The sequence below is a fragment of the Balaenoptera borealis genome (assembly GCF_965194805.1).
Source record: "Balaenoptera borealis genome assembly, chromosome: 10".
Classification (NCBI taxonomy): domain Eukaryota; kingdom Metazoa; phylum Chordata; class Mammalia; order Artiodactyla; family Balaenopteridae; genus Balaenoptera; species Balaenoptera borealis.
The window spans coordinates 101,052,833-101,124,921 of NC_138874.1; the positions used below are offsets into that span (position 1 = coordinate 101,052,833).

At 44.4% G+C, this 72,089-nt stretch overlaps 1 protein-coding gene across 3 annotated transcripts; it reads left to right on the plus strand.

Annotated features, from left to right (window-relative positions):
* The first annotated feature begins 1,748 nt into the window (after positions 1–1,748).
* Positions 1,749–37,957, plus strand: TECTB (tectorin beta). Of its 3 annotated transcripts, none has more exons than XM_082408455.1 (11): positions 1,749–6,653; positions 6,786–6,933; positions 7,663–7,853; positions 9,661–9,803; positions 9,904–9,976; positions 13,545–13,648; positions 13,797–13,880; positions 17,807–17,969; positions 19,471–19,543; positions 20,673–20,705; positions 21,807–37,957. In XM_082408455.1, exons 2-11 carry the CDS (start codon positions 6,858–6,860, stop codon positions 21,854–21,856), a joined length of 990 nt encoding a protein of 329 aa, XP_082264581.1. In that variant the 5' UTR covers positions 1,749–6,653; positions 6,786–6,857; the 3' UTR covers positions 21,857–37,957. The 3 variants fall into 3 exon arrangements, with proteins under 3 accessions (XP_082264581.1, XP_082264580.1, XP_082264582.1); XM_082408454.1 differs by having other exon boundaries at positions 22,859–37,957; XM_082408456.1 differs by lacking the exon at positions 17,807–17,969.
* The last annotated feature ends 34,132 nt before the right edge of the window (positions 37,958–72,089 follow it).

The window sequence follows — 72,089 nt, forward strand, 5'->3', positions numbered from 1 at the left end:
AGGAGGGTGCTAATGGAGCTGCAGGGTTTTGAAACACTTCCTCCCCCATCTCAGGATGCTGTTTGTTCTTAGAGGAAAGGGGAAACATGGGCAGGCACATGCACTACTGTTATACAGAAACCCCTCTGATGCAGCATGGAAATGGCCTTCTCTTCAGAAACACTTAAACAATGGTGCCTGCAGGTGCTGCTGTAATCAGAACAGGTACTGAGAACTAGTACTGACTGTAAAGAGCTGGCTGAAGGAAAATCAGAGATGCACATTTTCAGGGCTTCAGGAGGAGTTTGATCAGGTCTCTATATGCTAACTAGCCATAATCTAATTGACTTCGCATAGAAATCCAAGATAATACCCTTCAACAGAGGCTAGTGTTTGAGGGCAGTTGCTTTGCAGTTTGAAAAGTCCTTTGGCTTCTTCCAAAGGACAACTTTGTGTCATTCTTTCATTCAGTAAATGCTTTCTAAATCAACTATGCGCTAGGTACTGTGCTGGGAGCTAGGAATTTAATGCTAAGCAAACACCCAGTTGTAACCCTTGCCTTGATGGAGCTTTCATTCTAGTAAAGGAGGTTTCATTCAAAAAAGTGAAGTCACACTATGATAAATGCTATGTAGGAGAAGTGTATCAGTTCTGAGGGTATAATTCTGTCCTAGAAGCAATGCAGTTGCTTATACCACAGATAACAAATGGGTTTCAACTCATATGCTAATTCCAATTGATTAATAGTGTCTCTTTGAAGTATGGTGTTGAGAATGCTTCTGAGGTCTGGTCTGGCATGCATGCAGAAGGGGGAAGTGGTAGTATGTGTGCCATGTATCTGATGTACCTGGTATCCATCTAGAGCATGTAGGCATTTGAGAACAAAGTGACATGTGGTAACAGTTGCACAGTCGTCTAGCAATAGTGCACAAGATCATTATATAGGTTCTTTTCTTCTTCCTTCTACCCATCTCTGGCTATCTGAGAACTGGACTGGGCCAGTATCTCTACACTAAACCATCACAGACATAAAGGAAAATGAAACACTCCACCTCTGTCACAATTACAAAGGTATCAGGCTTGGTTAGACTTTGGCTGGGAATGAGGAAGAAGCTCACTGGGTAAGAGAATGGCTCCCCTTGAAGTTCCTGGAAAGAAAAATCAGTCCACCGAAACAGACATGGGTCCTAGAGAGTAAATCTGTGAATTAGTTTTAGTTTCTACAGATCTATGGGACAATTACTCTAATCTGAATTAAAAATCTATAACCAAAGTGACACTAATTTGCCAAACAGGAAAAGAAAACCCAGAATGGCATTATCCACCAAGGATGGAAATGCTCATAATATGAAAGGCCAAGCAAGAGGAAATGTGCTTCGAGTCAAACAGGAAAACTTGCTTGGGTGTCTGGGAAAAGAGCTTTAAAATAAAAAGTATGTGATAATTGGTGAATGTATCATCTCCACCTTATATCAGAGCCTCCTTAAGTGCCATACCCCCTTCCTAGAATATTCTGTCCCTACACACACACACAAGCGTGCATATACACATGCACACATCCCTTCAGCACCCAGCCCAACTCCTCATCCCTCAGGTCCCATCTTCAGTCTCTTCAAAGAGATTTCCTTGACCAGGCTGTCTATATTAGATGCCTCTTCTCTGTCCCATTATTCTTTATTTTTAAAGCCTATTTGTGTTCTTCCTCAATATCCTTACACTTACCCCAAGTAGGAGATGATAGATATAGATAGATAGATAGATAGATAGATAGATAGATAGATAGATAGATAGAGATATGTATATTTTCATATATGTGTATTTGATTACTACCTGGTACCTTACAGACACTCATTACATATTTGGTGAATGAATGGATGAGTAAATGAATGAAAGAATAAGTGGACGATACTCTGGGAAGTTTTAAGAACAGAACAAATTATTCACCTTCAATGTTTTATACCAGCAGTGAGATTCCTAATCTTGATCTGAGGATGAGCTATTTTTAATTCTTCAGTCCTATGATTGGAGGAGGAGAGGAGGGTGGGGAGAAGACAGGAAAGGGAGGGGCTGATGGGTCCTACTCTTCAGAAAAAGAGGGCAAGTCTTTATCCCCTGCTCAGAGATTAGCCAGATAAGCCTGGAAAGGCCAGTGTGTATGCCTGGGGCACTCTGGGAACTCGTGGCCTCAGGGTCTGCGGAGGGATGGAGGAGGTGGAGCTTCTTGCTCTGAATTGCAAATGCACTCTCAGAAGAGGGTCTTTTCTCACTTCTCAGTTCTCCTTTATGAACTGCATTTTCCATGAGGGGAACACCACTTTCTCTGGAGAACTGGGAGGAGTAGGCCATTGAAGCCTGCAAGGGAACACCCACTCATCTGCAAACTGGCAAACAGGGTCTCCCACAAAGTAGAAGAAGGCTTGATTCAGGGCTTAAAGGAAACAATGGAGTTCATTTAACAAAGCCAATGTTTAATGAACTCGAAACAGTGCGCTTTAAAAAATAAGTTAATAAAGCAGCCTTTTAAATTTTAATGCATGCTTATTAGCTTTATTTTCAGACTACCATCTGTTACCTCAGGAAGAGTTTACTGGTTTGTCTATCACCATGATTCATCACCTATATGATTCCTGAGCTATGAATGACAACGTTGATTGGAATTCTGCAAATGGCAACCCTTTTGCATCTGGGCCAGCTTTCACAAACCGTGCAAGACCTTCGAATAGAACTGGTACCTTCTATTGCCTGGCAATTCACAAAAGAAAGATACAAGGAGAGACAAACTCATTTTTCAGATGAGTTTGCCATAAAACCCTATTTATCGGGCTCTTTCAAGATCCTGATATTTTAAAAATCTTCCCATCAGTTTTATTTGTGTTTTACGGAGACGTAGCCATGGGCCTCAGTTGGAGACGTCGCTTTTGGGTCGTTTCCCAGAGGCACCCCTCCTACCCTACCATCTCAGGAAGGAAGAGGAGTGGTAAAAAGCAGAAAGGGGATGGGGTGGGGCAGTGAAATGGTGGGTAATTACCAAGAAAAAAATAGAAGCCTCCTACCTTTTATCAGAGCTAGTATCAAATACTGTTTGGCCCAAGTACATTTTGTCCCATTCTGTTTCTTATGCAAATTACACATCTAGAGACTAGCCTGCCACAAAAGTTGACTCGCTTCCCCAGCTTTATTCAACTTGCCTTTGAAAGGAGTATCATGTACCTGATTGTTAGCTGGGTAACAATCAGAGAAATTGTAGGCAAGATCTTATCATTATCGGGCTTCTTTAGAAATCAAAAGCACCTGCTCTTTGTGAAGATGGGCTTCTAAAGAGAGAAATGTTCCCATTAGAAAATGCCCCGAGTTCAAACAGGAACACGATTAACATGTCCTCCCAGCCTGAGGGTACCAACCTTAGACCAATAAACTAGGGAACCTTTATTGAGCACTTACTGTGTGCAAGGTCCTTGCAACAGCCATAGGAGATGGGAAGTCTGATTATACAGATTTGGAAACTGAAGGCTTGGAAAGGTCAAGTGACTTGCCCAAGATCCCACAATTGGAAATGTGACAGAGCCACAACCTCTACTTCCAGAACCTGTGCTCTTAATTACCTATGACGTAATTCAGCACTGATGACATTAATGTATACTATCTAGTGACAACCCCCTCCTAATAGGCTCCCCTCTTTGGATTTTCCAAGCAGAACTGAGCATAAAACAAGTCTTCCCTGAGGTTCTGCTCCTATAGAAGAAAATAAGCTACTCTATGCAAACCAATTTACACTTCATTTAATACTCCTAGTAACATTATACCATAGATATGATCACATCCTTTCAGGAAAGGAGGAAATTAAGGCTCACAGAAGCTAAGTAACTTGCCCAAGAGTACACAGCTAGTAAGGGGTAGAGGTGGGCTTTTGATTCCCAGGCCAACTTCAGTATCTATCTGCCCGGCACCTTGTAGGCATCCATCAGACATTTCCACTGGGAGAGAGGGAAGGCCTTTAGCTCCCCTGCAACCCTTTTCATGAGTGAACTCTGCCCTTCCAGGTCAGACTCAAGATGATCCTATTGACCCCCCTGGGCCAAGGTTGGCTAAAAAGAAGGATGTATTTGAAGATGGGTGAAAAGAATCTTCTTGAAATAGAAACAAGCATCCTCACGTACATGGAAGACCAATGCTGAATTATCAGTGATGCATAACATTTGTGTCAAATCAGAGAGGCCATCCTTATGAAATTAGGCTGTATGAGGCCTCCGTGACTCGGCTTACCTGTTTCTTCCTCTGTCAAGCATGTCGACTCTCCCTTTTCCCTCCTCCCCATCTTATGTTCCCGGTACAGATTTCCATGACTCGGTGCATCCCACACCCACCCACCCAGTTCCTAGTTCTGCTGATTTGCCTGTGTCTTCCCAGGGCCTTGTCCCTGGTATACTGTAGGGACTTAATATATGTTTTAAAAAATGGACGGAGGAAGAAGCTCAGAGTTAGTGCTAAGCCCTAGGAAAGAGAAACTCAGACGTTATGCATGCCTGTGAGATTCAAGCGCCATTTTTTGCTCAGGAAGTAATGCCTCTAATGAGTTGTGGAGACCAGTATAAATGTGCTGATATTTCCAGGTCACACTAAACTTGATCCTAGCGTTAAAAAAATTGATGTGTTTCCTCTTCTTCCCCTCTCCAGCCCATTTGGTCTTTATCTATAAAATATATTCATGTGTGTTATACAATATAGATATGTCTCATGTAGCGTGAATCTACAATGGGCACTTCATGGTACTTCCGAGGAAAAGAAAAACAACTCAGGGACACATACATGTTGCCAGAAATTGTTAGTTGTCTCTTCGTGTGAACTGTTTCTTTACCTAGCACTTTACAGTTTACAAGAGCCTTCACATCATTGCTCTCCCACCCCGTGAGGTGAGTTCAGGGCTGTGGCTTCCATTTACAGAGAAAGAAACTGAGTCACAGAAATCTTTCGTGGCTTGCCATATGGCTATTTCCTTAGTTCTTAGGTATCATCATTGTAAGGCATGCCATTGATTTAACAATAGGTTTTGAGGATATAAGGAAACTCTACCATACTGTGTATACATATTGCTTATAAGACACATCCCAGCGTTTCTGAGACATTAAATTATATGCACTTGGAGGGAGAGACGTGTATCTTAAAACTAAGAAAATGTGGTCAGTAGTGGAACAATGACTTAACATGGCATTTTAACTCTGAGTCACTGTGTACAATTTACCTTCTCAGCTACATTATAAACTCCCGCAAGCAGGGCATTTTTCTACAATTTTTACATGTCTCTCAAAAAGCTTAATGTAGTGCTTCTGTACAAAATGCTCTCAGTTGGTTGATAAAAGAGTCCGTTTCCTCTAAAAACAAAAACTAAAAGGAACCCTTATTTTTCATTCTTAAATTTCTGGGTACTAAAAATTCCCAGGGAATATATTTGGAAACTTCCCAGGAGCCGCATTTTATCTGTTGTTTTTGGTGGGATCTTGTTTGGTGACTAAGAATTGAATCATAAGATTGCCTCTCTGAGAAAGACAAATACCATATGATACCACTTATATGTGGACTCCAAAATATGATACAAATTATTTACAAAACAGAAACAGACTCACAGACATAGAAAATAAACTTGTGCTTCCTGAAGGGAAAAGGGGGTGTAGGGGGGATAAATTAGGAGTTTGGGTTTAACAGATACAGACTACTACATGTAAAATAGGTAAACAACAAGATCCTACCGTCTGGCACAGGGAACTATATTCAATAATAAACCATAATGGAAAATAATATGAAAAAGAATACATATATAAAAATATATATATACATAAAACTGAATCATTTTGCTGTACACCAGAAACTAACACAACATTGTAAATCAACTATACTTCCATAACAAATAAAAATTTTTTTAAAGAAAGATTGCCTTTCTAAGTTCCTTCTCCCAATATCACTGCTCTGGGAGACTAACAAAACTTTAGAAACCTAGGGGGTCTACAATCAAAAGTTGTATTTCCAAATGAAGTTTTGATGAACTTCAAGATGAAACTTTAGAAGTTCGGAGTTTATTAGAAGATATTAGAGAAAAAAATCTTTAACATGTTTGCATGAACATAAACAGCCTATTTTTTTTGTTTAGTATCCAGTGTACCACTGCTGAACTTGTCTTCCTAAATTCAGTTTAGATAGCCTGCATATAAAAATAAGAAAGCAAGAAATAAACCAAAGAAAGCAAGATGTAAAAGAAGAAAATTGTCACCTGTAACCATGCAACCATGCAAATTGTAACCTGTAACCTCCAATCAGAGTTATTTTTGTATGAGGAGGAAAAAATTCAACTTTTTATTCCACCCCTGGTTTAAAAAGTAGTTTAAAAAAAAAAAAAAGGTTCTCCAACTCTGTGAAGTAAAAGAAATTAGCCTCAAGAGGCCGTAACTGAGCTTCCCATCGGATTATTGTGCAAGGTTACCTTTTATTTCCCCCCCACGGTGGATAATGCATGTTCATTGTGATTTATCTGGAGCCGGTTTCTTTTACACCCTCGGCGTATATAAAGTCCAGCTAGGACTGGGAACAGAGATTTGGGGAGCATCTGAGAGGCAGTCTCCAGTCGGAGAGAATGAAACAGTCGGGAACACGAGCAGCCGCGTGTGAAATTGACACTCTCTGTGGTATGAGCCCCATGTTTGCCTCGCAACGCAGACGAAGAGCCCTTAGAAACGGGATGCACGATCCATCTCCTCTGTACGTGCTGCTTTGTGCTCACCCTTGATTTTAATTTCTCGCTCGTGTTTCTGACCTAGAATGATCGAGGCTCGGGCCCTGAGAGGACCGTGAACGTTCGGCCAGCTTGATTTGGCCACCTGGCAAGAGCAATGGTGCTGAGGGCCTTCGTCCTGTTGGCTGTCTTTGCAGAAGCCTCTGCGAGATCTTGCACTCCAAATAAAGCAGGTATGCTCTGGTGCTAGCCCATTTTCCTGGAAAGGAACTTTTCCTGACGCTTCCCTTCGCAGAGTTCATAGCCCTGGGCTTTTATTGTTAGGAAAATGCGATACTGTAGCCAAGTAGAAGCACTTAAGCACCCCAACGCCCATCCGGTTTTCCCCACAGAAAGTACAAATCTATTGGGTGAAGTTACACTTTTTAAAAATTAGAGGCTGCTAAATAGATGAACAAATAGAGATAAAATCTTCACATTTTCTTCCCATTTTCTGTTTGACTACTACTTTTCTGTCCTGTGCCATAAATTACTGTTTCATAGCATTGTGCATAAATGGACATTTTAAATTTTATATGCTCATTTCATGGGATTTTCATATACATATGAAACCAGATTGAATGGATTGGAAATATATATATATTTTTTGGAAATATAAATATATTTATGAAAATACATTTAATCTGGTTTCAAAAATACATTCCTTAATATAGGTTAAAGCTTAAAAGTGGACCAATTTTGAATACATATTAAGAATAATGCAGATATTACACAGAGGTTTCAAAAACTGTAAAAGTGGAACTTCAGTGACTGAAGTTGGGGGAAAACTTTCGTCACAGCTCATGAAGAATAGTGGGGAAAGTATTTTTAACTAACTGCTTTGCATGCTCAGCTGTAACAGGAGCCCATCATATGTAGATATTACCAGATCTGATTTCAGACCATGTCTTTCCTCTTTCCAGATGTCATTCTTGTGTTTTGTTATCCGAAAACAATCATCACCAAAATCCCAGAGTGTCCCTATGGATGGGAAGTGCACCAGCTGGCGCTCGGTGGGCTGTGTTACAATGGGGTCCACGAAGGAGGTTACTACCAATTTGTAATCCCAGATTTGTCACCTAAAAACAAGTCCTATTGTGGAACCCAGTCCGAGGTAAGACCAGGCCACACGTGGAGGAGTTGCTAAGAGGAGGCAACTGGGAGGAGGCCACACGTGGAGGAGTTGCTAAGAGGAGGCAACTGGGCCCAAGAATGAGACATCTTCTGTCCACCCTTAAAAAGATTCAGAATTCACCACTTTCTTTTGAAGAGTCAGTCCCAACTCCCAAATTTCCTGAGATATTAGTGTTATTTAAATTCTTTTCTTCTGTCTAGTTTAGGTGACTCTTTGGATTTAAATTTTATTCTCCTAATTCACTGCCTGAGCAGCTAAGCCACCTTCCGTGAGTAGAACAAAGTACATTTCCCACCTCCACCTCACTTGGAGCTCTGAACACGTGCTCATGGCTGCCATCCTTCCTGAGTTGGATGGGTGAGCCATCCTCTGCCCGAGACTTGGAAGTGGTGACAAAGGGGTGCATGTGGAAGGCATCTTAGGGACTTCCCTGGTGGTCCAGCGGTTAAGACTCTGTGCTTCCACTGCAGGGGGCACGGGTTCAATCCCTGGTCGGGGAACTAAGATCCCACATGCCACGCGGCATGGCCAAAAAAATAAAAAGATAATGGAAGTCATCTTAAAGAAGTGACCAAAGTATAACACAACCCATAATTGGGTCTTGTGAAGTACCCAGGACAGGTAATCAGAATTACTGATAATCAGGATACTCTCGCCAAGTATCCTCATGGGATGGAGGAGAAATCTGAGACCTCCCAGCAAAGCCACTAGTTCGGGGCCACAGAACCAGTAGTGATATACTCATGAAGGGAGCCTAGGTCTTCTGACGCTCTGGCTCACGTCTAGAACTCCTATGGCCTTGACTGAAGGAGATGGTACATCTATCGGGTCTCAGCTCCTGGGGCTACCTCCTCTTCCTAAAGGTCCCACAAGGATTCAGGGATTTAGGGAGAAGAGTCATGGGCATGATTAACAAAAACATCATGTCTTTGAATATCCTGGTAAAATGAATTAGAAATCATCCATGCAGTCTTAGGCAGATCACTTCTCAAGTGAATGTTCAAGATCCCTTTTAATTCTAATATTCGGTGATTTTAAAGTCCAACAAGTCAGAGGAAAGAATCTCAGAAATAGTGCTCATGATTGGAAGAAGGAAAGAGCAAAGAACCAGGCAGTAATGTTCTAGAGATGGGAGGTGGGTGAAGGTGTCACATAAGATTACTTGGACAGGGGAAAGTAAATTAAAAGTTGATGTTGGGAGATAGAGGTTCCTGAGCCAGTCCATTTCGGTCAGAAGCCCAATGGGTATATGGATTTTTTTTAAGTGTACAACATTCAACTTAGATTATTATAAACAATCTTGGACTTCCCTGGTGGCACAGTGGTTAAGAATCCGCCTGCCAATGCAGGGGACACGGGTTCGAGCCCTGGTCCGGGAAGATCCCACATGCCGCGGAGCAACTAAGCCCGTGTGCCACAACTACTGAGCCCGCGTGCCTAGAGCCCTTGCTCCACAACAAGAGAAACCACCACAATGAGAAGCCCGCTCCCGCTCGCCGCAACTAGAGAAAGCCCGCATGCAGCAACGAAGACCCAACACAGACAAAAATAAATACATAAAATAAATAAATTTATAAAAAAAAACAAACAATCTTGAACAGACTTAAGATCTCTTTACAAAAATTATCAGCTCACCGACAAACAAGAGTGGGTGCTATATCAATGGCAGACATTCATGCCTCTCCATTGGGCTTTTTTCTGAACCATCTTCAATCATTTATCCAAGAGGCCTCATTCACATCATGGGGGTACAGGGCCACCCTAACCGCCTTCTTTCTTTCTCCAGTACAAGCCCCCCATCTACCACTTCTACAGCCACATTGTTTCCAACGACAGCACCGTGATCGTAAAGAACCAGCCTGTGAACTACTCTTTTTCCTGCACTTACCACTCCACCTACTTGGTGAACCAGGCTGCCTTTGACCAGAGGTAAGCTGCTCCGCGAGCGGAGGGCTGGCTGCGTGTGTTCTGCAGTCCCTGTCAACCAGGCATGTTTCAGTCCTTATGCAAAATTCTCTCCCCTTTTCAGAGTGGCCACTGTTCATGTGAAGAACGGGAGCATGGGCACATTTGAAAGCCAGTTGTCTCTCAACTTCTACACTGTAAGTGGTCTCCAGGTCTCCACTGCTACCCTGGGGCCTTTCTAGGAGATGATGGGATACTTCCTCAGCATTTGTTCTCCTCTAAGCTGTATGCAGACCCCCATTCTTGAATTTGAATTGAGACGTAAGCTTTGGTCTAGTTTTAAGCCTCTTTAAAGACTAGATGCAGCAGACATTCAGATTCATAGACTGGAGGGAAGAAAGGAAAGGTGCCATGGAGAAAAAAGGGCAATCTTCCCATTTCACAGATGAGAATATTGAGATAAGAGAAATCAAAGGTCAATCGGCAGTAAAGACAGCCAAGGTCTAATGCTTAATCAAGATTAGTTTCCACTACAGCCCCCTCCAGAGATTTATATTTAGGGTCCAGCTCTTGTTAAAACCTCGGCACAGAGTAGTGAGATTCCTACCTGGGACAGGGCTAAGGGGAGAGGTTGGGGTTGGCTGCTGCCGCCTAGTTTTTTGGTCTCCAAAGCCCTTTACTTAGTGGGCCTCCTCTTTGTCTAATTTGGGCATGCTGCCTACGTTGACATCAAAGCTAAAGGCACTAAGAATAAAATGCTCCAGAGAAACTGAATATGCAATGGCCATTAGCCCAGCTGGCCTCCTGTTTAGATGGGGTGCTCTGTTTTTCAGACCTGCAGCTTCCAGTGAGGGGACATGCACATAGGAGATGGCCCAGCTGGCTAAAGGAAAATGCAGGCAGAAATAGAAACCTTTACTTCCAACATTAGAACTGGAAGATAGCCTTAGAGGCCACCATGTACAACCCATTCATTTCGCAAAGGAAACAACTATATTACCTGGAACTCCACTGACCTTGAACTCTTTCAACTTGCTTTACCAGCTCCCTGGAAGCTATTAATCTTGCTGAACTTAGAAGGTGAGAGCTAGAAGGGATCCTAGAATAACCTAGTCCATTTTACAGCTGAGGATCTGAAACCCAGTGAGGAAATGATCTGTCCAAGATCCCACAGGTGGTCCAGAGCAGTACCCAGTCTGGAACAAGGTCCCCTAACATTGGTCTCCAAGGCAAACTTACTATGCAGGGAATGAAGCTTAAGTTTCATGACCCCTCACTTCCACAGGCCCTTTTCAAGGCCCTGTGTCTAATTTTGTATTCAAAGTTTTGATTCTTTTAATTAAAGAGGGCTCTCTAAATAAGCTTCAAGGTCCCACAAAACCTAGATCTGCCCCAGGCTACACACCACTAGTGGTTAAGTCCTGAGAAAAGGAAATCCCATACAATCCCTTGACCTATAATCAGGGGGGTTAAAACAGCGTGGATCACCAGGGTGATGAAAGGATGGCAAAACCACTGTAGTAACTGTTGAAGGTTATCCAGAGAGGAAAATAAGCTTCACACATTGACAACAGACTCAGGGGACGTCCTGATGACAGGCTGTCCTTACTACTGAGTCCCTGTCTGGAAATACATGATTGTTGCTTTAACCAGATAAAATTATAGATATGACCCTATGAAGGTTTTACAACAGTTGGAAATGGAGAGGCACCACGATTGTCAAAAGTCATCATCCACCATCAGTTAGGTGCAGCTAAGTTTCAGACAGAAATATCAAATCCTATAACTTTTTTAAGAAAAAACAAAAATTAGTAAGCATGTCCTCAGCATCACCCAGGCCATCCTCTGGGCTAGACAGACTGCTTCCTTGAACTGGTAGAAATGAGGCTAAGGCCTTCCCTAGGGCCCACCAAGACCCTTATAGGACAAAAAAACCTTGGCAACGAGGGGGCTCTGAGGTTATAACCGAGACTTTGGTACTGATTAACATTCCCACAATGGGCTCGGTTTCCTGTGCCTTACCCATGAGGTTGGTATTTTTCTTCTCCTCCCTTCTTCTGCTTTGAGGGCATTCTTGTGTGTTTCTGAAGCAACAGCTGCTAGCTGCATATATTTCCATCAAATTACCAGAGACCGAGCTGTGCCCTGCATGGCACAATAGAATCAATGCTCTGCTAGTTGCTTAGGATTCTGAGAGCTCCAAATGCCAGGCTCCAAAACCACCAGTTCTATTCAGCATGCTTCCTCTCTTCTCTCTCTACCCCCTTCCACTCAATTCTGCCAAAGGTCCATGGTTGGTATTCTTGGTAAAGTTATTTTGACTCCCAATCCGAAATAAAGGAAGGTAGTCAACTTGTAGAAGTAGCCTAGTATTCTGGTTAAGAAAATAGGCCTTGACATCAGACCACTGGTTTGAAGCCTGTTTCCACCATTTACTAGTTGTGTGACCTCGGACAAGTTAGTTAACCTCTCTGGGCCTCCGCCTATGCATTTGTTAAGTGGGGATAATAATAGCACTTATCTGAGAGGTTTGTTATGAGGGTTAAATGAAATAATCCTTATAAAACCCTTTGCACAGCGCCTGGCACAAAGTAAATGCCTGAGGAAGTAGTCATTCTCACAATTGTGAACTTTGACCTTGTTTAAAGTGGAAACTGAGAACTCCTAGCACCAGCACTGTTACCTTTATAGGGTTGAACATCAATGTCAGAGTGGGATTAGGTTGACTTCTATTCAATCAAAATGGTATTGACTATTCCTTTTAGTTAGACAGAAACAAATGACAAAGCTTGGGATGGAACGAAGGCAAGCAATAGAGACCAAAATCATAGACTTCCGGAGTCAGAACAAACCTCAGAGGTGATTAATCTTGACCTTCCACCCAATGCCCAAAACCCTTCTGCAAGACTGCTGAGGGATGGGTTCCCCACCTCTTCCAAGGGCAATGGAAAGTTGGACCTTCTCATGTTAGGTCAGCATGTGAAATCTGATGTCATGAAATCTGACATTCCGAACTCTGGCCCACTGGTCCTGGTTCTGTCCTCTGAAACGATACTACATGTTACTGATGGTCCTTTAACTAGCTCAAGCTTGTCTTTCCCAAACTAAACATCATCCCATTCTTGGTGGTCCATTCATCATCCTAGTGACTCTTTTCTCTGTATGATTTCCTGGGTTAATGCCCCTATTAAAAGGCAGAGCCCAGAATTTGCCAAAATAAACTGTCCAGGTACTAAAGGGTGAAGCTATCTGGACATAGGTCCCTAATTTTCATGTTACAAAGAAAGTAGGGGGAAATCACACTGAGTATTGCCTCACTGTCAGGTGAGAAGTGGAAAAACTGACCCTTAAAAGCGTTTTGCTTCAGAAATTGAATTAAGGGTGCAGATTCTGTGCTCCACTATGTAACATAATCAGGAAGCTTCCCCTGCAAGTGGAGGTATTATTCCAATATTCCAATTCTTGGTTCCCGGGAGATGGAGCCAGGAGAAGCACCTCTGGCTACACCGGGGACAGCAGTCTATGATTTTGGTCTCTATATAGCACAGTCTCCTGGACATACATGTGATGTCCTCATCCCTTCTAAGATGGCACCAGCATCCTAGGAGGTACAGCCTCTCTGGTCCCGGCGGGTCTCACTGTGGTCTCATGTACCTGTGCCTTTGGGTTGTTCCTCCCCCCTTCCATCCCGATTCATCTGCTCCCGTCAGACCCAGCTGCTCAGTCTGACAGATCATAACGCCCAGTGTCAATTTCCTTCCAAAGAATGCCAAGTTCTCCATTAAGAAAGAAGCGCCTTTTATCCTGGAGACCTCCGAAATTGGTTCAGATCTGTTTGCAGGAGTAGAAGCCAAAGGGTTAAGCATTAGGTAAGTGTGTGTTCTTAATGTTTGTATTTATAAATACAAAGAAGAGAAAAACAAACAAACAAAAACAGCCCAGAGGCTTTTTAATCACCCAAAGTTTGTAGGCATACAACTCCCTAGCTCACAGTGATGCGTTTTGTTTCATTTCCAGGTTTAAAGTGGTTGTGAACAGCTGTTGGGCCACACCTTCGGCTGATTTCATGTATCCCTTGCAGTGGCAGCTGATCAACAAGGGGTAGGTACGGCTCTCTGGACCACAGGGCTGAGAGGTGGGGCTAGGTAGATCCAGGGCTGCTCTGGCTTGGGACAGCTTGGAAGGAAGAGGTGGAGCCTGTTAGGGTCACATCAGTGACTTCTTCTGTGCTTCCAGACTGAGTACTGATACCAGGAATCACTTACATAGTGCTTTCTAGGTACCAGGTTCTGTTCTGAGAGCTTTATCATATATTAACTCATTTGCCTTACAACAGGTAGGTATTATTACTATCATCCCCATTTTCCAGATGAGAAAACTGAGGCACAGGAGGGGTTAAGTAATATCACATAGTTAGTGTATGTGTGTGTTTATGGGGAAGTGGGCAGGTTGGGTTCACATCCAATCATTATGGGGAAGTGGGCAGGTTGGGTTCAAATCCAATCAATCTGACATCAGAACCCTGATGAGAACTAACTTAGATATCCATGTAAAAAGCTTAGTACATAGTACCTAGCTGGTATTCAATCAATTTTAATAATATCATTGTTTTTATTTACTAATAATTTCATAGGTAACGGGGAGTTCTTAAAATTTGGAGTAGAGGACTAAAGTAATGGGATTATAGTATAGAAACGTGATTCTGGAAATCACACATAGGGTGGTTAGAAACAGAACATGGGAGGTAGAAAGACCAGATTAGAGGCTGTGGCAGCTCTAGAGCCAAAGGTGATAAGACCTGAATCAAGGTTGTAGCCAAGTGAATGGAAAGAAGGTCATCCAACGTCACCCAAGGGAGGGAGAAGCAATAAAAATTTAGCAACCAATTGGATATGGTAGAGGGAAGGACAGGGTACAATGTCTGAGGAACATGTGACAAAGAATGCTTTCTGCTGTTGCACCGTGAATTGTGAAGATGAGAAATTGTTTGTCGTAGGCTCCTAGGGAAGAGGGGTTCTGGATAAGGGAGTTTGGATTCTCCTTGAGTTCAGGGATGACATATTGACCTTGAGATGACAATTGTCTAGAAGCACTTAGAACTGTAACTTTGGAAAACAAAGCAGAGGATGAGTTAGACTAGAGGTGCAGGCGTCATCCACACAACAAACAGTAAACCCAGAAGAGGCCATTCCCCAAACCAAAGCAGACCAGTTACACTGGACCCATCAGGGCTGAGTAAACACTGCCGCCAGGGACAAAGATGATAAGATAACAAAGGTGAAGCCACTTTGGATCTTTATCTATTTTTATTTACCAAACACTTATACAGCCCTTACAACATACCAGGCATTACTCTAGGTAGGTGCTTTACTAATACTAATTTATTTCAATTTCATTACACTTCCTATAGAGTAGGTAGTATAACAATCACTATTTTATAGATGAGGAACCTGAGGCACAGAGAAGTTCAGAAACTTACCCAGAGTCTAAGCTAGTAAAAGGATGGATGATATGGGCAGCGTTATCTCTTGATAACACAGGGTAGGACAGGCCAGCAAGGCCCACACCCAAGCAACCCATCTTCCTGCAGAGATGGGAGCTTAGTTTGGGTCCTTATTTCACATCTGTCCTTGAATGATTCATTTAGGTTCTGTTGATGATGGTGTAAATCAAATGACCTCAGGGAGATTCTGAAATAAACTACTGACCTACAGGGACCTTGAAATTACCAAGAGGCATTGGGAACCTCTCTCAAACAATAGCCACACAAGGGCAAAGGCTTCTGCCACACCATGGAATCATCTCCTCAGATAATTCTAGTGTCCCTGCTCACCTAGTGGATGTGTAATACGGCAGAAAAGGGAATGCATGTGACTTTGGGGTAGTCGCTACAAGCGGTCCTCAAACCCTAGTGTGCACAGGAATTCCTTTGGGTATCTGCCACACATGCAGACACGCTGTAAACCTACAACATCAGAAGGTCCCTGGGTGAACTCTGGGACTCTGCATTTAAGCACAGCCAAATTAAAGACACCCTGACCTAGTTGCAAATACTGCCTAACTGAAATGGCCCCTTGAGGTTGGAGATAATTGCACGAAGACCAGTGCCAAAGGGGAGAATTAGAAAGGCCGCTCCCATAACCTCCCAGATGGTTTTGGCTCACACCAGGCCCTTTGGAAGGAAAAGCCAGTTTTCAAGAATGCCTGGAGAGATTAGAATAGGAATTTTGATCTCAGGTGGGGAAGTGATGATGGTGTGAAAGCCTCCCCGTGGGTGTTCCACAATCCCGAGATACCTGTCACGGAGGGACAGGTGCCACAGCCAGAGCCAAGAGGCAGCAGTGCCAGGGCATCTAAGCCTGCCTGTTACTTGCCTCCTTCCTGCCACCAGCAAAGCTCTGCTTTACATTGTTCCCACTGTCTGACACCATACCTGGACACTCCAGCAGCCAGAAGCTATTTTAAGGACTTAGTCTTGAGTTTGTACAAGGGTCTCGGGTTTAATGACCGAATGATCCTTCAAGAGTCTTGTTTCACAGCTCAGAAGATGCCCCTAGCTCTTGTCACTGCTCAGAGGCCACCACCAACAGATCCCAGCTTCTGGCCCTGGTCCAGATATAAGGTGCAGTTTTCACGGCTCGTTTCACTCACTCTCAGAGTTAACACCCCCTCCGTCCTACCTCTAATTTGGTCCCTAATGTCTGGTTCTGATGGACTGGGATGGGGGAGGGTCCACCATGAAGTTTCCCTGGGGCGGCTGCACTGCTCCCTAGTGTGTGTGTTGAGTTGGAAGGACGATAGAGTCAGAGAAACACGTCAGGCGGGGCATGAACTTCGGGTTCCACTGCGGTGCTGTCCACTGGTCTTAAGCTTTTGAACCCAGAGACCTTTGTTCCGAAGAGGACAGGCTCTGGTGCTCATCGTCACCTGCATACAGACCCTCACACTCTGTGGGTCTCGCTGTGCATTCCCCAGAACCACTGTGTCTGTTCCCAACCTGGCTGAATGTCCGGCACTTAAGTAGGGAATCCATATGTGTTTGGTAAATGAAAAAGTATTGTGCTTAAACCAGGCTTTCCCAATCTCGACAATGTTGACTTTTGGGGCTGGATCATTCTTTGTTGTGGGGTCTGTCCTGTTCCCTGTAGGGCATTCTGCAGCATCCCTGGTCTCTACCCTCTAGGTGTCAGGGGTATCTTTGCCCCAGTCATGACAACCACATGCCAAATTTCCCCTGGGGGGCAAAATGGCCCCCAGGTGAGAACAATTGGTTTCGACAAATGCCCATCTATGTCATTATTTTTTCTTTTACTGCAGTTGTACATTTGGGACTTTGAAACTTCCCAAATATTACATTCTCATTATAGAAAATTTAAAAAAAAAACAAAACATAAAGGTGAAAGAAGAAAACAAAAACTGTCCATAATAGCCAGTGTTAACATTTAAATGGTATCCTTCCAGCCATTGTTTTCTGTGCTCATATTAAAAATATCTTTACAAAGGTAATTATAGAATAGATATAGCGCTGCTTAAATAGTACAATGTAAATTCAAATTCCCGGTGGCAAAACCTCACAATACACACACAGCAATATATTGGGTGTGATCTGGGCGTAGGCGGCTGTGAGAGCACTTTGGGAAATGCCGTTCCCAGCACCACCATCTTTATTTTGGACATATGCTGGGAGTCTTTACGTATCCCAGTCCTCCGGAGGACGTTGTCTGGGGGATTTCATTTCTTGGGGACAGAGGTGTGGTGACTTCCAGATGTGTGGCTTCTCGTAAGTTGCTCCACCCTTGCTGTACTCTATCTGTAGAATGGGGATGGTCACAGCCATCTCATAGCTCCTCCAACTGACCCCAAAGAAATGAGGATAAGTGAGGTGCTGCCACAGTGCTTCAGAAGGATAACGTGCTGTGTAAAAGCCCAGGGGAGGCCGTGCGTGACTTTGCCTCAGGCGCCCTTGCTGGAGTTCATGAGATGACCTTGTCTCTCCCCCTTCCCTCCCCCGACCCCGTGTGCTCCAGCTGCCCTACGGATGAAACAGTCCTCGTGCATGAGAATGGGAAAGACCACAGGGCAACCTTCCAATTCAATGCTTTCCGGTTCCAGAACATCCCCAAATTGTCCAAGGTGTGGTTACACTGTGAGACTTTCATCTGTGACAGTGAGAAGCTCTCCTGCCCAGTGGTGAGCCATCCTTCCCGGAATGAGACTATTACCTGAGGCTGTGAGGGTGACGGGACGGTATTTGAGAAGCTGTATTTTTCCCTGGGAAATTGTCAACAGACCAGTGTAGATGTGTGTGAGGACATACTGGAGGAAAGGCTGCTGAGGGTAGGGCAGACGTTCCAGGCGTGTCTGCCCCGCCACGAACAAGCTACATGGTCTGGCCCAGGTCACTTAACCCCAGAGCCTGGTTTTCTCCTCTTTAAAGATAGAGTGGTGATGAGTAATGGCGGCCCTTCTCTTTTCAGAGAGCAATGTTAGGGAAAATGAAAGAAACAACAGACATGGAGATGCTTTGAAAAAGTTAACAGGACAAGGGAGATTCAAAATTCAGCTGGTAGCAATAGGCTCTGGATGGAAGTCGAAGGTAGGTATTTTTAGCTCGTGACTTACCAGCCTGAACGTCCATCTCGGAGACTTAAGGTGGACGAGAGAGATGTTGCAGGAATTCACGACATGAGGTCACAGCTGTTCCGACCACGTGAGAGGAAGGGCCCAGCTTCCCAGACATATTTAGTAGCTCACGCAGGACAGTCAGTTTCCCCTCCACCTCCTCCACCAAGAAGTTGCTGCAGGATCAATCAACATGTGTAATGAATTCAGGTGGAAGACGATTTTCCATTGCGACCAGGTGAGAACCTGGTCCTTAGAGCAGTGGTTCCAAAGTGTGGTCCACACCGCTTCAGCATCACCTGGGAACTTGTTAGGGATGCAAATTCTCAGCCCCCCACCCCACCCCCTGGCCCCAGACCACCTGATTCAGACACTCTGGGGGGACCCAGCAATCTGTGTTTTAACAAGCTCTTCAAGGGGTGCGCATGTTTGAGAACCACTGCCTTGAAGATCTAAAAGTGTTAAATTCCAAACTGTTACCTCCTCCAGTCTATTTGGACCGGAGACCTCAGTGAGGAAGGACACAGTGTTTCTGAAGAGGGTACCTGCTCGCATTGCCTATAGTAACCAACAGAAATAAGATGATAATCTCTATTTCTGTTGATTCATTGGGCCAGACAGTGGTCACTTATGAGCAAAAACAGAAAGGGAAGGGAGTAGAGAAACATTTAACTGTTCATGAAAGGATTATTATTGGCACTACATTTTAAAAAGAAAATGAACCAGAACACATTTTGCGGGTATCCACGTCTCAAATCACAGAGATGAGAGTAACTATGGGTAAAAGCCTTACTTCTCATCAAAAGAAACGGAGTCAGTTCCTCCCACACGCAATGTGGATTTGTTCCAGCTTGAAGAGTTAAGGCCGGAAAGATTTCTTCCTTTTCTCAAGTTGGAGAAGCAATGAAATACATCTCTCTGGGTTATAAAAGCAATAAGGGAACTAATGTCTGAGGCCTGGGGAATTTTGACTCCATCAACTTTGTGACTTCTTAAAAAAAAAATCTCTTTTCTCTCCTGTGTTTGTTTCTCATCCCACCTCTCCCCTCGGCTTCTCCTGGGTCTCCAGACTTGTGACAAACGAAAACGCCTCCTCCGGGACCAGACTGGGGGCGTCCTGGTCGTCGAGCTCTCCCTCCGTAGTAAGCTTCTCTGTTTTCCAAATGGTTGCCCTCAAGCTGGGCTGCGTCCACAGGCACGGCCGGTTTGAGCATTTTAACTGAATTGCCAAACCAGTTGTGCCTGTAGACACAACCTTTACCTGCAACGCGTCTCCTCACCTGGGGGGTGGGTAACTCACGCCCGATCAAGGAGGTTTGTTAACTACCCTGAAAAGTTCGGCCTGTGGCCTCAATTCCAATGCCCCCCAGGGACTAGGAAGTGCTGAGCTTCCAGGCACAGTGTGCAGGTGATAATGATAATAGAAAATGAAACGTACTGGGGCATCCAGGGCATGTCAACAAAACTAGTAAAGGAGCTGGGTGGGCCCTGGGGTTTCAGAAATAAAGGAGACCCACACGGGCCCTGTCCTCAAGAATGTACCATCCAGCAAGGAGGGAGATGCTGAATGCTAAGGGAAAGGGAGATTACTGTTAGTGGGGGTGGAAGAGGTAGGGTCTATGGGAATAGATGCGTAGGCAGCTCAGCCTAGTCAGGCTTAGGGAGGACCTCTGCGAGTCATTTTAAGTCTGACCTCAAGAGTGCTGTGACATCAAGGGGGGGCAAGGCCTGGGAGCTTTAGAGGACAGTCACCCAACTTTGGTCAGGAGCCCAACCCCATCTGCTGCCTGATTTTGTATGACCTGTAAGCTAAGGGCAGTTTTTCCTTTTTATGTGGTTGAAAAAAATCAAAGGAAACAATATTTCATAACACACAAAAATTATATGAAATTCAAATTTCATTGTATATACAGAAAGTTTTATTGAAACATAGCCACACTGGTTCATTTAGGGCTTGTCTCCAGCTACTTTCGACAGCATCAAGTAGTTGCAATAGAGAACAAGTGGCCTGCGCAGCTGAAAAAGTTTACTATCACCCACGCTTTTCAGAAAGTTTACCAACCCCTGCCATAGAGAGCCGAGATGAAAATGGTGTGAGATGAAGCCTTTGTCAACCCTGCAAGAAACTTTGTGCTAAAGACAATGGGGAGCGGGTTGGTTTCATCAGGGGAGAATCCAGTCAGGTTTGTGTTTTAGGAACACAGCTCTGAGACTTCTCCCTCTGTGATCTTTTCTTAAACCTTCTGTATTCTCTTTCTTTACTCACTACAGGCAGGGGATCCTCCGGTCTCTATAGCTTCTCAGGTAAGGAAAAGAGACAGCTCTGGGCAATGCTTTTAACAGGCAGATGTGTGTTTTAAAAGAGGCTTACCTTTGGCCCCAGCAAAGCCTTTACCTGAATGAGGTGGAGGGGGATTGGAGGTCGAAAGGTCTCTCTCCAACCAGCCCCTGAGCTCTGAAGGGAGGGAGCAGCTGGGGGCAAGCTGGATGAAGCAGAGCTGGTTCCCCCACCCCCCTACCAAGTCTAAGCAAAGACATCACCAGGTGGTTCCTCTTGGGTTTCTGTGTTCGGAAAACGTGATTTTCAATGATCTGTTCATTCAACAAATATTTCTGAGTCCGTTCTATGACCCTGCCCCTCATGAACTGAGTGACCTTGGGCCATGACCCCACTCCTGCATTCCCCAGTTTCCACTATGAAATTGGGTTAATAATTGCCCGTATCATACACAGAAGTTGTTGTGTGGATTAACTATTACAGCTAAGAGCACTAAACAATGCCCAACAAGCAACAAACATCCAGTAAAGATCAGCCGTAATTATTGACTCTGTACCAGGCACTTTTCTAGGTGGTGCGACTGCTGCAGTGAACAAGGCAGGCAAGGCTCCTGCCCTTCCTAATATGCATGAAGTATGGTGGGTGGGGCTGAATAATGATTTAGACAGCAGCCCGGGAAGCATCTTAGAGGAAGACGCATTTCAGCTAAGACCCAAGATCTCACCAAATGATGCGAGAAGATGGGTAAGGCAGTTCTATTTATAAACCAACTCACAGGTGTAGGATTTGCTCTCACAATTACAGGAAACCATGCAAACCAACTGTTTGAGACTCTCAGATGCACCATCTGGAGTCTACAGTGAAACGCACCGTCACTGTATTATCGAAGTTCAGGTTCCCATCTGTCAGAGGTCCCTATCCTAGGCTTATCTGCTGGGTTCTTTGTACTGATGAAAGTGAGCTATGCAAACCCCAGAGGATGAACAAAATGACTATGTACAAAATGTGCAGAGTTTTATGAAAACCTACTTAACGTCCTTGAGTTGACTCAGTTATGTTGAGTTGACTCTTTTGTCGAGTTCTCCTTGCTCCTTGTCGAACTGTCTCCTTTCCTGTCTGGTCCACAGATGTTCTCTATCACCTCATCGTGATGCTGGGGGTTTGTGCTGTGTTCTAAGGGAGAGCCAGGCAGGCAGCTGCAGCTCCTCCACCCAAGACCATCTCCTCTGTCAATGACAAACTCACATTTAGTGTGCTGCCAAAAAGAACAAACAGAAGACCGTATTGTTGGGGAGCAGAGAACAGCGCTTTGCCAAATATGTGTTCCAGTGATTTTCGTGAATTCCAGTGATTGTTTTTCTTCGGTGCCCCACTTCCTCTTGTGACTTCCTGTGGCTCTTAGATTCTGCCGTCCCTCCCCTGCAGCCGGCGGAGGAGTCTCCTTTCCCCATAAGTCAAGTCGAGACTGCAGCGGACTCCTTTGAAAGCTATTCTAATTTTAAAAGACTAGCACACCCAACCAAGCGCAGCTGAGCATTTTGAGGAGAAGGTAGGGCATAAGCACAAAGTCAGTGCTGAGGACAGAATGCACAGGAACAACCAACTCTGCCGAAGGAGCCTTTGTCATTGAGGCTGTGCAATTCCTATCTGAGGACCAGAGCTGAGCCACCAGGCGGGGGTTCTAATCTTTCAAATGATGAGGTGGGAATCAGAGTAGAAAACATTCGTTTGCTCAAACCTGAATAATATAAAGGAAAATGATTCTTGAGAGCCCCCAGTGAGTGCTAACCCAACTGGTGTTTTATTATAAGTTTTCTTAAATATGTATAAACATTATATAGGTGTACACTCCTTATTTTTATAGCTGATATATATGTCTAAGATCAAAAGAAAATTACAAATTGAATAGGACTCAAGCTACAAAAAGAGTAAAACTCACATTAGCATTCATTGACCATGATAATATGGCATTGCCTAAATGAAACTGCTACTTGTAACATGCTTCAGAGGGACTGCCACGACAGGTTCTCTGCAGCTTGGCAACCCCATCCTACTTGTGATGCCCAAGGCTCTCACTATTTCTATTCGCTCTGCTAAGAAATCTTCATTTGTAGAGAATGGTCTGACCTCATTTAGACTTTACTTCAACATTCAAGCCCATATCTTTTTTTTGTCTCAGTAACCTACGACCATCCGAATGGAACCAACAAAAAATCGGAAACACAAATGCAAATAAAATGAAGACAAATGGCCAGTGAAATCACGTGGTTTCTCATGCTGAGAGCACTGCCACCCCAGTGATCCAGAATATGTTGAGAGTAATGATTTACACGGTCAAGCAAACAAAAACGGAAAGAAGCGGTCCTGGTAGAGAATTGGCAGATCCCTGAAAATGCACTGAGGACCCCGGTTTGAGGCTAGAAGCTGAGATGTGCTAGGAAAAGCCTGAGCTTTAAATTCTGTTCTTTGTCTGGTATAGACTCAATTAGCGGGCTTATCATTGGAAAACACGTCAGTTTGTATCTCTGTATTTAATGTATTTGAGAAATTTTGAGATCTGTAGTTTGATGGTTCTTTTACAACTGTGTTAATGAACTCAGAAATTAAGCTAGTTCTCAAATCTCTGGAGACACAGAGTGCATGTTTAGCAATAATAGGCTAGATTAAAATGACTTGTAGCTGAAACTGGTCTCAAAGCTGGTGCTCCAACCAGTTTGGGATCTCTTCTTCCTATAAATTCAGAATTTTTGTAGTCAGGAAGGACAGAAGACATATTTCATTGGTTCTAGTCAAAAACTCTTAAATAGCATACTCACAGCCATAATCATAAATCCTTGGCTGTCAGAGTAAAACAAAGTTGTGTTAGTTTTGCTTTGTTTTATCATAATGTTTAATGATCTTGTATCTCTTGGTGGTGCTATGGAATAAATAAAATGCCTTAAAATAAATAACCTATGACTATAGCTTACAGTGTAAATATATCATGTTGGTAGCCAATTCTTCAACCCTCCCACTGGTTTCTACAACTAGAGCTTCTTAAATTCACATATATTTCACAGGCTTTCAATCATTTTATCCTACAATTGCATTTCAAAAATTCCAGTATTGTGTTCCTCGGCAAGGAGGCAGAGCCATTTTGTATGATTAATGTCTGGGGGAAAAGTTTTTGTGGTCATCCCTGTCTCTAAGGCCCTCATGTCTGTCACCAGCAACGGCATGTGCTTCAACTCAAAGTTAACAGCCCCATGATGTTTGGTTGCATGTTTCATGTCTCACAACCTCTCTACTAAGGAATTAAGAGAAAGTCACTCTCCAAACAATCTCTCTTGCAAATTCCCATTAGTGCTAAACATAAAACAGACATTTAGAGAAGGAGGAAAGGGTACTTTCTCCCTTAGGTATCTTTGGTTGACATAGAAAAAAACCCTGAATATAGATTTTAGGAAAGTGCTCTTATCAAAATTCCTAATTATGAACCCTAAAGACATCTTCTCTCTGTCTCTCTCTCTCTCTCTCTAAACTTGAGTAATTCAAACAAAATATATAGAGAGACATGGATATATACACACACATATATACTGAGTATACACAGGCACATAAATCTCTACCAATTGATAGATACAGCTATAGCTATAGCTGTAGAGAGATAGATATAGAGAGATTGCTGTCTGTATATACTCAGTATATGTGTATATGTGCATGTATATATGTATATGTGCATACATGTGTATGTATACATGCGCATGTGTGTATGTGAATGTTTATATGTAGGCACATGTGTATATATGTTCTATGTGCATGTGTGTGACTGGATGCCAGATGTTTATGTTACAATGTTTGATGAAAAAGGCAGAAGTAACAAAGTTTTTCTTATATGAACATAACTGTGTAAGCATGTGGGCTAGGGCTGGAAGGGAACAAACACACACACTCCGTACAGATACAAAGATGGGATAATGATATTTGATTGTCATATCCCACCCCATCCCTACATCTGTGTGTTATTTTCTAATTCTCTTTCAATGTAACAGTACTGGATTTCTCAGTTACTTCTGCTCTTTTGTACATACCTGTTAGTCCTCAATATGTTGCATTACTACTATGTTTCCTCTCTCCAGCTAAACTGAGAACTAAACATCATAGAAAGTTTCATATTTTCTTGTGTCCCCCAATGTGGTACCTGGCACAGAGTAAGTACTCAATAAATGCTCTTTGAATTAATGAAATGTTCATAAAGATGCATGGATGGATGGATGGATGGATAGATGGATAGGTCGGTGGGAACTGGCCAATCTCTCTAAGAGACCCCATAGCAGAAGTTGCCTTGTTCCCTTTCATAATGGAACAAAGTGCTTAGCACCCAGAAGCCCTGATCCCAAACAAGGGAAGAAGATATGAGACATGAGAAGATAACTTTTGGCCCACTGTCTCCATGCTAAGGTAACTCCCCTGTCCCTTCATAAAAATGCCTCTACCTTCCCTCCTTCCAAGCATCAGTCAAAAACTCTCAATCCTTGGGACTTCCCTGGTGGTCCAGTGGTTAAGAATCCGCCTGCCAATGCAGGGGACACGGGTTCGAGCCCTGGTCTGGGAAGATCCCACATGCCGTGGAGCAACTAAGCCTGTGCGCCACAACTACTGAGCCTGCGCTCTAGAGCCCGTGAGCCACAACTACTGAGCCCACATGCCACAACTACCAAAGCCCACGCACCTAGAGCTCATGCTCCGCAACAAGAGAAGCCACCCCAATGAGAAGCCCGTGCACCTCAATGAAGAGTAGCCCCCGCTCGCCACAACTAGAGAAAGCCTGCACACAGCAACGAAGACCCAATGCAGCCAAAAATAAATACATAAATAAGATGAAAATGGAATCGTGTCATAGAAAATGGAGTCTGTGAAGTTCCCAGAATTCAGCTGCCCACCTCTGGGCAGAAGAAGAGTCCTGCGGATGGATAAGAAAGAAATTAAGCAATAAATTGAGAATGGGACATGATCCATTTGGAAGCTGCAGTGCTCACAGGAAGTGAGAGCTCAGGGCCAGGCCTTCCAGCCACTGACTGCAGGGGTTCTGCCTGCCTGGGATGGCCTGAACCTGCTGGATTTCAGCGATTCACCCCTCAGTTAGAGCTTTAGCCCCTGAAAACATTCCTGAGATGCCTTCTGCTGTGGGCTTCTATGTCCTTGCAGGCCGATTAGCTGATAAAGATAATAAACACTAAAGGTTAGGGAGCAGGCAGTTTGCAAAGAAAGGCAGGTCCCTGGCCCCAGGCTTCATTCTCCAGCTTTCCCCTTTCCCAGGGTGAAATTGGATTCACTGCAAATTCGCAAGCTAATGGGCTGGAAACCTCTGGCAGGAGGCAGGCTCACTGGCCGGTCTGGGAGCGGCAGCCCTGGTCTCCCAGGAAATGAGTTCACTGTATCCAGCTCGTCCGTCTCCACCTTTGCTCTAGGCCACAGGACTCCAGGGTGGACGGAGGAGGCCAGCTAGATGGCTCCCCCTACTGGGAGACTGACTCAATACCCCGGAACTACAACCCCTGAATGGGATATTTAAGACACCCCATGGACTTTCCTGGGACCCCACAAACACCTTTGAAGAAAATACTCACCTCAGAAGATCCCTGGGACTTTAGCTTCATCCTCAGGAAATTCGAGGAGTGGAATAGTGAAGCCTTCTTTGCCCTTCAACCAGAAGGTTGTTTGTTCTCCTTTGCCCTGTGGGAAGCAAAGGAGAGCTGGTGAATCACAGAGCAGGAGAGCTTGCCTGTCAAGTGTGGTCCCTCAGCAGACAACTCAGGTCGCCCTTACTCGCTTCCTGAGAACGTTGTTTGTAGCCAGAACCTCAACAAGGCAGGAGATGCCTTGGTGAGGGAAAAGCTTCATTGTAGATGAAATCGTGGTCATATCCTTGGACTTTGCTGATCAGCCTAGATGGACAGTCAGCGACGGTCTATGGGCTGAGGGCCAGTGGAGGCTAAAGTCCGTTGCAAAGAAAATCTTTTTAAAATAATAATAAAATCTACTGAGCTCTTACTATGTGTAGCGCACCAAGTGAAACACCTCACATACAGGTTCACAACTAATCCTCACAGCCACCCTTTGAGAGCAGTATTATCACCATTCCCATTTTACAGATGATAAAACTAAGCCCCCAAATGAGACAGCTAGGAACAAGTGGGACAGGATTCAAAGCTAGGTCTACACTGCTGACATCTAGAAAAATCTTCCTCCTACCTGAAGTCCGTTGATGAAATACATCATGCCAGAGCCAGACTTAGCAAACTGTGGAATTGAAGGTACCTCCTCCCTTTCACTTCTTTCCCTGGACCCTGACACCCACTCAAACTCCCAATGTCATAGTAACTGCTCACCACTCCCACTGTGAACATCTCCAAGATGCTCTTGAGACCATCTCAAGAGGAGTACCACCACCACCCCCAGAAAGGGCAATGCTTATCAGAAAGAGGAGACGGTATCATGGTACGTTTCAGTGATGGACAGGGAGCCAGGATGGAAAGGAAGGCAGAGAGAAAGGGAAGAGGTATTTAAATGTGTAGAGATGAGGTCCAAGTACCCCCAAACCAATGGGCTTCCATCCTCTCTACCTGGACATTTTAGACTCAGGAGAAGGGAAATAGAAGAATGTGGACATTATAATTCCTGGGCTTATATTTGCTGTTGCTTTTGTGGGAGACTAGACTGGGGTGTTCAAGCAGAAGCCAGGAGACCAGGGTAGCAAAGAGAAAGGAGGCATCACACAAGAGGTTTGTCTAGGTTGGAGCCAAAGTCACAGATTCCGTGTTTGACCATTTAAGGGAATTGTACAGTCCTCTTTGGAGGAAGATAACCTCACAGTCATGAGAGCCTCCACATGGACCTTCATGGTCTCCACGAACCACGGCATGGAGGTTCACTCATCCCATCTAAGTTCCTCAATATCTCCTTCAGGGACCCAAATGGGGCGGGGTGGTGGGGTGGGCACGCATTTGCTCTGGTCTTACCTTGACTGGAATGCAGTCTTTTGCAAATCACATCCTCCCAACGCCAGCAGGGCGCCTGCAGTGCTGTGAGAGACCTGAATCCGGAGAGCTGCCAGAAACCAGTTTTACCCTAGTCATCACCTTGGTTGTGAATTTCATATGGATGTCAGTGGGGCAAGGGCTGCTGTGGGGAGGGAACGCTACACACACGGCTCAAGTTCTTGGACCGCCAGCACCTCTCACTAAGCAAATCACAGACAACCTCTCTCACGTCTAGGACACGTGGACTGGGACCCCCAAACATCCAGGCATTGCTCAGGTGCTGCTGGGTGTCGCTCAAGCTTTAATACATTCGGTTTAGAAACAGAAGACAGAACTGGGTCCATATGCAAGTTGGTGTTCCTGATGGATGAGGGCAGCTGGGGTCCTCAGGCTCCCTGGGATAGTACAAGAGCTGGAATATACCACTGAAAATGTCCTTTGTAACCAGAACTGCAGCTAAAGTCAGGTTTGGAGCCTACATCAGCATTTCTAACTTCATATTTTGTCCTTCAACTCTTTACTTACAAGCTAAGAGAGACGTTTAAATCTGGATTTGAGACTCAGTTGATTAACTTAGACAACAAAGTAATCAGAGGGGAAAAGATTTTTTGTGTGTTTTTATATACTGTGGAAGATTTACAAATTCAAAAGAATGTTAACCAAAACTTTTCAAAACTTAAATCACTGAGTAATTATTTTTTCCAGCTGATAAATGTCTCAGCTGATAAATGGCATATATGTGTCTAGTAATAATCAATACAATAAAATTATTGTAATGCAAAAGAATTTGATGTCCCCGGGAGTTCCTGGCCATAGATTTCTTTGGCATCGCCAAAACTATACAGCAGGGTTGGCACATTACTACCTACAGGCCAAATCCTGCCCACCACCTGTGTTTGCAAAATAAAGTTTTATTGGAACATAAACACACCCAACATTTACATGTTGCAAATTGCTGCTTTCACACAACAACAGCAGTTACATAGTTGCAGCAGAGACTATAGCCCCCAAAGCCTAAAATATTTACTGTCTGGCCCTGTTTAGAAAAAGTTTGCCAACTCCTGCTCTCATTTAAATGATCTTACTATATGTGTACCTGACTGTTTAGGATGGAAAGTCTTGGAAGGAGATGTCATGTGTGTTTACATGGCTCCATCGAGAACACAGTGCAAAAACCAATCTACAAAGCTTGTGACCAGTGTTGTCTGAAGTGGATAATGATCTTATCCTCCAGATGGAAAAAGAGTAGACAAAATGCAAATGGATCTTCTAAAAATACTCTCTGGTTAAAGATAGGGGACCGGAGGGGCAGCGATCGTGTGTTTGCAAAGTGCTGTAAACGATACCCACGCAAACTGCTACTTTCCATTCTGGATGCCATGTTCACAGTGTCTCCAAACAGACAGTATCTGGGCATGGTGATTCCTACCACGCCAGCCACCATGGGACCTGCAAAGGGAAGGACAGAGGGGCATGACCAGTCTGCATTTCCCAAGTGTGGGACTCCACAGTGCAAATCAGGTCAACAAAAGCAATTCAATAAATATTCGTGAACTACCCTCTGGGGGCAAAGCTTGAAATAGACCTCAGGGTTTACAACGAGGCAAACTACAGAACCCACAGACTTTTGGTGGAAAGCAACATAATCAACTGTTATGGGTTGAATGTTCTTGTGTCCCACCACAATTCACATGTTGAAGCTCTAACCTCAATATGATGGTATTAGGAGATGGGGCCTTTAGTTAGTAATTAGGTTTAGAGGAGGTCGTGAGAGGCAGGGCTCTTATGATGGGATCAGGGCCCTTATAAGAAGAGAAAGAGACACGAGAGCTCTCTCTCTTCCTCCACCGTGAGGACGTAGCCAGAAGGCAGCCCTCTGCAAGCTGGGAAGAGGGCTTCCCCAGAATCCACCATAGTAGAATCCTGACCTTAGGCTTTCCAGCCCCCAGAACTGACATAAATGTGTGCTGTTTAAGCCATCCAGTCTAAGGTAGTTTGTTATAACAACCAAACTGACTAAGACAGAAATTAATGACAGTGTTATTCATGCACTGGAGATGTAAACAAAGCATCAGTGGCACAGACATGGGAGTAATTCATCCTGGTTAGGAGTCAGGTTTTATTTTAGCTAAGCTGTGGAGAATAAGTAGGAGCAGGTCTGGCTACATAATCTGCAGGGCCCAGTCTCAAACGACAATAAGGGATCTTCCATTCAAAAATTATCAAGAATTTCAAGACAGTAACAGAATGGCATTAAACCAAGTACAGGTCACTTCCGCACAAGTCACAAGCCCATGAGTTTGAAAAAAACAGAACAGATCAAAGGGCATTTGATGCAGAGGCATGGAGGGAAAGCAGCCCAAAATAACTGTCCTGGTTTGGGGGCTCCTCCTAATTTGGGTTCAACACCTTGGAGTCTTTGTTTGTCCTTGTTGTTACCAAGCAATCTGACTAACTAGAAATATACATGCAAAGAGAATTCAATCTTTTCTTTCCCCTGCAGATGCTACCATATGATTTCAGGGTTCCTAAATTAAGCCTCAGACCTAGGATGTGAATTTAGAACTACCTGCTGCTGTATCTGGACCACAAGGCCACCTGCCCTTAGTGCTGTCTACCTGTATGGAGGCCAATCCAGAGCTTAAGCTTTTCCTCAGGCATGTGCCCAATCTGGAAGTGGATGGTGGCACTGAGGAAGTGCAAGGACATCGTGGCAACCTCGTCCACGTTTTGGGTACCATTCCGATGGGAAGTCCGCTAGACACCACGTATGCATCTCCAATGGTTTCAACCTGAAAATAAAGCAAGAAAGTGGCCTTGTGTTCGTCATGAGGGAGGCTGGGGGTGACGGCGGGGTCAGAGACAAGGCCCCTCATGACTGATCCTGTTTGAGGCCCCATCCTTTGAAGGGTCGTACTCCCTGACCTTCATTCCATCCAAGTCCCAGCATTTCCTCAAGTTCCTACTCTTGTCCTGGCTCCTACAAAGTCTTCCTTCCCTCACCCTCTTCCCCACAGTCTCTGCTTTCTTCTCTGAAATCTGAGAGTGCTGGTGATTATATTTCCCCAACCCTAGTTCAAAACCAGTTAGACAGGCAGCAATATACTGATGGAGTAGATCTTGAAGGATCACATGGATCCATCAAGTGCAATCCATCTTATGCAAGCTGAACTGTCTTCACTCCATGCAAGGGCTCTTAGATACAATTATACATATGCTTATATTATACAAAATATGTATAAATGTATGTACCTGCCTGATCTGTCCTCTTTTTCCCCAACCCTCCTAATAAAATCATCTTTCAGATCCTTCATTCACAACAGAGAATAAATGACAAGTGTAAGCATAAAGTTACAGCCCCTTCCAGATACATTTGCTTTTCATCAGAATCCAAAGATGATGTGGGAAATGTGGAATTTCAGGCCTTAGCCAGGCAATCAGACCACGTCTGCTTCCTGGTGACCCTAAAATTACCCAAAGCCAATAAGTACACAAGTCTAACTGCTTCTAGGCTACCTCTCCCCACCATGGGCACATCCCTTAGCAATATAAACTGATTTTAGTATTAGTTCATGCAAAACGTAGCTAAGAAGAAAACACTAAGAGGAAATCCCAGAGGAGGCTCGTCTAAGCAGCGCGGCTTCCATTTTTGTTGGCTGAATGTGATCTGCTCTTTGTGATTATCTGTACCATCCTTCCTTCTGTTCTTGAACACAGGCAACAACTTTGAGGAACTTGGGGGGATAACCATTGAGGATGTGTTGCCAGGGGACATGATTACACTGTCCCAAGCCTTCCCGATTCCAGGACCACAGGCAGAGCCCTGCGATCACGGTCAGAGCTGGTGAACTAGTGGCTGCCCACCAGGTATGTGTGAACATGGGTACCTTGGAGTCATGATCTGGCCCCATCTGAACAGTCAGAAAACACATGAAGTGGCCTCATGATCACCACCAGTGAATGAAGTCAAATTATTATTTTGTTCTCCTCCCCTGCAAAATTCATTTTTCACTCTAGGTGACCCTGTTCATACATCCCCAGTGTAGCACTAGGCGGGTGGTTGCTGTCTGACCTTTAGCCGTGAGTCTGATAGTCTAAGCTTGGGGGTCTATCTTCACCTGAATTGCTAAGGATCACAGTAACAGAAGTGAGACTTAACGCCAGATCCAAAGACAATCTTTAAAGGAGAGTAAATGTGAACCTCTCTGAATGTGGAAAAAATATATTCAGGAGGGAACTGGAGGAATTAGCCAGAAGAAGGTCAATGCCTGTTTTAGAAATGTGTTTACTGTGAGATAAAATAATGGAAGGAAACAGAGGGAACAACTGATGATTCTTGACAAGCACCTACATCTGTGATGAATCAAGCCCTTTTCCAAGAAAACAAACAGGAATCAAATATTGAGTTTCTGCCATGAATTGAGATAGACTGCCAGCCCGAAATAGAGCCTTCCTCCTGGCTGAGGTCTAGGGCTGGATTAATCCTCACTCATGCCCAGAGACAGCCTACAAGGGTCATGTGTGTCTCCACAACCCAGGAACCAGGCATCTCACCTTATACACATCATAAGTTTCAATGATGTGATCAAATAAACTGTACAGGTCATTAAGGAGCTGCACAAGTTGCAGCGGGGAGCTGAGAGAACAGAGTTGTGTGAATCCAACAATGTCAGAGAAAAAGATTGTCATGGACTCAAAATGCTCTGGTTCCACGGCTCTTCCAGCTATGCGTTGTTCTCCGATGAAGCTGAAACCAGAGAATAGGATCATTTTTGAACAGTATCATTCATCTTGTCTCCTATAGACGCCTACAAAGTCTCCCTGGTAGATCTTTTTCTTCGGTGGGTTAGATTTTGGGGTAACAAAAATCCATCATCTAGAGGGATTCTTTTGACACCCATTTCTCTGCCTGCATTTTCTCTAAAGAGATATTTGAATTGGTGGGTATAAATTCAGGGAGGGGTGAGAAGCAGTTCACATAAATGCCTTTTCAAAAAGATTTTCTCCCTGAGGGAATTTCATTTGCCCCTATTGGTTATAGAATTTGATTTTAAAGACTCAGTCTGCAGATGTGGAAGCAAATGTAAACATTCATCGATCCACAAATTAACATTTCTGCTTCTATCAACCAATCTCACATTGACGCATTCAAATCCCCAACCCCATTTCTTGGTCAAGACACATAAGAAGGGTGCCGGAATTTTAACAGCAGATGCTCTGCTAAGTGTTTAGAGAGTTCACAGGTGATAACAGAGCCAAAAATAAGCAAGTTTTGAATCTGAAGTTACTGGTGCCTATTGTACTGTGCAAAGCATTTGGGCAGACATAGAATCTGAATATACTGAGGGTAGTAATTAATTGGACTCCTGGAACTAGAGCGCCATCTAGTGGTCCCTTCCTCTTGCTGCATCCCCTATAGTCCATCTTCTACAGACCTGCATTCTCTAATTCCTGTGGATTCCAGGGCCTTGCCTCTATGTCCCTTTACAAGATGTACCGAATTACACACAAAATGCTTGACGCTTTTTAGAAGAGCCCAACATTCTCTTAGAAAAAGAACACAGGAAATAGTCTCTCCATGTGGGGTCTCCTTAAATAGCGATCGTGTTGCTTCCTGGTTTGTCAAGGCGCCTGCTACTTTGGAATACCTGGGCAGCATTGTGGACAGAAGCTGATCCACTTTCCTCTTCTCGGCCATCGACTAGTTGGTCCTCTCTTCCACCACCTCCTCCAGGTGATGGTTGTACACTTTCAGCTTGCTCACCATACTGTCTAGTACATTCACGTGGCTTTAAAAGAACCCAGAGATTTAAGTCTTTTTCCAAGAACTTCAGGGCCACAGTGGAGCACAACATCCAAGTATACATTCCAAGACAACATGTCTCGCCCTTAAGGTTTCCTACTTAAGGGTTGCCAATGGACAGCAGTGAAATGACAATGGCCAAAAGGCCGCCCGGCAGGACAGAGCCTGTCCTTTGCCAGCCCTGTGATCTTGAGCTGCACCCTCTGAGCCTCAGTTTCTTCATCTGGGAAATGAGGATAATAATACATACCTCACCGGGTCATTCTGAAGATTCAGGGAGATAATGAGTACTAAGGCTGTGTCTGGTACCCAGTGGACACTCAACAACAGTAGCCTTCACTGCCCTCCCCATCACCCCCACTTCCCAACATGCTCCATGCCAATCGTCATCGTCATGCAGAAATGTACATTTCAGGATGGGTCATTCTTTTCTTTTCAGACGGCAACACCAGATGTTTTCTTTTCAGATGACAGATGTAAGGGGCATTTCTAGATCCTATAGGCTCTTGTTTTAGAAGAGTCTTCAGAGAAATCGTTTAAGTTTCTCATCTTTTAGATGAGGAGACTGAGGCTCACATAGGAAATGGACTTCTTACCTTAACATTGGGAACCCTATTTTCTAAGTAAAAAGTATTGACTGACCTGAGACCTACTATTTAAAACTATTTGGATGTGGAAAATGCAGAATACAGGGCTGTTGTGTTAAGAATGTACAGTGAAATGGACAAATTAAGAGGAGATGCCTGACTCCCAGCCCGGGCCTTCTATCAACTCAAGCTACGTCTAAATGGCTGTGCCTTCTTACATTCAATGGGTCAAAAGATGACACCATTTAACCTGATGTGAAGCTACTACTCAGAAAATTGTTCAAGAGGCATGAATAATTTAAATCAATAGCCTACTCTAAGGTTCGTGAATAATTTTTTTCCCACAGTCCAATCCCAATGGATTAGTCATAACCCCTGGAATGTTGGTTTGAAAAAGATTCCGAGGCCACGTCAAAATTCCTTGGGAATAAGAGCCTTGATTGATAAGTGGTATCTGGAATGGACAAAGGAGGGCAACGAAAGCACTAATGTCTGATCCATTTTTGTATCATTTATGAAATAAAGGAAGAATTTTTACAACTCGACTTCAACCAGCATGTAGCACAGTGCTTTGTGTATGGTAGGCACTGAGTGAGTATATGATGAAAGAAGAAAGGGAGGGAAGGAAGGAAGGAAGGAAGGAAGGGAGGGAGGAAAGAAGGGAAGGAGAGAGGGAGGGAGGAAGGGAAGAAGGGAGGGAGGAAGGGAAGAAGGGAGGGAGGGAGGGAGAGAAGCACACAGAAGCAATCATAGTCATATAGTTTTAAAATTCTAATGGTTAAATAATTAGGAGAAAACGTCTGCTGCACATCTAACTCACCCTCTGGGACTGGCTTCCTATAACATTTTCTTGATGGAAGGGAAAGTGGGGCTTTTCTCTGAGTTTCATCCAAACATGCCTTCACCATGACCACCATCTTTTCATTTCCCTTCTCTTCTGACAGGGAAGGTCAAAGTGGCACTGATGCCCTGGGGTCCTTGATCCGGCTGATGATTTCTGAAATCCATTTGGGGTTTAGGTAGCTAAATGTCTGAGCTTTGTGCCATTTAGTACACTTCACTTTAAACAGACATGTTTTTAAATTTGTAAATTGAGTTTTTAAGTAAGCTGAACAGATTAGAATTTCAGAGAAATCTGAATATTTTACAAGAAATATTAGGAATCCTCCTGGAAAATGAGGACTCCTAATGTAAAACACATAAGCACACCTTAATTAATCTGTTTTTTGATTAAGATTTTTTCTAATAGAACTTTTCTTGAAATGAAGCATATCTCCATGTGATTTCAGAAGTGTATAAGCATTTGGTATTAGAAATCCGCAAAGTATGCTTTACGCAATTTGCATTCCATATAAAATGTTACATAAAAGTTATTTTAACAAACAATAAATGTTAACTACTATGTCCCACCTTTGTGTCCCACTTTGTAAACCTACTTTCTTTCACTTCCTCATTGGCTTCTACTGACATTTATTAAACATTCTGCTTAACCAGGTTTTGTGGAGGAAATAATATTTTGAGAACAATGTATATGTGTTTTGGTAAAAAAAAAACACTGTGGTGTAACAAAATGAATGAATCTTAAATGTATTACTAAGTATAAGAAGCCAGTCTGAAAAGGCTACATACTGTATGATTCTGTTTATATGACATTCTAGGAAAGGCAAAATTATGGAGACAGAAAATAACTCAGAGGCTGCCAGGAGTTTGGGGAGGAGAAGAAGTTGATTAGGGGAAGCACCGGGGATTTTTTTTAGGGTCATAAAATTATTCTGCACAATATTGCATTGGTGGATCATGGCACTACATATTTGCCAAAAGCCATAGGACTTTACAGCACAAAGAGTGAACCTTAAAGAAAGCAAATTAAAAAAATATAAGTTGGGAGACTGGACAACTGCAAGACAGAATGCAGACTGTGACAAAAGAATCTGTTTTACAAATGTGTGACCTAATCTCATCGAAGGGGATGGGGGTAAAGTGCCGACGTAAGTAACTTCTGAAACAACTAGAGATGGTGAGACTAAAGTCAAAAGGAACTACTCAAAACCACTATACTCCAGTTGGTAGAATCGCCTCTCAGGGGGGTACAGATGAAGAACTCTGAAACTACTGTACGCAAATACTGGGATTGAACAAATAAGTAAATGGATGGCAGATGGTGGGAGCCAGGGTTCTCGCTGTTGGAAAGGGAGGTTATGGATAAGTGATGGGCAGAGACTAAAGTAAATGAACCATGTGATAACGACATTGGAGATGTCACTATGAACCCGTGTTTAGCTTAATACAGATACAGATGGGTAGATAGAGATATGAATGTGTGTATACATATGGCTTAGTATATACACACCTATTATCTTGTTCTGTCCATGAGGGGGGGCTAGAAGCAACAGCAGCCCAGCAGCATCAAGCGCATCTAGTGTCCAGGTATTCATTCTCCAATACAGGAGCCAGGGCTTCTTAAACAGCTGATTCTAGTATTGGAGCAGGGAAAATACAAGATGAGGCTAAAGCATCTTATACTACCAGAAACTAAGGAAGCACAAAACAAAACACTGCAATGGGTGTATGTGAAAGTACACAGAAGCCAACTGAAATTAAATGGTCCAAGATAAAACAATTTGAGCCACGAAATAAATAAAGAAGTATTAGATTATAACTCAAAATATAAAATAGCTATATAATATAATAAATTATATATAAATATCATAAATGAAATATAATAGGTAATTGAATGGATAAATAAATGGGAGAGAATAGACAAACCTGTAGAAATAAATTCCAAATAATTTATGTAGATATCTCTCCATTCAAGGTGGTGGAGCAAAAACCCCCGTCCTTAGGGGAAGATTTCACATCGTGACCTCTTTCTTACGAGGACAGTATAGGAAGAGGGGAAATCAAGTCTCAAACATTAGTGGGCATCAGAATCACCTGGGGAGCTAATTAAAACACAGACCCTGGGCCCACGCCTCACCCCACCCCCACCCCCAGTTTGCAGTTCAGAAGGTCTGCAGTAAGGCCTGAAATTTGATTTTCTAACAGGTTCCCAGATGATCTACTCCTACTGGTCCAGGGACCACGCTAGGCCAGTGCTTTGCAGACTGGGGATCTTCAACATCACCTGGGATCTTGATAGAAAAGCAAATTCTCAGGCCTGACCCCAGATCTACTGAGTCAGGAGCCCTGAGGATGGGACCCAACAATTCTGTTTTAACAAGCCCTCCAGGTGATTCTGTTGCCCCCTAACACGTTTGAGAACCATTGGTCTAGTGTGCGCAGAGAATCCGTACTGTTTCCAGCACCAGGATTGTTGGCAGGGGTGTATGAGAAGTTAATGGAAGGGTGTGTTTCTCCATAAATTAGGTGCACATTTTACTCTTCCTTGTTGTGGTCCTGTGTACCCATCGTCCCCTGTGACCAGCTCTCATTTACCCTGGTGAGCAGAGGACTACCATGAGGGGAAAATATACTGATGGTCCACAGCGTTCCCACCCTTTCCCCACCCCAGCTGGCACAATCATATGGCAGCCGAGCTTAGCAAGTGTAGATGGGCTCCTGCCTGGGTTCAGTGGAGGGAAGATCTGTCTCGCTGCTGGGTTCCAAATTCAGATGCCCCTGGGTTTGAGATTAACCTTTTAGGATGAGTCTCATGTCTGCTTCATTTAGCCACAAATTAGAATCAGAATCTGCTTTCAAAGCAACTAGCACACTCAGAAAGCCTCCTGACTTGAAAAAGTCTCCAGGGAATGCATGATGATCGAAAGATGAGACTTGGGATAGGCCACTGGGGATGGGCTAGAAATGGTAGGCAAGGCAATAAAGAAGAAATAACAGGAAAAAAATCAAGAGAGAAAGGTGGGCTGGGTTTACATAGACACACACACACACACACACACACACATCCCTCTCCTCTCTCCAAGATAGTGGTTCTCAACCTGAACTGTATGTTAGAATCACCTGGGGAACTTTAAAAACCCGGATGCCCAGGCCATACCCCAAACCAGTGACATCAGATTCTCTTGAGTCTGAGATCCAGGCCTCAGCAGTTTTTAAAGTTTCCCAGGAAATTCCAATGTGCAGCCAAAGCGGAAAATAAAAGTGCCAGGGGGTTACAGCTGCTATACATTTTCTTATCAATTTTGATCAAATTTTGCTTCACCTCCCATTGCTTTTGCCCTTAATTCCCTCATGGAATGTGTTAAGAGACAACCTGGCCAAAAAACCAAAAAAACCAAACCTGAGTATATCCTTTGTAAGTAGAAAATTGGACACCATTTATCAAAAATTTTAAATATGTTTAAAATACATTTACCTCTTCAATTTCATGAACAGAAATCTATCCTGAAGAAACATTCACACATGCCCACAAAGATACAAGACTGCTCATCGCAGCAATTTGGAACTAAAAAAAATAGAAAACAGTCACAAAAATGTCTATCAATCAATAATATATGACATAGCCTTACAATGACAAATTTTGTAGTCCTTAAGAAAGAATGAGGCAAATTTACATATACGAATATGAGGTAAGAGAAGCCCAGAGAGAGGGCACAGCATGTGCAAAGGCTCTGGGGTGGGAGTGTGTCTGGCACTTTGGAGGCACATAGAGGTGGCCAGTGTGACTGAGAGGAGCAAGGCATGGGAGGCAGGATTAGAAGGGTGCAGTGGGCTGAATGGTCCCCAAAGAGATATGTCCATGTCCTAATCTGCAGGATCTGTGAATGTGACCTTATTTGAAAAAAAGGGTCTTTGCAAATATAATTATCTCAGGTTGAGGAGATCTTCTTGGGTTATCTGGGTGGGTCCTAATCCAAGGACAAGTGTCCTCATGGGAGACATACAGAAGAGATCTATACAGAGAAGGCAGCAATGTGAAGATGGTTCTACATAGACTTACATGGCCACAAACCCAGGGACGCTGGGGCAGCGACCTTGGAAGAGGCAAAGAATGGATCTTCCCTAGAGCTTCTAGAGGGAGCTCAGACCTGCCGAACCTTGATTTTGGACTTCTAGCCTCTAGAACTGTGAGAGAATAAATTTCTGTTGTTTCAAGCCAGCAGGCTTGGGGTCGTTTGTTACGGCAGCCCTAGGACACTAATATAAGTCATAGAGGCTCCATCAGAGGCCTCCAGTGATCTTGCAGGCTATTGTAAGGACTTAGTTTTCACTCCCCAAATGGGAAGTCAAGGGATGATTTTGAGTAGAGAAGTGACACAATCTGACTCATTTTCTAACAGAATTGCTCTGGCTGCTCTTATTGAATAAATTATATAGTTCTGAGTTTCTTGATTTTTTTTTTTTTTTTTGGTAACCAAACTGCAATATGTCTTCTAATTCTTTAAAAAATATATATGAATGTTAAAAATAAAAAATAAGAATGGAATAGATTCTAAATTAATAAACATTTAACAAAACAGTAAAAACAAGCACTTAAAAGCTAGCCCGAATGACCAAAGCCGGCCAAGGAGTCTCTCCCAGCTTTATCCTCTGGTGCCAGGTTTTGATCATCAAAATGTTCGTGGTCCTGGTGGTGGATCATCTCCCTCATCAGGATGGCAAAGCTGTAAACATCTCCCTTCAGGGTGCCCGACGGGGGCACCTCTGGGAGCCGTCCAGCAGAGCTCTGCAAAGCCGAGGATGTCAAACGTCAGAGCTGCCAGGCAGAACTGGAAAAGCCGCTCCTTTTTTCTCAGGGAAGCACAGGAGCAGTGAAAGCCTCCAGCCCCTGAGAAGTCAGCCCTGATGGTTCTAGACTTTCTCCATATTCACACACTTGGGGGTCCGTGTGTGTGAATACGGAGGAAATAATCAAAATGATTCTGCACTAACATGTTAGCAGCAGTTAACTCACAACTGTGCAATTACAGGTGGCTTTCCTTTTCCTTTTCCCTTTCTGTATTGCCTACAGTAAAAAAATAATTTAACAATTCATAGAACATAAAACTAACCACTTGAAAGCGAACAATCCAGTGGCCTTTAGTACACTGGCAATATTGTACAACCACCACCTCTACCTAGTTCCAAAACATTTCTAACACCCCAAAGTAAAACCTTGAGCCCATTAAGCAGTTTATCCCCATTTCCCCCACCACCCATCTCCTGCCAACCACTAATCTGCATTCTGTCTCTACAGATGTATGTATTCTGGATATTTTATAAACCTACATTTCTTTGGCAGTGAGGTTTATAGGTTTATATCATTATAGGTTATAATCATGAAAAGAAAATATATTGGGGGATGGGGAGATAGAAGTGCTAGCAGGTTTTCAAAATTTCCCCTTTTTGCCTTTCTCTGCAAGATACCATCCTGCCCCCATATTATAGAAACCGCGCCATGTGCACACAGCAAAGCTGCTGGGGGTGTGCTGCTTCAGAGACAGGCAGTCAAGGTGGAGGCCACTGGGCTCACCAGGGCCCAGGACAGTGCAAGGTGAGACTCAGGAGTGTTCAGTAACTTGGACAAGTAGGAAGAGTCGTAGAGTCTCAATTCGCGCACATGTGAAGGAGGGTTGGACTCCGGGTGGTGGGTCTGATCTTGAGATGCCCATCAGAATCACTTGAGAGGCTTTTAGAAAACAATACGAGGACTTCGCTGGTGGTCCGGTGGCTAAGATTCCACGCTCCCAATGCAGGGGGCCCAGGTTCGATCCCTGGTCAGGGAACTAGATCCCACATGCACGCCGCAACTAAGAGCTCGCATGCCTCAACTGAGAGTCCGCATGCTGCAACTAAGACCCAGTGCAGCCAAATAAATAAGCAAACAAACAAACAAATAAATAAATAAAATACAGATGGCCAGACCCCTTCTTCATAAATTCTGATTCAGTTGGCATAGGGTGGGACCCAGCCCCTTGCATATTTTTTAAAGCTTCTCAAGTGATACCGGAGCGCGGAGAGGTTGGAGAACTACTGAGCTCATCATGTGTAAGGTGCCTGGCAGGTCGTGCCTTCTCCACTGAGAACACAGGATGAAGACGCGAGGAGACACAGAGGACTGAAGAGAAGGGCAGTGACTCACTTCAGATCACCCAGCTAAGCCAGGGTGAGAACTAGTCTCCTAACTCAGACATCCCACCATGGACTCATGCCACTCGTGGGGATTATTTTTTTCTCATCTCCTTGGGTGACCGGAATAACCACATACCATCAGCCCCAGAGGAAGGCCCACCTGCAGGTACCCATGCACATGAGCATCGGAAAGCAGAGGTGGGATAAGGAGCCCTTTACCCCTCTCCCGACAGCTAGTGGGTGCAAGATCTGCCAACGGTTACCCGAGCGGTCCGTCGTTCTCTCGTTATATGTTCTGTACGTCTGGCCATATTTGAGTCCCCACAGCCCAAATCCTGACAGCGTCACCTGCATCTGTCTGTCCACCAGGCAGTTGGAAGGCTTCAGGTTGCCAAGGGATCCCAGTGGGCTCCTGTGGAGGAACAGCAAGCCCTGAAGAGTGGAAATGAGCAAATGAATCAGAGCAGGTGCCAGCGGACGCTGCTGGAAGAAACAGAGACACAGAGGCAGATGGACAGAAACAGACAGACAGACCCATGGTGGGAGACATGCCCATCTTCACGTTCATTTGTTCAAGAGCCACTAACACAGCCCCTCGCCCAGGGGGTCACCCTGGGCAGGAACACCCAAAAAGGAGAAAACTATTTCTGGCCCCTCCACGTGGAGCCACAAAGGCAAGGTCAGCTTAAAATAAATGTAGCCTCGTGGTCAGACTCTCCTGGGTTCAAATCCCAGCTCTACCACACAGTAGAGGGCAAGTTACTTTTCCCTGTAAGCCTCACGCTTCTTGTCAAAATGGAGATGACGATAATCCCTCTCAGGGTGGCTGTGGAGATTAAATGTAATAATACATGCGAACCACCAGACGTGGTGCCTGACACAAAGTAAAGACTGCTACAAATTATAATGAAAAATTTGTATGAATATAATAAAGGATACCAACAATCTAGAAACAACACTATGCAATTAAAAATATTATTTTATTACCTACATATTGTGGGTTATATTCTATTACTATCTACATATAATGGTTCTATAATAATAGAATATTATATTTATTACATGCACTTAAGGGTCCTGTTTGAGCACTTCACAGGGAGAGGCAATGAAATGAGGAACATTGAAAAGTTCTCATGTCATTCACTGTGTTCTTAAGAGGTTACATCAATTATTTGTATGCAGTCATGAAGCACTATTATTTATAAAGAGGACAGAACAAACTCTGGAGTCAGAAGACGTGTTCAAGTCTAGACTTTACCAGTCTCTTCAAACAAATCACCTGGGGGCCTCGATTTCACCATCCGTGAAATGGGTCTGCCTTAGACGCCTGCTACTTGAAAGATGTCCCAGGGACCAGCAGAATCACCTGGGAGCTTGGCAGACATGCAGAATCTCAGGCACTGCCCAGACCTACTGGATCAGACCGTGCATTTTAACCCGATCCCCAGGAGATGCGTGTGCGTATTAGTCTGAGAAGACCTGTCCTTGTCAATTGTTCCCAGCCTTGGTTGCACATTAAAATCACCTGGGGAGCTTAAAAAGACTATATCAATGCTAGGGCCCAGATATAAGAACCTATACTAGCTGCAGATTACCTCTCACACAAAACAAGCCTGCGTGCAGAGGTGAGTGATCAGAATGGAGGAAGAGGGCTTAATCTGAAGGCTGGCTGAGGGAGCTCCGTCCTCAAGGCAGTGATGATTCTTATTTAGCAAGGAGATGAGGGCAGGGGGGTGGGGATCTCTCACAATGAAGGAACTCAGCGTTTTAAACTGCTCCCAGGGAGTGCGGACAGAGCTGGGAGACAAACCCAGGTCCAGTCGCCTTTGAAGCCCAGCCACTTCTAAACCACTAGTTTTACTGTTTCTGGTGCCCTGGGTGGCTGTAAGAGAAAGGTGGAGGAGGAAGAGGGTAGGTAAAAGCATACCTATTCTTCTGGCACCATTGCCAAGTTAAATGAATCACAAGTCCAGCTTGAGTCACACAGCGTGGTTACGAGAAGTCACCGGCCCTCGGTGCCCAACAAGGAGGAATGTGAGGAGGGCCCCTGAATGGACTATTGCACCCAGGGACCAGGTCCTTGGGCCTCCTGGGCACCAGCTCTGGGACTCACCTCTTCCTCCAGCAGTGACGACAGGCTGAATCACTGTCAGCTTTAGCAAGAACCCTGAGCTAATATTGCATTAGAAATACAGGCTAATACAGAAAGCAATAAGGAAACATTCAGGACAGTGGGTACACCACACCCACCTCAGCCCCTAAAAAATCAGGAGGCCGTGTTCCTTTATCAATCTGCTTATTTGTTTTTTGAGATGACAAAGCTGAATCACATTTTAGAAACACAACTCACTTAACCAGACAGGAAGGGCCTGGGTGGGGCTCCCTCTGGAATGTTTCCAGCGAGGTTCCAACAGGCTGAGAGGTCTGGTCTTGAAATCTGGGGAGACCTGTGTCCAAGCCAGAGTTCTCTCTGACCTCACAGAGACCTTTCCATTCCACAGGACTCTCCCTGACACACACGACTGTCCCTGCCCTTGCTAGTGCCAGGCCCACCCCCGGCATGAGACATTCTACATTCTGGTCGCTGCTGACCACCCCTGACATCCAGGTATATTAGCGGAGCTCCTTCCATTAGGACAAAAATAACATGTTTCGGGATGCTTGGAATCCTAGGAATGTAGTCCTCTCCAAGAGATGGCACACATCTCTTTGTTTTGGTCTATTATATTTTTCTACCTTGATGGAAATGTCTGACTTTATGTATTCTGTTGTCTGAGAACAAATAGAACCATGAGAGGCTCACCATTGACGTGTCAGGTTTCCTACACTTTTGGTAGTTCTATTACCTACGTGTCTGAAGCTACATTTATTTTCCTGCTGGAAAGTTGAGGCTGGTCCACAGGGCTCCTACCTCTGGATCCCACATCTGTGCTCTCTGGTACTTCCAGGGAGGAAAGAATTCAGCTTTGGGAGACAGACTGGCTGCAAGTCCCAATCAGCCTCTTACCAGTTGGGCTGGTTACTTCACCTCACTAAGCCTCTTTTTTTTCCCCTTTTGAAAAGGGAGTAAGAATTCGTACTATTAATATTGGAGTTCAGGATAAATTAACAATGGAGCTAATTGTTAATTATTAAGAGCACTGTCCAATAGAAGTACAATGTAAGCACATGTGTAATGTTTAATTTTTAGTTCAACAGGTGAGATTACTTTTAATAATATATTTTATATAACCCAATGTATTAAAAATCTTATTTCAACATGTAATCAACACGAAAGTATTAGTGAGATATTTTACATTCCTTTTTTTTCTTAATCTTCAAAAGCTGTCATGGATTTTATACTTATAGCACATCTCAATTTGGACTAGCCACAGGGTCAGTGTTCAGTAGTCACATGTGGCTGGTGGTACCATATTTGGACAGTGCAGGCTTATCCTGTAAGATTGTTGGGGGAATAAATAAGAAAGTGTGTGGTTTTTAGTACTAGAAATTGGGTTATCTGGGATAATAGTAATACTCTACTCCTGCTAATACTAACAATTAACATTTACTAGATACCTGTTATGGCGTAGACATGGTGCTAAGCAATTTACATACCTTAGTCCTCACAGCAACCCTATGAGGCAGGTACTATTGTTATCTTTATTTTATACACAGGGACACTAGGGGTCAGAGTAGTTAAGGTCACCTGGTCAGTACATGGCAGAGCCAGGGTTTAAATCCCCAATACAACTTGCATGCCAAACTGTCCTTCATCCTCTTAATCTATCAAGACTTCTCTCACTTAGAAACAAAGGCCCCTCCCTAACACAAGACGAGTATTATACTCTCCAAAGCTCCTTCCCAAGCTGGCCCCACTGGGTTCAATTCCTTGGGGACAGGACAATAAGACTTATTCCTCTGTGCCCACCATGCCTAGAATAGGGTTTGACCCAATTAGGTGCTGAATCAACATACATCTGCTATTTTGAAAAGTCTGTGGCATCTCAGAATCTCCCTGCTACCTCGCATAGAGGAGGTTCTGATCAAATAGATATCGGGACAGGAATTGTTCTTGTGATTGGTATGTGATGGCCAAAAGCGCAATCTGACCCACAGAGCTTGGCCCAGTGCCCGGGTTCGCTTCAAAGTCACCCATGCCAGAGCTCCAAAATGCTGTAGGGACTCTTCTCTTACTCTTAGTCCCCTTTCAGGGAAGGTTGGCATTGCAACTTCCTTACAGGATCCCAGAATGTGTACACTCCATTTCAGGAGACAGCAAGCCTACCAAAGCAAGGTGTCAAGCTGTCCTCTGTCCTGGCGTGGAGTGGAGGATAGATTCAGTGACCTAGAATAGCTGATGACCACCAGGGAGATTTTTCCCCTTCAAAGTGTCATTCGCACCCACCCCAGCATTTCTCCAGAGAATCCTTCGAGTCAATTCTTTTTTTTTTTTTCTTTATTGGAGTATAATTGCTTTACAATGGTGTGTTAGTTTCTGCTGTATAACAAAGTGAATCAGCTATACATATACATATATCCCCATATCCCCTCCCTCTTGCATCTCCCACCCTCCCTATCCCACCCCTCTAGGTGGTCACAAAGCACTGAGCTGATCTCCCTGTGCTATGCGGCTGCTTCCCACTAGCTATCTATTTTACATTTGGTAGTGTATATATGTCCATGCCACTCTCTCACTTCGTCCCACCTTACCTTTCCCACTCCCTGTGTCCTCAAGTCCATTCTCTATGTCTGCGTCTTTATTCCTGTCCTGCCCCTAGGTTCTTCAGAATCAATTCTTTTTTTTTTTTTTTTAGATTCCATATATATGAGTTAGCATACGGTATTTGCTAACACATATATATGGAGTCAATTCTTCTTGAAAGCCAAATGCCTCCACTGAAAAGGCTAAATCTACTAGTCATTCACACCATGGTGAGAACTTAATAGCTTTCTCTTTACATCCAATATAAATGATGCCAACTGTTTTGATTGGGTGGGAGACAGATCACCAGAGACTAGAGCACTTCCCTGGGCTTGGTGGGAAGGGAGGGAAAGTGGGTGAGGGGAAAGAGAGAGGAGCCCAGAGGAGGAGAGGATGACAATCAGATCCTCCTATCTTATAACCATTCCACTGCCACTTAAATAATTTGGTACGTACACTTCATGACTTTTTAATTTTTTTTTCTCTAGCTTAATTTTAAGCCATTCAAAGATGGAAACAAGTCCTTGTCTTCATATGAAAGTGCCCAGAGTACGACAAACCGTTAACAGACACTCAATAAAGTTTTACTGAAATAATGAGCGGTGGCCCACGGAAACCAGTCACAGAGAGGTTTCTGTTTGTTTACCTCTCCTGGTAACAATACACTGGCTTCCCACTAAGGCCTGGGAAGTCAAAGCTTAACAGGGCCATTAAGACTCAGCTCCTTACACACAAAGAGCAATCAAATTCTTGAGGAAGAAAACTCCTTCGATGTTAATCAGGCCAACCTCATCCATTAAACCTACGTGGAGGCTGAGTAATAATAACAACAATAATAGCTAAAATATATTTGGTACTTATTTTGGCTCAGATACTTTCTAGCCCTTTGTGTATATTAATTTACTTTATTCTCACAACAAAATGTAAGGTAGCTCTATTATTATCCCTATTTCACACATGGGAAATGAACCGGGTGGGCCATGTCAGTGTGGACCAGCATTCGGAGGATGCTCTCCTCAGCCTGGGCTAAACTCCAGCTGCTCTCTCTAAGCTCACCGCATCTGCCGTTACCATCAGCGGGGAAGTAACTTGCCACAGTCATTCAAGGCGTCACTGGCCCTAAAACCTAGGAGGGCAGAGTTTACATTTCACCCACGTATCCCTCACAGCACCCAGGCAGGGTCTTGCCCATAGGAGTCTGTCAGTTGATGGATGGGAATGTTGATTGATGGATGGACTGTTGATTGACAGATGACAACCAGCCTTGTCCTGCTGCCATGTGTCAGAGTGAGTGACTTCCCCACCAGGACCCATTCCCAGGTCATTACCTTGGTCCCCTCAAGAACACTAATAGGGGCTTCCCTGGTGGTGCAGAGGTTGAGAATCTGCCTGCCAATGCAGGGGACTCGGGTTCGAGCCCTGGCCTGGGAAGATCCTACATGCCGCAGAGCAACTAGGCCCGTGTGCCACAACTACTGAGCCTGTGCGTCTGGAGCCTGTGCCCCGCAACAAGAGAGGCCACGATAGTGAGAGGCCCGCGCACCGCGATGAAGAGTGGCCCCCGCTTGCTGCAACTAGAGAAAGCCCTCGCACAGAAATGAAGACCCAACACAGCCAAAAATAAACAAACAAACAAACAAACAAATAAATAAATCCTTCCCTCTAAAAAAAAAGAAACACTAATAGCATTTGTCTTTACACAGGTTTATGTGATACGTTGACTCTGTCATATGCAAATGAGAGCTTGAATATCCAATCAATTTCATTGCCTGAGTTTCTCAAAACATCCTAGAAAACACAATTACTTGAAACATCACCAGTAACTCAACCAAAAGCACAGTGATCTTCGCGGGTTCAGTGGATTTGATTCTAATGCTTTGGATGATGTTGAGCAGAAATGATACAACCTGAGGCAGAGAACTCTACATCTAGTAACCGGAACTCTGCTTGGAAGAAACCATAACCTGACTCAATATGGAGAAAGTTACGCAGTCTTGAGTTTTACAGATACTTCCTTGTTCCTGACATAAAGCTGGTGGTCACATACCACAGGAAAGATGGGCCCAGGAACACAATTCAGACGTAGATATGACATCTTAGGAGATGAAACCAAGCTCAGACAATTTCCCAGAACAAAGAGACCAGACACTTGGCAACTGCGCTGCTAATTTAATTCCCTACAGGCAGCCCAGCAAGATAATTCAGGTCTTGAAATTAAACCAGAGAGGAACTGTTCTTCGAAGAAGGGGCAAAAGCATTGATAAGCTTCTTTATTAGCTGCCGCTAATCAAACCTGAGATAAGATTTACTATTTTACTTACCTTAAGGCTTCCTCTTTTGCAATATTGGGTGACAATGCAGATGTTGGGTGATTCTGTGCAGATACCAAAGATGGGAACAATGTTTTCATGCCTTAATTCATACATCTGAAAATAATAATGGTAATAATAGCTTGTGATTATAATGTGCCTTCTGCCCTAGGGACAATGCTGTGTGCTTTACACACTTTCAGCTATTTTTCACAAAGACCCTGTGAGATAAGAACTATGACTGCTCCCATTTTACAGATGAGGAAACTGATGCTCAAAAGATAAATTAATGTGTTAAAGATCATACAACTTAATAGTGGCAGAGCTGGGAGGTAAATCCAGACAGTCTGCCTCCAGCAAATAAACCAGAGGAATGATCAAAGTCCCCCAAAGTAATGGGGATTAACTGAAGTGGACCCCATGAACCTGACTCCCCTGCAAGGACCAGCTTCAAGGGAGACAGATACAGACACAAAGAATGAAGAGGCAGAATTAAGGCCAGGAAGAATTAAAGGCAAAGAACAGGCTAGGAGAGCTCCCAGGATGCAGGTGCCTGGGTCAGGCATAAGGGTCTGAGGTCTAAAGTCTGGGCTCTTGGGGGGTGGGGGTCATGGGCCAAGTTAAGGGAAGCAGCTTCCCACCATTGCCCTTTGGGGTGAAGGCCACCCGCACCCCAGGTGGGAACAGGGAGTTGGCAGATGCAAGGCAAAGGGCAGCAAGGCTTTGCCTCCTCCCAGGGCTGGGGGCCTCACCAGCCGGATTTCCTGAAGCACAGACAGCTTCCTGACCCAGGCTTGCGCTTGGTCACCAACATCACAGATGGCCACGTGGTTTCCCTGCAACCGGAGACAAAGTGGAATGTCCTTAACCCAGGCTGATCCAGAAAAAGCTACGCTCAGAAAGAGCTAGGAAGGGGGGCAGGAAGACTGGCAAGAAATCCACCTACAGAAGGGATCGTTGAGCTCCTCCCTGCCCAAATCAGCCCTCGGGTGGCCCCGGGCTGTGTCCAGGAGCCGAGCTAGCTGCTCAACACAGGAGACCTAATTTAACAGGCAGCACAGCCCTGCAAGGGGGGGTGGGATGTGATTAACCCATTTCCAGATGGGATCCCTGAGGTTAGGGAACTAGTTCAAGGTCACACATCTGTAGGTAGTACAGCCAGAATTTGAACATCTGCATGCAGCCACTCTGCCCTCAGAATTACCCGGTAAAGCCCTACTGGGGCATAAAAGAGCTCTTCGCCCTGCTGGTTCTCAACAAAGGAGCTGAAGTCCCCAGAAATCATCACACTAGATGAGTTACTGTTGTTCCCTCTCGACACAGTGTGCCTCTCCGGGATGGCTGCGGAACAGGACACGTTTCAGCTGCTCTCAGTAGGACGACCAAGTACTGATGAGACTATGCCTCTTATAGATGAGGAAAATTAGCACCAAGGTTAATAGCAGTTAGTAAATGAGAGTCAGGACTCAAATCCTGACTTCTCTAACCCGAAGTGTGAGTGCTGAACTGCTACCCACACCACTCTTGTGTCTGTGCCAACATCACAATGTCGTGGTTAAGACTCTGGGGTCAGGCTGCCCAAATTCAAGTGCTGGCTTTGGCCCTTAACTAGATGTGTGACCTGATGACACAGTCATTTTCCTCAATGAGCATCTAAGGAGGTGAACTCTCTGTGTAACACCCCCAGTGCCTCCCCAGCACCTAGAGAATATATTTTAAACAGAGGACCCCTGTTTTTCTAGAAGAGTCTTACTTGGAACCCTAATGTAGAAAACAAGAGCTCAAAGCAGAGCTGCTGTAGTTGAAGAGGAAGAGGAAGGCTCAGGATTCCTCCCCACCTCTACCTCATTCTATCATTCACCCAAGGCCAGACCAGTGAGCTCCAGAATCCCCAGGGACACTTGAAAAATAATTTACAAATGAACCCCAATCTCCTGGTCATAGCATGTTGAAGCCTCCTTGACTTGGTACCTGCCAAGTCACCTTTTTTTCTTGAAAGTCATAATTCATTTATTCAATGAATAGTATATGCAAGGATACCAATAAAAGGAAACATACTATAAACTACAATTTTGAAAATAAAGCCAATATAACAGGAACAAAATACACATAACATGAGATGAATGTTTGATTGTTGACCCATCATGCTTTCCTTACTTTTATAATTAACCTAAATGTCTTTAGAACAAACCTGTATGCCTTGGTCTAACTTGAGCGCTCTCTAACAAGCAACAACATTCTAGAACACTTTTCTTTTGCTTTGAGATATTTAAGAGTCACACATTTGTTCAAAAACATAAATTCTGATTCATTGGTTAATCTGCATATCTTGTTATTCTCTGAATATCATGAGTAACATGTATTCCTGAACAAGTACTATACGAAATTCTAAAATTCTTGATCTTTGATGTAAAATTTATTTCAGCTGTGGGTTTTTAATCACTTGAGATGAAAACAAAATTCACCCCCTCCCTCCACCTCCCCCCAGGAACAAAGAGCTCTTATTACAGTATAGAAACTTGGGTCTATCTTTCTACTCTAAAGAACAATTCTTACTAACCTTTCTGGGAAGGCAGTAGGTACTCCAGAATAATCAATATATGCTTGCAAAGATTACATCAACAACAAAAACAAAACAAAAAAGGAAGGAAAGAAAAGAGACTTCAAAACTTCAAGCTTAAGATATGCATAAAAGATAGTCATGGCTATATTTTCTGGAATATGTAACTGTTATATACTTATCAAATAATGTCATGCTTATTAAATGCGTGCCCAGCTTCACAGCCCTGAGGAGCCTTCAGCATACCCTTCGTTACTTCTCTCCTGGTCACCACTAGCAAACCCACTCTCCCCAGATGTCACCTCTTCTCTGAAGCCTTCATGATGCTGTGACATTCAATCCCTCTACCTGCGGGGTTTCTGCCTCAGCTTGTAGACACCTCCCAGAGCGCTTACTTCCCTCGGAAGGCATCCATTTGTGGCGTGCCTTGCACTCTGCTTGACCTGCAGTAGACGGGCAACACGTGTGTGTTGAGCAAATGAATTATATTGTCTTAGTTATCAGTAGTTTAAAGGAGTTAATGTGGTTTTGAAAATAACTAAATGCTCCCTAGGAGACAGCTTTAATATTTGAGCAGGATGTATGGGTTCTTCTACCCACCAGGGAACAGAGCTGAAGGGAACTTTAGAAGCCATCTGATCATTTTAAAGTATTCAGGAACTGAGGCTCGGAAATGATGTTCCCAGCAAAAAAGTGGTAGTTCTAGAACCAGAACTCAGGGCCTAAGACTCTCCATTAAGAGCTCACTTTATAAATGAGTCAGCCTCTGCCCTCGCAAGCTCCTAGATCAGGTCCCTTCCCTGAATCACCAGCAGTGAGCAGGAAGGTGGATGTCTGGGCCAGGCGTGGCCTCACCTTGTTCTGGGACAGCATGGTGATGTCATCATAATTGATTTGCTACCAAAGATCTTTATTTTGCCTCTGCAGTTTCCCCCTCTGTATCCTTAAAATCAGACCTATGACGACAGCTCCCAGGTTGGTAATCAGGAGGGTTACGGTGAAAATCACAGCAGTCACACCTGGAGGGCATATCGTTACTCAGGCCCACCTAAGAGCAGAAGTGAGCACGTCAGGGCCCCATCCCAGCCCTGCCAAACAGATGGCTCAAAATCTGCCCAGGCACGGGTCCAAGTTAGGGCACACAGCGTCCACTCAGACCTGTCTTTTCCAGGAATCCTATTGGGCCCCAAGTGCGTGGTCTTCCCACACCTCTCTGGTTCCCACGGCAACTGCACTCACCTCCTCCTTATATAGAAATTTCCCTTGTAGAGAAAAAAAGGATGACTTCTAAGACCATCACCACCTTTCATTCAACATTTACTATATGCTCTCCTTACATGTGTCCTCAGTCATGATCCACCTCATTCCAGGCCTGGGCTCCTAACCACCAGGAAACACTCCCTTGTCCAGACTCTACCTCCGTAGAAATGGAATTCCTGAGACTCATATCTCAGGAGCCAGGTTTCCCCAGGGCAGAGGTTCTCAACAGGGGAGGCCATGACGTTGCCTCCCCAGGGGATATTTGGCAATGTCTGGAGACATTTGGGGCTGTTAGAGCTAGAGGGTGCTGCTGGCATCTAGTGGGTGGGGTGGAGGCCAGGGGTGCTGCTAGTCCTCCTACAAGGCACGGAACAGCCCCTTACACACAAAGATTATCCCGTCCTGAACATCAATGCTGTTGCCACTGCTGAAAAGCCCTGTTGTAAAGAGTCCTTTCCTGCTGCCTTCTCCAGGCGGCCACACTGATCTGCAAAAGCAGGCTCAGTTTCACAGAGCTCATTGGAAAATCCACAGCCACGTCTGTCTTCAGGAAGGGAACCGTGGAGAAATTCCCCATGGGTCTTAAAAAAAAAGAAGACAATGAAAGGTCAGTGCCAACTTGATTTATTCAACTTGTCTCTACCTCAGGTAGAGCAGGGGCAACTGAAACACACATGTCATTTGCAAAAAGCAGGCCTTGGTCTCTTCATTCAAACATCTGCTGACCCATCCAGTTTTCCCACCTCACCAAGATTCTTCAAACCTAGCCTTCTGGTAATATAATTCATGAGAGAGCAATATCTTTTTGCTAGGTAGAATAACTGACTCTATCTTTTGATTTAAACCATGTCACTTCTGATTTAAAAGATGAAGTGTCAATTCTCAGATGTTACTGAAGTTTTCTCCCGTGTTTGATACAGACAAATCTTGTTATAGAGCATCTTGACACTTCACAGACCAAAACGTCACCCCTGCCTGGAGAATGCCTGTTCCTACAATACAGAGAACCTAGCTGGCCATGGTTGTTTTATTTCTTGGGCCAACCCATTTGGGGACATTAAAATTCCATAAGAGTAGGGGAGAGAAAAGTGTCAAATCAAATCTGAATTGTGGGTGATGGCAGTGGGGGGCAAGTAGAAATTGAATTAAGTTTTATGTTCTCATGTAGTTGCTCATTGATTTATAACTGAGAGAACAGAAACAGAGATTTTTTTTTTTTCCCCCAGGGATTTCTGGATACTGTGAGCCCAGGACAGCATCCAGGTCCTGGTGTCCCCCTGGCTGTCTGGATGAGTCGGTTTCACTGACTGTGAACCTGACCCTGTAGGAGGCGCTGTGCTCCATCATCGCCCAGGGCCAGGGCCTCTCCCTGAGACACTGGGGCTGTGGGACCTGCCCAGCTGGCACATCAGAGGAGGCCCAGGCCCACATGGAGGTGCAGGTAGGGACGCCGTGTTATAAGTGGAACCGGAAGTGGCTGAGCCACACCCACAGTCAAGGGCAAGACCACGTTGAAGGCCCAAAGTCGATCTTTATGAGTTCAGAGAGCAGCAGACAACTTGATTATAGGAGCTGGATCCCACCACCGGCCCTTCCTCTCCTCCCAGGCCTCTTCCTGTAGCATGAGCTAAACTTGGGAAAGGCCCTGCCATACCTGATGACTTCCTGAAAGCTGTCATAATGAAGAAAAGGAAGAAAGAGGGGCCCGTTTGGGGATTTCTGTAGGGCATAGACCCGGTAATCCATGCGCCTTTCTCCCTGGAAGTCCACAAACACAGGGCCGGTGATTTCTGGAAAGAGAGGCACTTGCACACAGTAAAGGGAACAGAGAGGAGCTTGGGGCTCAAAATGCCAGCCTGCCGAGTCGTATCAGAGGAATGCCCTCCCCAGCAGCTGCTGAAAGCCACCCGTGAGTTTTCTGCCCTTTCAGGGAATCTAAGATGCAGTCAAGAAGGAGAGTGGAAAAGAAAGAAGATAGTTCAGAGGTGGTACCCTGGTGGGACTCAAGGGCCACTTGGTTCTGTTAGGCCTACGCTGGGGAGGACCATCCAGCATTAAAAAAAAAAAAAAAAAGTTAAGCAGTTTCCAGTGAATTTCACCTAAAACCCAAGATTTATGCTTCCCAAACAATCAGATATGACCAATGGAGGCCAAATGACATGGCAGCGGTTGGCTGGGGCTGGGGACACTGCCTCCTCCCAGCCCCTACCATCCTATTCCCCCCACGTTCTCCACGCTGCCAGACCCTGGGGCACGCACGAGTTTGCAAGCCTTGTTCTCAGCATGGCCCTTCCTTCCCGGTTTTGCTTTGTGCTCAGGCATTGCGCTCAGACCTGGCCCAGGTGCATTCCTTGTTCTTGCTTAGGACATGCCCTGCCCCCCCACACAAAGGACACATCAGAGATCCCAGAGGAGTGAAGTACAGCAGTTCCACACCCCAAACTAGGACCCAAGGTCTGACCTAGGACTTATGATTTGTTCCCACTGGGGACAGGACACAACATTAACATTCATAAGCTTCTGCTATGTGCCCAGCACTGAGGGCGGTAGTGATTTCACACATCTAGTCCCGGTTGACCCCACAGAGGAGGCACCATGATCCACTCCTAATAAGCAAGCAGGGCTTGGAGGCACAGACCTGCTGGAGTTTCCAGAGCCAGGAAGACACAGGTCTGTTGTGCCCCAAGTGCGTGGTCTTCCCACAGCCCTTGCTGCCTTGCTGTGCCCACTTGCTGGCATCCTGAATGTGGGGCTTGAGCACGGCTCCCTCCCAAGGTCTGCACAGAGAAAGGGCTACAGCAAATGCAATAACCAGGGCTGAACCAGGAAATAAATTGATCTGACAGAGGGGATTAAACTGCGAGCAGGAAGACAGACCCCTCCCACTTCCTCCCCTTTTTTAAAGCAAATGCTTCAGGGTCAGGAAGAAAAGAAGAAAGGGAAGCAAGTTAATATTTCCACTTGGAAAAGGTGTGGATGGGGTCATTGTGAACTGAATCTATGAATGCCCCAAAGAGCAGGACTTGGCTGTCCTTTTGAAAATTTAGGATGAAGTTTAAGTCTTAATTTATTAAGGGAATGATAAGCCAAAGAAAAGATAAATAGCTGCCATTTAATGAGCACATACTATGTGCCAAGCACTTCATATATTGGATTGGCCCAGACGTTCATTTGTTTTTTTCTGTAAGATGACTCTAGTAGCACTTAGTTGTCTTTAACTTCATTCGAAACAATTTTGTTAGATTGTATGTGACAGCTGTCATATCAGCGTTCATTTAGAAAAAGACATCAAAATTGGTGAATTTTTGTGTAGCCATTTGCATATTGAAGATGGAAAAAAACCCAACATTTTTGGCATATTATGCTTTATTATTTCAAGAAAGGTAAAAACACAACTGAAACATAAAAAAAAGATTTGTGCAGTGTATGGAGAAGGAGCTGTGACTGATCCAACATGTCAAAAGTGGTTTGTGAAGGTTTGTGCTGGAGGGACTTCCCTGGTGGCGCAGTGGTTAAGAATCCACCTGCCAATGCAGGGAACACGGGTTCGAGCCCTGGTCCGGGAAGATCCCACATGCCATGCAACAACTAAGCCCACACACCACAACTACTGAGTCTGCGCTCTAGAGCCCTTGAGCCAAAACTACTGAGCCCCCGTGCCTAGAGCCCATGTTCTGCAACAAGAGAAGCCACCGCAATGAGAAACCCGCACACCACAACAAAGAGTAGCCCCCGCTCTCCACAACTAGAGAAAGCCCGCGCTCAGCAACGAAGACCCAACACAGTCCAAAATAAATAAATAAATTAATTAAAAAAAAAAAAAGAGTTTCGTGCTGGAGCTTTCTCTCTGGACGATGGTCCACGGTGGGGTAGACCAGCTGAAGTTGATAGAGATCAAATCGAGACGTTAAATCAATGTTATACCACGCGGGAGATAGCCAACATACTCAGAATATCCCAATCAAGCATTGAAAATCATTTGCACCGGCTTGGTTATGTTAATCACTTTGATGTGTGGATTCCACATAAGTTAAGCAAAAAAAACTTCTTGACCATATTTCCGCATGAAATTCTCTACTTAAACTTAATGAAAACGTTCCATTTTTAAAACAAATTGTGACAGGCGATGAAAAGTGGATACTGTACAGTAATGTGGAATGGAAGAGATCGTGGGGCAAGTGATATAAACCACCACCAATCACACCAAAGGCCAATCTTCATCCAAAGAAGGTGATGTTGTGTATATGGTGAGATTGGAAGGGAGTCCATTATTATGAGCTCCTTCCGGAAAACCAAACGATTAATTCCAACAAGTACTGCTCCCAATTAGACCAGCTGAAAGCAGCACTAGACAAAAAGCGTCCAGAATTAGTCAACAGGAAACACATAATCTTCCATCAAGATAACACAAGACCATTTGTTTATTTGATGACCAGGCAAAAGCTGTTACAGCTTGCCTGGGAAGTTCTGATTCATCCGCTGTATTCACCAGACATTGCACCTTGGGATTTCCGTTTATTTCGGTCTTTACAAAATTCTCTTAATGGAAAAAACTTCAATTCCCTGGAAGACTGGAAAAGCACCTGGAACAGTTCTTTGCTCAAAAAGATTAAAAGTTTTGGGAAGGTGGAATTATGAAGTTGCCTGAAAAATGGTAGAAGATAGTGGAACAAAAGGGTAAATATGTTGTTCAGTAAAGTTCTTGGTGAAAATGAAAAATGTGTCATTTATTTTAACTTAAAAACCGAAGGCACATTTTGGCCAACCCAATATTTTAATTACTCCTCGGTGTTACACAGCAGTAAAGAACATGAGCCCTGGAGATAAAAACAGGCCTTATTTTGAATTCTGGCTCCATCATCTCGTAACTTTGTGACCGCGGGCAAGTATGTAACTTTTCTACCCTGGGGTTACTCACATGTGTAGTATATTATGGATGGTAATAGCACTACCTCATGGGTGGTGTGAGGATTAAATGAAATAGTGCACAGAAGCTCTTGGCACCCAGCTTAATATAAGGTAAGCCCTCAATAGATGCTGGTTATTATTACTAGATATGGCAGTATGTATTATCTCTGTCTCACAAAACAGAAAGCTGGAGTAGAGCAAGATGACAGCTGTTGGCCAGCTCCCAGGGTGATTTTAAAACAGTTCACTTCCAAGCCTATCCTCACACCTGCAAGGAAAGTAAAATAGGATTGGCCCCATCTTTAGAGGCTGATGGTCATGATTCAGACAGGCACCGCATCAGTGAGGATGCAGGTTGGGGAGGATCAAGGGAGTGATACCAGGAGGAGGGTCCCACCCTCTTGAGTTTTATTCTTGATGGGTTCAGTTTGAAAGGAGCTGTGGGAGAGACTTTTCAGGGGCGGGAAGGGACCCCAGAGGCCCCCCACCTGGTCTGGGCAGGCTTCTGGACACAGCAGAAAGAGCAGACGGTGGCCGCTGGGAGCTATAACCTCAAAAACGCTTCCCAGAAGGCCGGAATCGCCATGAGAAAGCGGAATTCTGTAATCACACGCCCAGCAACTCCAAGCCCCACGGACTCAGCTGGCCTGAGTTCGGCAAACCTACCACAGTCAAGCCACTTACCCTGCAAAGCAGTCCGATTGGAGCCTTTCAGAGTGATGACGAGCTGCCCCCCATCCCAGAAATCCCTTCTGGCCGTTATCATCTCCCTCACGGTCTCAGCATACAGCAGGACTGCATCGTGAAAGTAGGCAGAGTAAGGGCTCACCTTGGATGAGGGAAGCAAAGGCGGGGTAGAAAAAGGCCCACGGTGGTGCTGAACTCTCTTAGCTTTTACTTGTCTGTGAAGCGTTTGATTTCTCCGTCAATAAAAATTAATTAATTTTTAAAAAGATTAAAAAAAAAAAAAAGCCCATGGCCTGCTACGTCACAGTCTGGGCTCAGTTAGAAGCAAGCTTTCTCCATCCTCTTAACACTGTAACAGAGCACACGTTCTCCATTATTCCACAGAGAAAGGAAGACCCTCCACGTATCCTGGCCTGTGCTGGTATACCTACGTATCACAACTGCACTTTTCCTCTTTAGGCCTTGTTTTCTCAATTAGATTGCATGATCTTTCGGATTGAGAACAGCTTTTTAGGCCATAGGCAGGAGGGAATATGGTTTAATTGAAAGAGGGTGGATCTTGGAGTCAGGTTGGCCCTGGTACTTACTGTGAGACTTGGGGTAAGTTCCAGAACCTCTCTGAATCTCTCTGAATCTCGGTTCATTCATTTATAAAATGCGGATAAAGCCACTATTGTGGTGAGTATAAGGATAGTTAAATGAGGCAGAATAGGTATAGTATCTATTGTACAAACTGGCACATAGTAGGTCTTCAATACTTCATTTAGTCAACAAAAATGCATGTGCCTACTAGGTGCTAGGCACTGTTCTTCCCATAGAACCAGGTACAGAGCTGACACTTAGGAGATGACTCCCCAAATATTCATTGATCCACCATCTTTCCTTGTGTGTGGGGATCCACAATCGGCTGCCTCATTCCAAATGGAACCCTGGTCATCAGTAGCTTCTCATCGCCTTCAGGCTCAGCTTGGCCCCGCTCTGGCAGGAGCTCCAGATCTGGACAATGGTCTAGTTAATCAGACACTTTGCCCCATCATCCCACACATACTGGAACTACCACTGGCTGATAGTCTCTCTCCTGGCTGCCTTCTCAGAACATCTGCTTGCCTTGACGTGCCCTAGCTCCACATCTCTGACTACTCCATTCTGGTTCCTGGTCGCGGCATCCTGCTGGGAAAGGAGACTGTCATGGTCTGAGCTCCCACTGATATCTGTTCTGCTACTTCCGTGTACTATGTCATTAGATACTCAAAACCACAGTCTGGAAGGCAGATGTCATTATCAGTCCCATTTTTGGGTGAAGAGACTGAGGTGTAGGGAGGTTAAATAATTCACCTCAAAGCCCCGTAGTTAGTAAATAGCAGAATTAGGATGGAAGCCCAGGACTCTGACTCCAAAGGCCACCCAATCACCCATCTAGTAACCTCTGTCCTCCGCATGGACCTGGGGTGCCGATTTCACAAGATCTCATCGGGCCACTGTTTGTTTGGGGCTGTGGAAGATGAAGAAGTGTGTGTTTGTGCATGTGTGTGTGTGTGCGTGTACGTGTGCATGTGTGTGTGTGTGTATGTGTGTTAGGAGCCTGGGGAGTGGAGGAAGAAGAAGGGGAATAAGAGGGAAAATGTAAAGGCCAAACACAGATATTCTCAAGGAAGGGAGGAGGGACCTGTGTAGGAAGACCCCCATCAGACCTGCTCCAGCATGTGGAGGGGGCCGTGGAAGGGCGGTCCCCGCAGCCTTCGGTGGACCTGCTCTCGGAAGCCTTCATCTCCAGGGCCTTCTCGGGAGGAGCTGAGGGCTATGAGAATCACTGACTTGTAGACTGAGGGAAAGTGCATCGCCTTCTGGTTTGTCAATACCTCCTTCCAAAAACTGTCCTGAAAAATAATGAAATAAATGTAGCCGTTCTGTAGGAAATACCCTAAGCAATAGTCAACATCAACTTTATTTATTTTTTTTTTATTTCATTTATTTATTTTTGGCTGCGTTGGGTCTTCGTTGCCACTTGTCGTTGCTGTGCACGGGCTTCTCATTGCGGTGGCTTCTCTTGTTGCGGAGCACAGGCTCTAGGCCCGCGGGCTTCAGTAGTTGTGGCGCGTGGGCTTAGTTGTTCCACGGCATGTGGGATCTTCCTGGACCAGGGATCGAACCCATGACCCCTGCAATGGCAGGCAGATTCTTAACCACTGCGCCACCAGGGAAGTCCCCAACATCAAATGTGAATTTTTATTCTAAACCTCGGAAACACAATGACTCTGGAAGACTTTGCCACGCAAAGTCTATGTTTTCTAGTTAGCTTCGAAGCAGTGGGCAGGAAGCCAAAAAATCAATCAATAAATAAGAAAAGATTACTTGGGGCATCGAGCAACTAATATGTAGAAAGCTTACCTTTTAACAATGGGCGGCAAAAACTTGAGAAACTTAACAATTGTCAATTCTCAAATTTCTGCTTGTGGCTTAAGTGGTTTGTTATTATCATTATTACCTACATTATTATTATTATTATGAAAGTAACACCCACTCATTGTGTATATATATATGAAAGATGGTAAGATCTTCCCCAATTTCCCTACTGTTCCCTCTTGTCTCCTCTGAGAGGTATCCGAATGTTCTAGACGTGTACAGAGGTGTGTGTGAGCGTATGTGCATTTTACATAAATAGTATCATGCTATAATGGTATTCTGCAACTTGATTTTTGTCAGCTTCAGCCTATATTGGGAACACTTTTAGGGAATGGATTTATGCTATTCTTTTTTTAAAGCAGCATGAATTCACTTGCATGGACGTCGTGTGGTCTATTTTTAGTCCTATATTCTTTCTGCACTTCCAGCCAATTGGAATTTGATTATCAAGGTTTGGGGAGAACATGACGAGGGGGTTGGCAGGGGCCTTCCCTGCTGATCTTGAGACTTGGTGCATCCTCTCCCCTTCTCGTCTGTCTGCAGGCAGAGGTGAGAGGACAAGTGAAAAGGGTGGACGGCAATGAAAAGGGAAGGTAGGGCAAGGTTCTGGAAAGCTTGGCTTACGATTAGAATTCCAACTGGCTGCCCAGCGAAACCTGAGACACTTTTGGCAATCTGAAATACTTAATGATAAAAAGATAAAAGAGGGCTTCCCTGGTGGCGCAGTTGTTAAGAATCTGCCTGCCAATGCAGAGGACACGGGTTCGAGCCCTGGTCTGGGAAGATCCCACATGCCGCGGAGCAACTAAGCCCGTGAGCCACAACTACTGAGCCTGCGCGTCTGGAGCTTGTGCTCCGCAACGGGAGAGGCCACAACAGTGAGAGGCCCGCGCACCGCGATGAAGAGAGGCCCCAGCTCGCCGCAACTGGAGAAAGCCCTCGCACAGAAACGAAGACCCAACACAGCCAAAAATAAATTAATTAATTAATTAAAAAAAAAAAAAAAAAGATAAAAGAAACCTGGAGCATTATTATGCATCTTCCTGTACTCCGTGTGACCCCATTTCAACTTCTTATGATCATATAAAACAAGCTCATTTTAGAAAGATAAAACTGCTGGAAAAATTACACAGTGTGTCCATGGCTAAATATCAATACAAGGGGCTTTATTTTAGAAGCCTGTTGGTGTAGTGTGGTGGTTAAATGTACAGACACTGAGGCCAGCCCACCTGGTTTGACTACTAGGTCTCCCTCATACTAGTCGTGTGGCCTTGGTTAAGTTATTTCACCTCTCAGGACCTCGGTTTTCTCATCTGTAAAATGAGGAAGATGAAAGTGTCTCCCCTTAGGGTGGTGTGAGCTGAAATGAGTGTTGGTTTATCAGGCGCTCACCGTGGGGCCTGGCACTTAGTACACACTCCGCAAGGCAGAGCTGTTGGGGTCAAGGGCTCAGTCCCAGAGTCCAAAAGACTAGCTTAGGAGGTCCAAGATCTTGGATAAGTTACCCTATTTCTCTAAGCCTCAGTTTTTTCATCTGCGAGTTGGAATGCTAATAATCTGTACCTTATAAGGTTGTTGGAAATATTGAATGTAATGACGCATGTAAACAATTCATGGACTCTCTATCTGCCTCACGGGGCTGTTGGGAAAATCTAGTGCACAGATGCAGGTATAATGTATAACTCGGTACTCATGGGAGGAACGTGGTACATGTCAGCCATCCCTATCGTTACCAAAAGAACCAAACCACCTACAGATTGCCTCATTAGACCAGCGTGTTGGTTTCTCCAGGCCATTATTGGGGCTCAAACACAGGTGGCCATGGAAGAAAAGAAAGTGAGAGCCACCGAGTTTGAGAGCCTTTGGGGAGGTCTCAGCCACCCGGGAGGAATGACGGTTCTTCCTCAGCTGGTGTTTGCTGATGTAGACTACAGAGGACCAGGCTCCAGAACCAGCAGCCTGGTTCAAGGCCCGGGTCCCCGTCCCAGGAACTGTGCAAACGAACTCTGGGTAGGTTCTTTCAATTCACTCTCAGTCTCTTGATCTTAAGTTGAGGACACAAGAGTAGCTGCCTCCTAGGGTTGAGTATTCAATGAGCTAATGCATCTGGCACATAGCAAGTGCTGCATGCTTGTTACCTCTTCCTGCGGGAGCCGTTGATGACTCATCAGTACCCACCTCCAGCTGCTGCAAAATGATAAAGACGAATTCTCCTGTGTGGAGTCCCAGGTTCTCTGCAGCCGGCAGGATAAGTTTTGCATCTTCTGAGCTGCAGATTAAGATAAGAACTGTAAGAGAAGACAGTCAGCCAGTTGCACATGTGTACACACACACACACACACACACACACACACACACACAGATACACACATTTTAAAGTCTAGCCTAAAACCACTAGAAATGAGACATGAACTTTGTCTTTCCTTGAGCATGCTTTAGGAAATAGGAAGGTCTAAACTGTTCCCAGAGCGTGTCCTTCTTTAATCATGCCGGTAGCATACAAACTGGCAGCTTTCATCTTGCGGAACTAAAGACTTCGCTGCAGCTCTCTCCCAAAGCACAAATCGAAAAAGTTTGAGACCACTTCTGTGCTCTAGTTTCTTCGTTTAATTGACTCAGAACAATAGATCTGGCTTGTGACTCATCATCAGGTAGGTTGCGTTGACGGAGGACCTAGAACCAGGAGCATTTAGACCGTCTGAGATGGGATGGGGGGAAAAGGAGTAGGCCATGGTATTTTTCTTCCATCCAAACACATCAGCATGCTTTTTGAGGGACCAAAAATGAAATACTGATTTATTGTTATGTATTTATTTTTAAATTGGAGCATGCCTTTTTTTTGCTTCAGAATTTTTCTTTTTAATTGAGGTATAATTGATTTACAATGTTGTGTTAGTTTCAGGTGTACAGCAAAGTGATTCAGATATAGATATACATCTATATATACATCTATATATACACACACACATATATATATTCTTTTTCAGATTCTTTTCCCTTATAGGTTGTTAAAAATATTGAGTATAGTTCCCTGTGCTATACAGTAGGTCCTTGTTGGTTATCTATTTTAGTGATTTATTTACTTTTAATAAATTTATTTATTTATTTATTTTATTTTGGCTGCGTTGGGTCTTTGTTGCTGCTCTGGGGCTTTTCTCTAGTTGCGGTGAGCGGGGGCTACTCTTCGTTGTGGAGCGGGGGCTTCTCACTGAGGTGGCTTCTCTTGTTGCGGAGCAGGGGCTCTAGGCGCACGAGCTCAGTAGTTGTGGCTCGTGGGCTCAGTAGTTGTGGCGCACGGGCTTTGTTGCTCCGCGGCATGTGGGATCTTCCCGGACCAGGGCTTGAACCTGTGTCCCCTGCATTGGCAGGTGGGTTCTTAACTGCTGTGCCACCAGGGAAGTCCTTAGTGACTTATTTTTTAAATGAGTTAAATTTTAATCTATTTACCTGAGCTCCAGCTAGGTGCCAGGCAATGCGCTAAGCATAGGATACAACAGTGAGCAAAAGAGAAGGTCCTTGTTCTCAGGGAGCTGACATTAAGACAGACAATATACAATTGAAGAGATTAGAGAGATCATTCAAGATTCTAATGAATGAAGGGGGAAAAGAACGCTGTGATACTAATGTGGGGAGGGGGAATCGCTCCATGTCAAGTAGTTGGGAAAGGCCCCTCAGAGGAGATGGGATGGACTCTGGGCTGATTCAGGAAGGATGAGAGCAAGCTACCTATGGAAAGAGCACTGGGCGGGATGAGGTGGGATTGCCGTGGAACTCCAGGCCAAGGGATACCAAGTCCCAAAGTCCCAAAGCCAGAAGGAGCTTGGTTTATTGGAAGAAGAGAAAGGAGTCAGCTACTAATTCCTGCTAGAAAGTAGAGTCTTAGAGGCACCACAACAACAACATTCACTATGGTGTGTTGATCAGTTACTATGTCCAGCACTTTACAGGCATGATCTTATTTAATCCTCACCATTCTATGAGGTAGGTAAGATGATTGTCTTTGTTTTACAGATAAGGTACCTGAGGCACAGAGAGGTTAAGCTACTTGCTCAAGAGCACACAGCTAGAAAGTGTCAGAGGCGGGTTTCAAACCTAGGGATGTCTGTCTCCAGAGCCCATTCTCTGAACAAACACCCAAGTCCAAGACCCAGCCCACCTAGCAGGTGTTTCCAGAAATTACTCTGTACATCATAACACTATAGCATCGAGGATTTCACTCTAGACAAAAAAAAGTTTCTGTTGGTTGGTAATGCTTTTATGTATCCTTAATTTTATACTCTGTTTTCATCTGCTTTTTACACTCATAGAAAAATGAAAAATTCTTAGATTTTTTTTCCATCATTTTTTTCTATTTGCCCCTCTAAACATAAGCAACAGAAGATTCTTTCCTACTTACCTCTGGAAATCAATGACAGGCTCCTAAGATTCTCTTGAAGGAAGGCTGGATTGTTGGTGGTGTATTTCATGCTGAAATGAGATTTGAGTTCATTCCCTACGACCCTCCACAACTCATCCACTCCATCCCAGGAGGAAGTCCCAGAGTGACCTCCAAACAGCCCAATGTGTTTCCAGCCCAGGTACTGGAGGCTTTTCTGGAGCACATCACCGACTCTGTCCATGCATGGCACAAGTTTCACATAGGTGTCATATAAGAAGTTGTTCTCCAGTTTTGCTGTTTGTCCAACAAAGTCAAACATGGGGAAGCCAGCAAACCAATAACCTTGAAAGTAACCAAAGGGATGTCTTTCCATAATTGAGTTTTGCTACACTCCAACCCCATTGTAAAATATCTGTATAAACTTTGGATTCAGTGAGTCTATGGGTCATACTGCCCCTCTCTTTTGGAATATTGATGATAACGTCTTGGATCCAACTTAAGGATGCAAAACCTCAGAGCACAAGAGTAACAATAGCCAGCATTTATTGAGTGATTACTATGTGCCAAGCACTCGACTAAGAGCTTACATATATTATCTCAATTCTTACATTTTCTATCAGGTAGGTATTATCATCTCATCTTAGAGATGAAAACATGGGGGCACAGAAATGTATTAATAAGTTCCAAAACTAGCAAATAGTGGAGCAGGCTTGGAATTCAGGTAATGTGGTCACAGAGCCACACTCATAGGTACTACTCACTTTTTCTTAATTTCGTACTTATTCATTTTCCACTAGGAGCCTACTATTTACAGGGAACTTCAGAGACCTTCCTCTTAAAAAGATCTTGTGATCAACTATTACAGGAGTTAAGACGTGTAAAAACAGCTGTAGAGTTAAATATGCCCTTCAATATTTATAGACAATAGATTTAGAGGAGCTTAGAGAAGTAAGAAATTACTTCTGATTTGGGAATTAGAGATGTGAACGATGAGGGTAGAGGGATAAAGAAAGGCTCCGTGGCATTTGAGCTTGACTTTGAAGAATGGGTAGGCTTTGTTAATCAAATGGGGAATGTGTCAAATGGGGAATTCTAGGAGACACTAAGATTCAAATTCAAATGTAAACTTAACTCTATAGCATCCACTAATGTATTTTTGAACGTGAGAACTGTGCTGTCCCATCTATTCAGCCTTTGCATCTATACCTCTCAGAGCACAAGATACCCAAGGACGTCAACAAAGCTAATCTCATTAGCTAAACAAATACAAATCATTCACATCTCTCATTTTCTTGCCTTAGCTTACAGGAATCTGTCATACTTCATCCTTTCCCTCTTTCTTTCCCATCACTGAATAATTTATTATACATGCCAAAGGGAAACCTACACAAACAGATGTTATTTTTCTATTTAAAGCCAAGCATTCAATTTCTTCTTAATTTTTCTGAGCCACGTGGCTGGCAATGTTAGAGTGAATAATGAGTCTATATCCAACAGCACCAAGGCCAAACAATCAACAAGTTTGTTAGTGAACATCAAGTTAGTGAGTGAACTAACAATTATTGATTTGAGAGGCTTTCTTTAGAGAGAGTATTAATTGTTCTAATTGCATGGTCTAATTACATCTCAAAGAAATGGTACCCAAGACTTATACAGTTATTATTTATAACAATGTCATCCAAGTCAAGAGATTATTCAAGTCTATACCATCATCTTTAAGACCACCCTTTCCAATGGAAGCTCAGAGTTTCTTAGAAGGCTGTATACTCTACCTCTGCTGCTTCTGGGCAGGTTGGTCCAAACAGGGCAGAAATTTCTTCTTTCTGGACCTGGTTGATGAAAGGAGCAAGAGACTCCTTGGCGCTGCAGGTTGAGTTGGTGTAAGTAAACTCCCAGCTGAAATTTCCGAAGTCTGCCAGCTCAGAGTTGACCTTGTCCACGGCAATCTGGAGTCCGGCACCCAGCCTTTGCACATTGAGTGGATGGGAGATGTTCCAGGGGGCCTGGAACCCCCCGGTGAGTTTAGCAGCCTCAAGCCATGTCACCAGGACACTGACAAAGGGCATCAGAACTAAGGTTGCGTGGCCAGCTTGGCATTCAACCCCCAAACAGAGCCCAGATCCGAGTGGGGCCTCAGCACCTGTCCTGGGAGCCATGGATGGGGTCAAACACCTGTATCATTGCAGAACCCTGGGAGGCTTAGCCTCCTGACCACTTGTGCCCAGAGCTTAAATGATAGTGCGCAGTTCCCTGAGGACCACAGCTTGCTTTCTCTTCAGTGCTGTTAATTAACCAAAACCTTCCCTTTCCAGAGTCCGTCCTAACACATCTAGAAGCAGAAGTCTTGTGGAAGGAGGCTGGGACAGGGAGCCGGCAAGGCCCTGGTAATTGATCCAGTGGCACCACTGTCAAACTCCATGGTCCTTGGCGAGCCACATAACCCCCACTCCCTCTCAACCCCCCAGATCCCTCTCCACTAGTAAAATAAGAATCATGGGAACCACTCAAGTATAGACAGATGGCCTAGGCTGGAATTCTGACTCCATCACATATCAGTGGTGTAACCTAGGACATGTTACTTTCCCTCTCTATGGCTTCATCTCCAGATCCGTAAAATGGGGATAAAATTTAATGGGATCTTCCCCAATGTGATATGGTAAAGATGAAAAGAGATCATACAAGTCTGGTGCTTGGTACAGCGTCTGGGCAAAGGGAGCCACCTTGTCAACGTTAGATGTTAGATGATGGTGGTGATGAGGATGACAATAACGATGATGATGGGGTGATTGATGATGTTGATAGTGCAATAATGGTTATTATTATCACCTGCCGATTCCATCTTATAAGAAATTTTTCTACAATGAGTGAGCTAATGGTTATGAAAGGGTTTACTCACAACTGGCACAATCTGTGTCCCTCACCCTGGTCTAGGGTGCCATGGAAAGGTTACTGATGGATGAATACTAATTCTCCATCTGCATAGGTCAGGGCAAGGAGCTGGGGGCAGTTCTTCGTTGAAGAATTACATATGAAGTATTACATAGGTAATACTTCACATGTAAAGTATCACTTTGTATGAAGTATTACAGGGATGGCAAGACCCTTGGGAAGCCATTATTGTCCCCAGGTAAGATGACCCAGCCATCAGCCAGGCAAATGCACATCAGTATAGAGAATTCAACTCTGACTACCATGGACTTTCTTTTGGACCCTGGCAGGGGAGGGGCTGGCATCTCCCACTCATCCACTCATCTCAGGATCATGTTTTTTTTTTTTTTGGCCACGCCGTGTGGCATGCAGGATCTTAGTTCCTGGACCAGGAATTGAACCCATGCCTCCTGCATTGGGAGTGCAGAGTCTTAACCACTGGACCACTGGGGAAGTCCAGGATCATGTCTTTTAACACAGAAGACTTGCTGTGGTTCTCAAAGCTTGATCTAAGGACCATCTACATCAGTCTCTTCTGACGGTTAAAAAGACGGATTCCAGGGCTCCACTCCAGACCCTATGAACCAGAATGTCTTGGGTTTACTCTGGAAATCTGCATTTAACAGACCCTCACATATCCCTAAGTACACTAAAGTTTGAGAAGCTCTGAGACAGTCTGCAGCTAGAGAGAGAAGGAATTGCCAATAACTATTCACTACTCAATTTCCTTCAGTAGCAAATTCCCAGAATGGGATTACGGAGCTTTAGCTCTGACCTGCCTCAGAAGGGCATTTCAAAACTGCTGGATTAGAGGGGTTGCTTTTCTCCAAACCAAATTCATCGTCGCTTCTTCCTCACTGAACTTCAGAGTCTCTCTCTCCTCTGCTAGGACAGCTTAGTGTCAATTTGCAAAGTCATAAAGACTAAAGTCTAAATTCTTTAAAGTCTGAGTCTAAGGACTCCCTTGCTCTAATCACAGGCAGAATTCCATGGATCTTTTTGGCTCATATGCTTACCAGATGTAAGTAGCCTTGGGCGAGTCAGTTAAATCTGTGCCTTAGTTTCCTCAGCTTCAGAAAGAGCTTAATAATGTCCCTCTCAGAAGGATGTTGTAAAGATATTGTGAGATGACATAAATTACTTAGCACAGTACCCTACACTTAGTAGGAACTCCGTAAAGAAGTACTCCAAATGGGTGTGTCATTGCATAAGTTGGGGTCTCAACACTAGGATTGTGAGAACAATATTTCTGATACACTCTGTGTCCCCCCTCTCCCCCTCCAATATACAAACTTCTTAAAACTTGTATTCCTACTCTGGATAATTTGAGATTCTTTGTGTGTACAGATTGCCTTTCCCTGAGAACGTTTGAGGCCAGATGACTGTGTGTGTTCCTCTTTGGAGCCTCAGATCCAGTACAGTGTTGGGCCAGTAAGCGTGCAAATTCATACTAATCATAATAAGTATTTTTTTGTATTGTAAGTGCTTATAAGTGAGCATGGTCAAAACCAGAAGAAAATGCCAATGATGTTCAGTGTCGGTGGGAATTTAAGAAATAGACATACACTGCTGGTAGGAGTGTTGATTGACAGCAGTTTTCCCATATGCACCCAAAAGCCTTAAGAATATATATGCACCTTTGACTCAGAAATTCCAATTTGGGGCATTTATGATAAGATTTAACCAAAATGCTTTTTTTTTTAAATTTTTTTCAAAAATTAGGCACAACCCCCATGTTCAATAGTAGGGGCCTGGATGAGTAACATGGAGTGAATCCATGTGACTGAGGAGGGCAGTCATTAAAAATGATATATTAAATGTGCACTTACTGACTTAGAAAAATAGTCACAATTATTAAGAGAGGAGGCACACTTTAAAACAACATGAATAGTATTCCATTTTTTGTTGTTTTTTTAAAAAGCACATAAAGTTGCATAACAAATATTATACACACCAAACGAATAAAAACTCGAGGTGATAGGAGTTATGGATGTTTTTTCTTCTCTGCTTAATTTTCATATTTTTATCTTCATGTCTTTGCAATAAGGAAGAAAAGTGAAAGTTTTAATTGAAAATAAACCCTACAGACATATTTGCAGAGTGAAATCACAGGGAGTTACACTCACGCTGTCTGAATTCCTGGGTCAGGAGCACTTCACGTTGGTCTGGACCCTCACACTTCTACGCACTTGGCTTATTCTCTGCTGAACTCAGCCCCTTCCATGTCTCCACTGCCCTCAGAGGGGGAGGGAGACAGAGATGCGGTGGTCCAGGTAATGGTGATCATCGTCTGGAAACCATTGCCATGATAACAGCCCCACCCACTTTGTACGAAGTGCTTGATTGGCTGGAGTGGCAAGGCCTGAGGTTAAAACCAGGGAGATTGGTAGGGACTGTGGCTGCTGGAGGGGGCACACTGTTCTCCACTTTGCTTCTCCAGCCCTGCTCTCTTCTAGGAGAGTCTTATGCCTGCAAGTTACCAGTGGTGGTAGATGGGGGAGACCATGTTGTTTTATCCCACAATGCTTTGGAACAAAAGTAATCTGTGCTTGGCCCCCAGAGATGCAGAGCTTGGTTCCCTATGTTAGCATTTTGATTCCTAGATACGTTATCCCATCTCTGTTTCCTGAAAAGATTATTACAGAGGGAGGATTCTCTTTTTCTAATTTATAGTTTCCTCACTGCTGACCAGCTGGGCCATAAATCAGATATAGGGCCAGCTGTTCAGCATACAAAATCAGATAAGATTAGCTGTATCCAGGGTGATGGGACTAGCTTTTTTCTACCTGTCCTTCCTCCCCTCCCACTTGCCCCTCCCTCCCTTCAATTTGTAAATCTGTGGCCTGATCACGTTTAGAGAAAACGGAAAGGTTTGAAATGATGTGGGTTGGAACTTCTCCAGAAGGTGAGAAACAGAAACAGGTGTTTGGCTCACTTGGAATACAATAAAGTCAGGCTGGAGTTTCCCACCTGGAGGGAAAGACCAAGGGAGAGACAGCCATCACCTCTGCCCTCACACTTTCTCACACCTCACGGTGTGTTCTGGGAAGAGGCAACACCTTCAGGCTTCCAGAGTCTATAAGACTGGATCTGAGCCTCCGTTTTCTGATCTGTGAAGTGGGCTGAGGGAATGGCAGAGGGCTGAGACTTCTGACCTTACCAGCTTCTTGCCCTACAACCCTAGGACCCTGGTGGATTCATAACTACCCAAGTACTCCATGCTCAGTGATGGCTGCAGTTTCATTCCAGGTCTTGCTTACAGGTTCCTAAAGGGAGCATTCCTGAAGGTCTAGCATACCTTGTACCAACCATCCTACAAGTAAGCGCAAGTCAAAAGTGGCTATTACCTACCGGGGTATGAACTTCAAACTTCCCTGTTGTGTTCTCAGCACTTGCCAATAGTTGTGATGCAGTCAAGTAAAAAGAATCTCCTGGTAAGTAAATGTCTAAAGAGCCATAGGAGAGTGGAGTAAAGGTTGAACTTGCACGAAGGGGAGATTGTGTTTCTTAGATCTGCAACAAAAGGCAATTCCTTGAATCCAAATCCACCCCTTTAGGTAACTGTGCACAGACTACTCCCAGAAAGCCGAGGATGGGGCACTGGCCTTGGCTTTCTGATGAGGACATGCTGATTGTTTCTGAAAAGGTTGATGTGAGGGAGGAGAATCCTCCCTCCTGGGGACACTGCCTGTCTCATCTGTACTTCAAACTCTTGCTATTCGTCCTGAGCTACTGAAATAGACTCTTCCTCTGGCCTGTAATGCGTTGCTCTTTCTCATGCCCATTTTTACCAGGAATGGGTTTTTGATGCCTGAGTAGTTGCTGTTGACAACCTGGAGCTTCTAATCAATACTTTCAAGTTTTCTTCTGGCTACAGATCTAATCGGAAGTTTAGCAGATTGATCCAGCCTAAATGCCAGATTTCCGATCTGAAGATTTATTCTGTGTTTTTTGATCCTGCCTCCCAGATTACTGTCCCCAGCCCCTAATTAGCCTTTACATGAAGAGCAAAACCTTCCAGAAACTAGTGGGGAGAAGGGGCAGCTGTCTGCTCAGTAATCAAGATACTAAATGTTCAGCAGTGATGGAATGACTTTCCAAGCTACTGTCCATAAAATTTTAAGTGTTCCAAGAACACCTTTGTTGTCACAGTGTCCCAAACACGGAGCAAATAAAGAATGTGTCCTTGCCTTAACGCATCTTCCTCTGGTGATTACACACTTTTGACCCATAAAAATGATACGCTTCTCCATCCAAGCCAATAGGGGGCCTGGGTAGCACCAGGCTTGTCATCTGGGTGGTGTCTCTCTGGTGCGTAGCCATCTAAAGCCAGGCAGGATGTTCCTCCAGGCTCCTCCACCCTTTACAGCTTCTGGTCTGCAGAGACCAGTACCCCTCCCACTTCCTGGCGTTTCCGTTCTGCTCGTGTTAAAAGCTCCCAAGTTGCTCCCTAGCCAGGCACTCAGTGATGTTCCCCCATGTTGCGAGCCCAGGGAACCAAGGCTGCAAAGCAGAGGACGATGTTCTTAAAGGCTTGGCAAGGGGGGAGGTGTGATCGTGGCTCCCCCAAAGTACTGATGCTCCTGTCTGAGATTTCTCCCACACTCCCCTGTAAGAGGCAGTGTAGCAGAAGGGTGGGGAGCACGGGTTTGGAATGAGACTTGAGCTGGCTGGGACAAGTTTTGTACTATCTGAACCTCAGTTTCTTCATTTTTAATTACCCTGATGAGCTCATGAGAGGATTAGATGAAGGAACAGATGTTGAACACACAGCGTAGTGCCTGGCCCGGAACAACGGTCAGTGAATAGTAGCGGTTCTATAATAAGGAACTATTGCTTCCGTCAAGATCATGACCTCTGTTGCGTGGAT

Coding starts and splice junctions, on each gene's coding strand:
- TECTB (XM_082408454.1), top strand. CDS start 6,858: ATGGTGCTGAGGGCCTTCGTCCTGTTGGCTGTCTTTGCAGAAGCCTCT. Junction 9,977..13,544: donor TGTCTCTCAACTTCTACACT/GTAAGTGGTCTC, acceptor TTCCTTCCAAAG/AATGCCAAGTTCTCCATTAA. Junction 20,706..22,858: donor CGGTCTCTATAGCTTCTCAG/GTAAGGAAAAGA, acceptor TTTTTGTCTCAG/TAACCTACGACCATCCGAAT.